Source organism: Tiliqua scincoides, chromosome 8, assembly GCF_035046505.1.
Source record: "Tiliqua scincoides isolate rTilSci1 chromosome 8, rTilSci1.hap2, whole genome shotgun sequence".
Classification (NCBI taxonomy): domain Eukaryota; kingdom Metazoa; phylum Chordata; class Lepidosauria; order Squamata; family Scincidae; genus Tiliqua; species Tiliqua scincoides.
The window spans coordinates 31,637,528-31,708,602 of NC_089828.1; the positions used below are offsets into that span (position 1 = coordinate 31,637,528).

Genomic DNA, 71,075 nt, shown 5'->3' on the forward strand with positions numbered 1-71,075 from the left:
ATTAAGTCAACATGCTTATTTTGGATTCCTCTCTTCAATGTTGTGTGTTTTAAAGAGAAGGGGGGTGTTAAGTTAGAAAACGTCACTCCCTTCCCCTGCTCCACTTCCTGAAACTGCAAATAAATCAGATTAAGTGTACACAGTTTAATAGAAAAGGGAAGTTTACCTAGTTAGATTGGATTCAAAACTTTAATTTGGGAAAGCAGGGAGTTGATTTGGGAATTGTGGGAGCCATGGAAGTAACTTGGGAACAGATGCTGCTGTCTACAAATGAATGAAACTTCCAGAAGCAGTTCCTCTGGTTTTTAAGCTTTCATTTAAAAAAGGGGGGGGGAATCATGAGGACTAGATGCACCAATTTGAAAAAATGGGTATCTATTTTTAAAAGCATAGTTAGCAGTGGGTCTGCTCCTTAGAGCAACAGAAAGTTTCACTCTCTGATGCTGCTGCAACAGTTCACATCAGGGAACTCCTTAAACAGCATGTAGAAATTTAACTCTTGTTGCTTGTGTAATTTTTTTCTTTAAAACCCTTTGTTCTGAAACAACAGGCATCTCTGTGTTGTGACGGGTATTTTGGAAACTTGGGAGAAGTTGTAACTTTGGAAGGACCTGGCTATTGCATGGGTGGGGAACCTCCCCAGTGACCTGGACAGCAAGAGATATGAAGACTTCATGGAATGTTGACCCACAGAAAGAGTTTCTGTTGGTCTCCAGGACAAAGGGACGATATTTGAATTGCCCTTAAAGTGGAAATAAAATTCAGAATAAACACTTGGAAAGAGAGTCTTGGGCCTATCTGCCCTTAGAACACAAATATTCTACTGGCTTTACTGTTTATTTCTGTGGGAATTAGAAATGCTTCAACTATTTTTTTTGTCCTAGGAACTATATAACTCTGTATGAACATGAGCAACTGCAAATTTAACAATTATCCACCATTTATAACAACATTTTAGCCCTGTTACTAGAGACATGCAGATTGTTTGACTTCACCATCAGGAAGCTTAGCAGGTTTTAAAAAGTAGTTCTAGCTGGTAAGGTGAGTAGCTTTTCAGAAGCCTTTAAGGAAAGAAATTAACTTCCTTTTTTCCCAAATTTCTGATGGGGCTTCCCTAGAAGCATAAAATAACACATGGGGGGGGGGGGAGATGAAGTTTGTCCGAATAATAGAAACTCAGCTGTGTGTTGCAGCTTCTCTTACAGGCAGCTAACTAACCTAAACTTCATATTTGAGAATAAAAAGATGTGGGTAGGGAGGAACAGTGTCTTGGTTTTCTGTATTTTTGGACTGTGTAACATCCTGTTCTTTACAGGTGATTTTTTTTTAACCATGAGGACTAGCAGAATGACTTTACTGATATATGCAAATCCTACCACTGAACTACAGGTTTTCAGGGGGGAGGGAGGGAGGACTTGAGGGGGCCAGGAGCACAGGAACTCTTGAGCATAGAAGCTTAATTTATTGTGGCTTTTTATCTCTTGGCAAAACAAAAAAATTGGAACCCTGAAGGTGGCTTTGTAAGTTTGTGTGTGTGTGTGTGTGTGTGCGTGCGTATTTCTTCTTTTTGCAAACTTAAGAACATGACAATGATGTGAAGAAAAAAGCGGCAAAACTGTGTACATTCTTTTTGATCTTTTTTGTTTCCTTTTTTTTCTGTGAAGGCTTTTTGTCTTTGTAACTTTGCATTATTTGTAAATGAAATGTAATAAAGTTCAGCTGTTTTTCTCTCTGGCTGCTCCACTCTGTCTGTGTGAGTGAGTGAGTGAGAGAGAGAGAGAGTATAGCATTCAAAATCTCACTGAGCTAAAGGTTCTAAAAATTTCTAGGACAAGTTCTCCTTCTCTGAATCAACATCTGAATCCAGCACCATCAGGTGTCTCAGCCACCCCTACCTCTTCACAGGAGCCTCAGAGGGAGAAATGGGCCTGTCCGTTTTCCCAGCATATCTCCAACATTAGCATGACTATAGTGCAAGAATGGCACTCCCCACTGGTAGCTCTTGTTTGCCCCTTAGTGCCCTGCAATAGCACCTCATGGAGGACAACTGGCAATTATCAGCTGGTGCCAGAGAGCTGTGCTACACTCTCAAAAAGCCAAATGGCCAAGGTAAATCCACCCCTTAACTTGATGGGCAGCCCACTGAGGGTTATTGACTGACTGCATTTCTATCCTGCCTTTCTCCCTGGACCCAAGGCAGCTACACATTGCTTTTCAAGCTTGGTATCTGCACTGAAAACAGTCTACAAACTTCGGCAGACAAACAGAAGCGTAGTGGCAGACAAAGTATATTTATTAACCACATTCTCTCTGTAAATAGTGTTGTGTGTCTGTCATTGCTCCCATGGAGGAGATTGTTTTATTCCCTGCCTTAACGAGTTGCACAGTGATGGTGGAAGAGGGTGGCCAGTGGCAGCACGCATCTTAAAGGCTACATGGGGTTTGCAAGCCAGCCCAAGCCAATTAACTCAGTGGTTCTCCAAAGGCACATCTTTCTTCTCTGCCTTAAAACTGAAAATGGCACTGCATGGTTCAGGCTTGCACCTGAAAAGGGTGTACTGCGAGAGTAGAATGACCTGCCTTCAAAGGAGCCTCTCCCTTTGTGCTTTTGGACGAGTCACTGTTCTGAACTTCTGTTCTGAACACTGTTCTCAGCTTCTGCTGCTGAGAAATGGCAAAAGGCCCACCCCAGTACAAACAAATCAGAAGGGCCTGCACTGTTCTGAACAGTGACTCAAACAAAACTACGGCAGGCCCTTCTGATTTGTTTGTACTGGGGTGGGCCTTTTGCCATTTCTCAGCAGCAGAAGCTGAATAGAAGAGAGAAGCTTAGGATGCTGACTCAGTTTCAACAGACATTCTCAGTGGGTAATTGGGCTTCCAAGTGCCATCTAATTAATTCCCATGGCTTATTAACCATCCATCCCATTCTCCCTCCCAACCGCCAACACCTCACAAAACACTAGAGCGGCCCAGCCCACTCTTGGGAACTGCCAGTTCAGCTGCTCTTCAGCACCGTAGAAAGGGAATGTGCAGGTCCTGTGTTTGAGTCTCCTTCTTCCCCCAATGATCTCACGGAGGTTTCTGAGATGGTCACACCAGCTACTGGAGAGAGGAAGGTGGAGGCAGGGAGTGACAAGAGCCTGAGGGCCAGGCACAGCGAGCACTGTGGAACTGTTTGAAACTCAATATATTGCAAGAGTGCAGAAAGTAATGGCGCACACATAGCTAGAGTCTCTTGGGCAAATCCCTTAAGGCAGGGCCGTTAGTAGTCTTGCTGGGTCCGGTAGGACTCATAGTCTTCAGGAACCGTGTCTGCACATGAGAGAAAATGTTGGGTTAGGAGACAAGAAGGAGAGCATCTCTTGCTAAAGAGGAATTGCATTAGCATAAGTCACACAACTGCAAGAAGAAATGCTTTCCCAATTTGCCCTGGCAGGGTGCAGCTTAGATAGCACCCCACCCTGTGAAGTGTGAAGTTGCTCCTATTGGTGTCCTGCTAGGAAAAGAAGAGGGCTGTTGGTCATACCTTCCTCCCTGTAAGTTGAGCGACAATTGTAGGGTTCCCAGAAGTCATGATCTCAATTTTCAAAGTCATAAAGGCATTTTGTCTCTCAAACTGTCAACATATCACAGTTGTGGGGCATTCCATAAAACACCCCCAAAGAGAGGTAAGCTGGGCCCAGGCCAACAGAAGCTTACGCTACAATGTCACCTGTTCATAAGTTGGGTGTGATTAGGCTCTTCCTCAAGCCAACTTGCAATTCAATTTGTTTCCTTGGGGGTTGTGCTTGTTGTCCAGCCTTGGACCACACTTTAAAGTGTATCTAAGATACCAGCTAAGACAGCTTTGAGGGCCACTGCCTCCAAAGAGGGTAGGCAAGGTTTGGCCAGGCCCCACTCACCATTGCAGCGATATCGCAGGTTGGACCAGATGATATTCTCCTGAGAGAAGCAGAAGACCCCCAGCCGGCCCCCTCGCATGGTTGTGTCAAGGACAACACCTGTATCCGCAACTAGCTCAGGGCCCTCATAAAAGCGAGCTCTGTGGAAAGAGGCAAAAGGGTCACAGCAGATTTCCACCCTTGGCACTGTAGGGTAAGGCTATGAGCACCGAAGATAGCTCTGATGCTCCTCCAAGCCCAGTTTTAAAAGAGAAGGACTAAAACCCAGGTTAAAAAGATAATGTTGAAATAAGACCATCCACCTGAGTATTCCTGGACATTTTGATCACCTTGGAAATAAATAAAAATAAAAACTAAGACTAAACACTCTTAAACATCTTTGCAGAAAGAAACAGCAAACTGCAAGGAACACAAGAAGCTGCCTGGCTGTCTAGCTCAGTGTTGTCTACACACTGATACTGGTTGCTCTCCAGGATGTCAGACAGAGCTCTTTCCCAGCCCTAGTTGGAGATGCCAGGGTTTGAAGCTGGGCTTTTGGCACACGCATCCACTCTACCACCAAGCTGCAGCCCCACCTCCAGGTGGAGGTGCTAAACTGGAGAGCCTCTCTGGCTGCGCACAGCTGGTCCTGCCGCTTACCGGATGTAGCCCACCTGCGGCCGATGTTGCAGAAACCAGCGGTAGGATGTTTTGTCTTTCCATCCGACGTTCCGGGGGTCCTTCCACAACAGCTTGACCTGGTCGGCTGTGTCACCTGTGTGCCAGAGTGAGTTACGGAGGTATTCCCCGGGTCCCGTCTTGGACTTCACTGCCTGTGTTTGGGGGAGTGGTGGAAAGAGAAAAGTCACATTGGGAAAAGTGTAAGGAGTTTGGAGAATGTCAGCAGTGGAGACCTACAATGCTTGCTAACATCTCGGACCCACTAAGAGACAGGCATGAGGTTTCAGGCCAGCCAGGGACATATTCCACCGTGCGTTCAGTCAGGTCTGCAAGGGAGCTGGTTATCTCTGGTCATTCCTCCACTGTGGAGCTCTATTTTCCTGGGCACAAGCCTATACATAGAACAAGTCTAGCCAGGGGCAGCCTGGGCCTTCCCACCACCCAAATCTTGCTTTGCAAACGTGCACAGCACCCTGCCCTGGTGGATAAAAGGGGAGGGAAGTGTTCACCCCCTTCCCATTGCTTACATGGAGCTGCCCTTGGCACACAGCCACCCTCCTCTGTGCTGTGTCTGTTGCGATGAACAGGGCTTAGTGCACTGGGAATCCAGCATGCTCCACTCCCTTCAAAACAGGAGCTGTACAAAGGTTGGGCACCAAGAGCCGCTCCAAGTCAGTCAAGTAGAAGGGGGGGGGGGAGAGACAGGCTCCAGCTCCCCCCTGTCAGTCCACTCAGTGTTTGGTAAGCAGCCAGGTGAGTTGGGAGAAGTGATCTAGAGTGGTGGCTGGTTTTTTTTTGTTTTTTTAAAACAAATTTTCCTCCCTTCTGCCTCCAGCAGCACTGGAAAAGGGGGCTGGTGCTGCTGCCACAAACCAGAGGAGGATTGGAGCTCTGTCTGGAGCAGCAGGCTGGAGAGGGCAGCCAACAACTGGCCGGATGCTCATTTGTTCACTGCCCCTCCAACTTTGCTGCTCAGTGAGATGGTTTCACGTCACTTCATGGACAGGCCAACCTTGCCTCGAATGCAGCGACTGTCAACCACTGTGCTGTGGGACGTTGGTGTAGCTCGCATGGTCTGCAGGTGTGCCAGGGGAATTTGGGGGAGGGTCGTTTATTAGTAGGGGCATCCCACCAGCAGTGCGTTGTGCCTTGTCAATTGTCAAAAAAACTGATGGTGTGCCTTGACAATTTTAGTGCCTTGGCAGTGTGCTGTGAGATGAAAAAGGTTGAAAATTGCTGGCGAAACAGCTTCTTTGAATGGTACAGAATGAAAGAGAACTTGGCAGACAGATAGCAGATTTGAAATGGGAGGATAAAAACACAGACCAGCTGAGTCTCTCATTCTCAGAGCGGTCTATTTGGGGAGACTGAGAAAGAAGATACCAGTGACCTTGAGCTGGATTCCAGGTTCAGCCACTGCCCGGAACGGATTGGCTTGCCAATAGGTCTGTTCCATTTGCTTCCACATCACCACATAGAAGCTTGCGCTGTCCTGATAGCCAAAGATGAATCCAGCGTAGTCATCGTCCGTGGCCGTGTTGACATGGAAGGTGCCCTCAAAGTCCACCCCGTTGAATGCAGTGTAACCTCAACCAAGGAAGGAAAGGTTGGGGATGTCAGCAGGTAGTGGAATCAGGAGCCCATACAGTTCTACACCCAGGCAGCCAAATGTTGAGTTGGATGCAAACAGATAAATTTGCACAATTTATTCTAGGGCTGCTGGTCATCAGCAAAGGCAGTCAGTGATTTGAAGCTGCACCCTTGAGCAGCAGAAGTGCAAGTCACCTCTTCCGGAGCTTTCTACAGACATTGTTCACACACTTCCAAGCATATGGGACTAAAAACGTATGCATATGTTTGGCACAATCCTAACCATGTCTATTCAGAAGTTCAATGGGGCTTACTCTCAGGAAAGTGTGGTTAGGATTGCAGCCTAAGTTTAAAAAAAACAACCTGAAAATTAAGATTTCCAGATGAATTGTGCATCCAATGTCACCTGCTATGCTTGTTCCATGCTCCAGCCACATAAGCACAGCCTTAGCAGCAGATAGATCTTGCCTTTCTAGATAGCAAGGCAAATGCATTTACCATTGCATAGGGCAAATGCATAGGGCAATGAAGCCATGATCTCAAAGAACTTGTACCCAGCCCTCTTGCCCCTAAGTTTTGAACAGGCATCATCCTTGCACTTTACAGTCGATTTAGGCATCCCTGAACAGTGGCATAGCTTGCAATCATGGAGCCTGGCGCAGAGCTCAAAATGATGCCACGGGCGTGACGTCACACCTGGGCTTTTAAAAAAGTGAAAATGGGGGAAAATCCGCCTCCTCCCTCAAGTAGCTTGCTGCCCACTTGCTCTGCTGCCTCCCCCCATTCCCTGCTGTATCACAACAACATCTAATTGGCTCTCAGAACAATCAGTCTCATTGGACTGTTTTGAGTTAAGAAATTCCAGTTTGTTACATAATGAATGCAGTTGTATTTTTATTTTCTGGTTATTTGGCTACAACTTTTGATAGAATAGAGGTATTTTGATGTGGTTTGTTTCATTACATTCTGCATTAAATTCCACATTGAATGGTATATAATGTGGTATTATTTGAAAATACCACGATTTTCACATCTTTGACCACTACCGTCAAGCTCAGGTTGTTGCCTCCCTAAAGCTTGTTGCCCGGTGCAGTTACTACCCTTTGCACTCCCTTAGCTACACCACTCAGGAAGACTGGGAATGTTTTATTTATGGTTTAATTAACTAACTGAATTGATAATCAGAAGCAAGAGTTTCTGCACCCTGTACCAGTCTCTGCACTTCAACACTCTGAGAGAATAGATAATTCCCCTTAGGTTAACCAACTGCTTCCTCTTAGAGCAAAATATCACTCACCCACAGCCAAGCCTGGATCACTGTTCATGGTCTGGACAATCTCCATGCCCTGCAATATCATTATATTATGATTATACTATGTTACAATTTTTATTGTATACTAAATTAATAACACACTTGCAAAAATTTTTCTTCAACTATGAACAATCTTAGAGTTATATACAAAATGAATACAGCAAGTTCTCACTTAAAGTTGTTGACAGGTTCTTGGACACGGCAACTTTAAGTAAAACATATTATGAAACCAATTTTACAGTAGGCACAAGGTAACCATGTGTCATAATCGCAAGAGGGCAAGACACCCGAAAATGTAGGAAATCCAAGAAAAATGTAGGAGATGACAAGATAAAAACTAAGAACAATCATATATTGATTTCATGTGGTTAATTTAAACACTATATTTCTTATTATTAAATTTAAAATTATATTTCATATAATTTATTACACATAATTTAATAATTACAAGAAGGCTATGTGCTGCCTGCAGGGGGTCTGCTCACAGAGAAAAGGCAGACATTTTTTTTCTAGGACACAAGGCTAAAAAAAAAAGGATATCTGGTCATGCTCTGTAGGCAGGCTCAATAACACACTCAAGTGGGGGGCTCACCGACACTTTCCAATCATGCCACAAAGCAGAGTCATGCCCCAGAATGCCTTGCAATCTGCAAGCATTCCGAGTCTCTGGCCAAAGCACAGCAGGGGTATTGGTGTGAAGCGTCCTCCCACATGGTGAAATATTGGAATTGAAGGCTGAGCTCACCTGTGACAAAAATGAATGAGCGTACACACCTGTGCAACTACAAACCTGGTTGAGGACAATCCAGTTAGGGTCAATCTGTGCATCTCCCTCTGGATCCAGCACCACAGTCTGGTAGGCCCGGAAATCGGTCAGCGTCACCTCTGCATTCTCAGGGCAGACATCGATCCGATCGATCACCCGGTCACTGTCGAAGTCATCTTCACAGGCATTCCCGATGCCATCTCCTGTGAGGCGGGGAGAGGAGGTTCAACTATCTTCTACCAATGCACATATGAAGCTACGTTGAGCTAGGCTGAATCAGTATTGTCCATCTTGACTGATATGAGACAAGAGCCTTTTCCAGCCCTTCTTGAAGATGCTGCCAGGGACTGAACCTGAGATCTGCTGACAAAGCAAGTGCTCTGCCACCAAGCTACAACTCCATTATCAAAGGTCTTCTTGTGCCTCCTTTGACCCTAGCTCTTCCCATAAACCCCTGAAGCATCCTGCTTGGATGAAGAGGAACCACCAGCCTCATGCATCTACAGAGACTAGCGTGCCTGGAGCTTCTTGCATTTTGCTTCTTGCAAGCTGCCTGGGAATATTTATATTGAATATTTATATTCCATGCACAAATGGAATGAATGAGAAAAACACTTCAAAGTTTGGAGGTGGAATAAGAGAAGCCCTGCTGCCCATGACATGCATGCGATTCCTCACAGGTTTCAGAAATTGAGCAACTGCACAATGGAGGTTTCCTATAGCATTGATTCTGCTTTGGAAATGAGATCAGCTAACTTAGAACTCCAAAATTCCAGGAGAAATTTGGAAGTAGGTAAATTCTGAAAACATCTCCTATGCTGTGTTAGCCTGCAACATTTCCCTTTAGGGTTGATTTTGGCCAGATTACTGGTGAGAGATAGTGGGCACAAAAGGGCAACATGGCTGGTCTTTTTCCAAAGCCATTTGTGAAGGCCTCCTAGGACCACCAAGAGGAATCCTCACTATCTGTATCCTCCTGCCCAGGATTGGGCACCAGGCGACAGTTGTCAGGGCCTGGGGGCTTCTGATCAGGGATGCCGTCATTATCATCATCATCATCACACTCATCTCCAATTCCATCCCGGTCAGAGTCCAACTGAGAGCTGTTGGGCACAGTTGGGCAGTTGTCCCTGGAATCCTGGTGACCATCCCCATCTCTGGCACAGAGAGAGAGGAGAGAGAGTTGGTACAAACAAAGGACATGTAAATTGGGAAAGAGAGAGCATGTGAACACAGAATTTAATCAAACCAGAACATGAACCTCAACACTTGTTGGGGGTGTGTGTGTGGCATTTCCAGCAAACTAGAACTGAACCAGAACCTAAAATCATTTAGGGGGCAATCCAAAACTGGACTTGGGCCGACACAAGTCCCTTGCGCTGACCTGGGACTATCACAAAGGGCCCTGGGGAGAGGGTGAGTTGCATCAGCCCAGCTCAGCCAACATAGGGATGGGGAGGAGAGTGGGAGGGAGATGTTTAGGGGCAAGGGGAAGAAGGGTGGGACCATGGGTGGTGGGGAGCAGGAGGCGGGGCCAGGACCTGGGAGTTATGCCAAATCCTGACCCAAATCCAGGCAGCCCAGGGCAGTCCTAGGCCACTTGAATTTGCGCCACTTCCTGAGGTGAAGCGGATCTGAGTAGCCCCATTGGGACTGCAGTGGCTCTCCCCTTGCCCCTGGCTGAGCCTCTGGCTTCCTGAAACTTGTGCAGAATACAGTGCAGGCATGTTGGCTTGCCTATTTCCAGTCCAAGTTAGGATTGCGCTCTTAGGGCACAATCCTAACCAGGTCTACTCAGAAATAAGTCCTATTCTGTTCAATGGGGCTTACTCTCAGGAAAGTGTGGTTAGGATTGCAGCCTTAGTTGCCTGGAAGCAGAAAAAAACCTCTAAAGAAGAGATTTTCAATCAGTGTCTCATCTTCTTTTATACATTGTGAGCCTTTTTGCATCAGAGAGTCATTCTACGGAGCCCCAATGTCTAATGGTGAGCAATCTTTAAGAGACGTTACCAAACTGAAGGCTCCAAACTTACTTGTCCTGGTTGGTATCACAGGGGTCGCCAACAAGATCGTGGTCAGTGTCTTTCTAAAGAAAAACAGAAACACCAAACAGTTAATTAAACCAAAAGCTTTCCATCACAACTGCAAGTCACTCTCATAGCAAACCTAGGCTTGGAATTTTTCACTCTGTTGTGAGGAGCAGTGACATAGCTAGAGAGGGTGCAAAGCACTAAGTGTTGCAGGTGCCTGAATGTGCTGTGGTTTGCCCAGTTAGCTCTAGTTTTGGGGATTTGGCATAACCACCTTATATGCCAATTCAAGCAGCTTCCTCGTTAGGAAACCATGGTTTCAACTTCCTCATGAGGAAGCTGCTTGAATCAGCATGTAAGATGACTATGCCGCATCCCCAAAACTAGAGCCAATTGAGCAAGACTAATGCCATTTTTTTGATTCAGCATCCCCAGAATATCCTAAATCTGTTCAAACATCTTTGGCAAAAAAAAAAAAAAAAAAAAAATCTGGTAAGATATTTCTAAGAAAACAGAATTTTGTATGTAATCTGGTATTCCAAATGTGCAACTGACAGAGAATTCTGTTTTCTTAGAATCAAAGTTTTCATTTTTGCAGAACCAAGTTTCTAGACCTTATGCCCGGTTAATACTTTCTGAAATATCAGAAGCCAAAGTGTGCGGCTGAGGCTGCAATCCTATCCACATTTTCCTGGGAATAGGCCCCATTGATTATAATGGGACTTACTTCTGAGTAGACATGGCTAGGCTAGGTCTTGAGGTTTTCTGTAGTCAAGGAGCAGTTCTCTCTCACAATACATAGCTCTTCGCTCACTCCCCAGCCCCTAAAATTATTAGAACTAAATTATGCAGATTTGCAAAAGGGACATTATATTTGTGGGCTGAAGTTCTCCTTCACTCAAAATATTTCCCCATACAAAAATATTTAGGACTGGCACATAAATTTTGTTTGTTTCTGAGTGCAGTGTGTTTGTGTATTGGTCTAGATCAGGGGTCTGCAAACCCTGGCCCAGGGGCCAGATGCGGCCCACAGCGAGCCTCTATCCGGCCTGCGGCCAGCTTCTTGTCCCCTGAAAGAGGACTGAACAATCAGCTGAACATGACCAGAGCTGTGCTCCAATTGCATCTGGAGGGTGTTCTGAGGGCCAGAGAGGCTGAGTGAATGAGCCCACTCATTCATTTATTCATTCATCTTAGTTTAATCTCTAATTTATTTATTTAAATTTTATATTTAAATTTTTTTCTGGCCCTCAGCACTGTGCCAGATATTTCATGCAGCCCTCTGGCCAAAATGTTTGGAGACCCCTGGTCTGGATAGCTGTTCTTTTTGGGCAATAGCATATAAAATTCTCTGCAATTGTAAGGAAGCTTTTCTGTTGATCAGTTGCTCCTGTGGACTGGCATTTGAAGGATTATCCAGTCCCCGATTCCACCTACAGCTGCTTCTGCCTCCACCCTCTGGAGGGAAGAGCCTGGCATCCAGACTGAATCACCAACTACCAGGAGATCGAGAGTCTGCTATACAGATTCCTATTATGTCTATACCTTGGTGTGCATTATAATTGTAAGCTGCTTTGGAAGATGATCTAGGCTGAAATATAAATTAAAAAAACAAACTGGTATAGTCCTACACATGCAAGCCGTGGAACACACCACCACTGCTCCCTTGAAGTTGTGCATTATTGGGAAAGATTTGCTGCAGGGGGTCAGTTGTCTTTGGGGGAAGTGAGTCTGCCATGGCTGATTTCATAGACAAAATACAAGGAACCCCTACATTCCCGGAAATGCAGCTTTGACAAATGACTGGCCTCCAGAATGGCAGGGACTTTTCCCCTGTAAAAGTCCCCTGATGCCACAGGGCCTCCTCCTTCTGCACTTACCTGGTCTGGGTTACTGATGAATGGGCAGCTATCACAGACATCTCCCACGCCATCCCTGTCACTGTCCCTCTGGTCTGGGTTGGGAATCCTCACACAGTTATCAATGATATTTTTAATCTCTGGAAGGGCATAAAGAACTCATGGTCAGGATGCAATTCTCCTAGCAGGGCTTGACCTGCAAGGATGTTGCGTGAAGATTGTGCCACCACCCAGATCTGGTTAAATGAGGGAACTCCAAGAAGACCAGCAAGGCTGAATCAACGGGCCAGGGTAGATTTGGTGATCACCAAAGACACTCACTGTCTCCATCCATGTCATCGTCACACAGGTCTCCTCTCCCATCTCTGTCACTGTCGAGCTGGTCATTGTTCTTCACGTTGCGGCAGTTGTCACAAGCATCGCCAAAGTTGTCCTGGTCAGCGTTACGCTGATCTGTGTTGCGCGCAAACACACAGTTGTCCTGGGGAAAGATTATCGGCAGTCAGGGAGGGAGAGGAATTCCAAAGTTGCCTTGCTGGATCAGATCAAAAGCCTGTTTTGTCCTACATCCCGTTTCCCAAAGTGACCATGGGAGACCTTTAGGAAGCTCAGCAGCAGGGCAGGATGGACAGAGACATATCCTCTTGCTTGTTCTCAGTGCCTGGTACACAAAGGCAGACTGCCTTTGAATACAGAGTCTACATTTAGTGATCAGAACAATAACTTATGGTATATTTAAGCATGTGGTAGGATACAGAGGGTGGACTTTGGAAGGGGTGTGGGTGGGCTTTTCAACCTAGCCCTCTTCCTCATTTCCTTCGCAAAACTCAGCTTGAGCTGCTCAGTTCATTTTGGAAAGAGTTGCTTAAATATATTGCTTCACTTAGCTTTGGGGGTTTTGATCGCGGGGGGCTGATGATCATGTTTTCTGTAATTTTACTACTCTGATGTTAATTTGTTGCTTATGCTTGGTTATTCCATTGATTTTAACATTTAATTTTAATATAATTGTTTGCCACTTGGAGCATCTCCCAATTAGGAGGGGAAAGGCCAGGTAGAAGTAGCTATAAGCCACTTTCAATGCCCAGTTGGGAGATAAAGCAGGATACAAACAAACAAAAAAGGATTGTGCTCTAAATGTGCTTGTTATGTTAGAACAAGATTAGACATATTCATGGGAGGCATCAACAGCTATTCGCCCGCATTAGTCATATGGAACTTCCACATTCAAAGGCAGTGTACTTTGGGATACTTATTATTGCGCATGGGTGAGAGCTGTTAATTCCCTGCTTGCGGGCTTCTCAGAAGCTTGGTGCCCAGCCACTGTTGGAAACAGAATGCTTAGGTTTGGATTCAGCAGAGCCCCTTTTATGTTCTTTCATTGACTATGTCCAAATATTTAAACCTTTTGGGCTCCTAGAAAACACTGGATCTGATATTTCTGGTACAGAAAATCACATGTATGCATGGCACACAGTGTCCAAAGGAGGAGAGCATGAACTGCTAAGTGTTCTTGAATGAACTATTGTCAATGCTGCTTGTGTGCTATTGTACTATTGTATGCTATTATTATTATATTGTATGCTTGTAACTATTGTCAATGCTGCTTAGCTGAACACCTGATGCCAGTCAATAATTGAAACCTTAAAGAATTCCGTCTGATATGATCCTGAACAGTTTACACCCCAAAATTCTGTCCCAGACAAATCCTTGGCTTATTAGTGCTGCAAGGAACCACCACTGAAAATATGTCAAGTCCATGCTGCGAAAGAGGCTGAAGGTGCACAGGAATCCTTAGAAGAAATTCCTTTGCTTGGAAAGCACGGTCCAATCACTGGACCCTGATCTGCTGGGCAAAGAAGAGCCTGGGAAGCCAGAGGCCAATATTAACAGAGCCACCCTGCAACAGTGATCCTAGAAGTGGACTGAGAAAGCGTCTTCACAATCACAGTTCCAACCTCTGGATTTAAGATTCCGTCTCCGTCAGCATCATCGTCGCAGGCATCCCCGATCCCGTCTCTGTCTGCATCTTCCTGCCCAGAGTTGGGAACAGTCACACAGTTATCCTGAAGTGGGAAGAAAGATGGGAGTTTTCATTTAATATAAATACCTCATCTTTTTGTTGTTGATTTGCAGTGTGCCCCATGATTGCATGGCAGGCATGAAATGCCAAAGTCCCATATCTTGAGATATGGCTTTGAACTGTCCCCTCTAACTGGAGCTTATTTTACTATTTACTGCAGAGTGCATTCAAGATGCATGCAGGAGAGTGTGCAACACGTCGCAAATGAAGAATGCCACAACCCAAAAGCCTGGTTCATGGCCTAAGAGCTGACAGAGCGTGTGGGCAGACTCAAAAGGAACAAACCCTTACCTTGCGACATCTCCTGTCAGTGCAACGAAGCTTCTCGTCAGGAAAGCCATCAATGTCTGTGTCCTTCCCACAAATGTAGCCATTTCCGGCCCAACCAACAATGCACTGAAAAACAGAGGGTGGAGGGGGTGATGAATGATGTAGGCTACCTCTTAAACCACCTTGAGATTCAATTCGCAAGTCCAGTTAAATGTGCAAGTAGAAATTGAAGTTTTACAACAAGCTGGGAAAGGGGGATCATTTTCCTTCAAATGCTATACCTCCCGTTTCCCAATTTTCAAATATGACTTCTGAATGTTTAATTCCAAATGCCCCTTGCAGTGAGAGAAAGCAGGATAGAAACACAATAAACAAAGAAATAAAATGTTGCCAATTTTGACACGAGCTTCTTGAGTTCTGCTATCAGAAAATTGTTTGGAAAACATTGAGGTGGTGTTCAATTTTGGGACGGTGTACGTGCTTCCATTTTCTTCCAGACATGGTTTGAATCTGAAAAATTTGAATTGCAGAGTTCCAAGAACATGCAAGGCAAAATTTGATCTGTGTAGGGACAAAGAACCACCTCCTTCAATTTTCAAGTGTGCACAGCATTCATTTCAACTTTATTTATAAATCTGAGTCGGGCAGCCCAATCCTATCCCTGGTGGCTCTGCTGGGCGCAGTGGCACCAAAATGGCTATTGCTGCATCCAGCGGCACCTCCAAGGCTGCTGGAGGTCTCTGTGGGGGAAGTGACTTCCATCCCCTTCCCCAGGGGAAAGCCCCAGCTCCACAATGGGGCTTCTCAAGCTATTTTGCCTGCACAGACTTGAGAGCCTCCCTGTCAGGCTTTGTAGCCCAACATGGAAGATAGGATACAACAGAGCATAGCTCCGCTAGTCCTGAGCTGGTTCTTCTCCCCACCCCCCCCACCCCATCAGCCCACACCTCGCCTCCCCCCATCCCAAAAATACTCCCCCAGCCAGCACTGCAGGAGCACCAGCCAGCCCTCCATATGCTGCTGAGGCTCAGCACGGACTGGCACTAGCCCAGCGCCAGCAGCCCCTCCTCTCTGGGTGCTGTGGATGTGCCTTACAGCAGGTTTGGGACACCCAGTGCCAGCATAGGAGCTCAGCACCGGTGCTCGGCCTGCTTAGGATTCAGCAAAGAGTTTGTTCTCACCACGCAAGCCAGCGTCCCATCCCGCTCGATGATGCACTCTGCTTTTTCATGGCATGGGCTAAGTTCTCCATTGGGGCACCGCCTCTCAGTCTTGCTTCGGCAGCCAGAAACTTGGTCCCCTACGAAGCCGGGCTTACAAGACCCACACTTGTATGAACCCTGTTTGCAGAACAGAATCTGTTGTTGGCATTTGTGAGAATTCTTAAATTATCAATTAGATTTTCTTTTGCATGAAACCTGGTCTATTATTTTGGGGGTGTGAGGGGGGTTTGTGTGTCTCTGGGTTGCTTTTCTGTTCCTTAGTAGCCCTCCTGAGCATCTTGGGTATTGTTTTGCTTTTCACAACTACAAGCATAAATTGGATGCACATCACAACTGACCATAGATGCATCTGAACTTTTGCATCCAAATGTTGATGGTTGTCCTTTGATTCAAGTGGGATTCAATCTCACTGACCCTCACTACTTTCAATGGAATGTGCATCTGGACACTGACAACACCCAATGCTTCTAATGGAATGTGCACCAGGATACATTCCAAATGCAAGCTCCATCTACTGCTTTCAACAGGATGCACATTTAAAGATGGCTGTTGTCCACTGTTGCCAAAAGGTTGCACATCCTGGGGTGGATCCAAATCCAATCGCTTTCTTTTGCTTTCATTATGGATGTGCAGCCAAATGGGGCTCCTACCCATTGATTTCAATGGGGTGCACACCCCCATCTTGAAACCTGCCAGCTAGCTTGTGCAAGGGTCTGTGTGTTCAGTTGCTGATAATTTTTTCCTGTGATGGAAAGTAAATGGGAAAGAATCAGGCAGAAGGTGGGCTTAGGACAGTGGTTCCCAAACTGTGAGCCGTGGCTCCCCAGGGAACAGCAGAAACCAGCCAAGGGAGCCACAGAACCTTAGTGAAAAATCCGCTGCCCCATATAACGTATAGGATTGTAATCCTAATGGGGATCTGTGACCAATGGCCCAGTAGGTCAAGGGAGCCGCCAGTCGAAAAAGTTTGGGAACCACTGGCTTAGGAGAATTGTCCACATGAGCAGAACTACACTGTCTGTGCTGGAAACAGTTCCCCTAGCACCCTAGTATTCCTCTTCCGCAATGGAGAGAAGCCTGGTGAGGTGAGACTAGAAGGAAGACAGGAGATTGGGCTCATCTCAGCTATGGTAACTGGTGATAATTACCCGGGTATTGATGCAGATGGAGTTGGGGACGCAGGTTCTGGCAGTGCCGGATTCACATTCGTTGATGTCATTACAGACCTGTTCAGAAAAAGAGAGGGTGAGAGGACGGTAACAAAGGCTGTGCAATTAGGAATACCCTTTCCAAAACTTGCTGAGTAATCACTTGACAGGGAGGGCCAATTGCGGAGCGCCCACTTTGCAAATGGGTGCTCAGTTCAATCCCAGATTCAATCCCTGGCATCTCCAGGTCAAAGGATATTGGGTTCCAGGGTTGGCAAAGGCTCTCTCTGCCTGAGGCCTGGAGTGTAGCTACAAATCAAAACAGGTAACACCAAACTAGAAGGACTCCAATATACCTGAGCGCAAGGCAGCTTCTAATGTTCTTATGTGTGTGTGGACTGGCACATAGGACCTGAGAGCCCAGGTTTCAGCACCATTGGGGCCAGAAGCCAATGGCCGAGTTTCACCAACAGTCCTCTGAACACTAGCGTTAACTGAACAGCGGTAAGGCACATTGAAGTGCACTCCTACAACACAATCTTATGCATGTCTACTCACAATTAAGTCACCTTGAGTTCAGTAGGATTTACTCCCAGATGAGTTTACCCAGGATTGTGGCTTTAGGGCCCAATCCTATCCAACTTTCCAGCACTGGTGCAGTCGCAATGCAGCCTTGAGGTAAGGGAACAAATGTTCCCATACCTTGAGGAGGTCTCTGTGACTTCCTCCCCACTATAAGATGCAGTGCATGCCCCATGGGCACAGCTGCACCCACACTGGAAAATGAGATAGGATTGGGCCTTTAGCTACTTAAATGTTGAGTGAAGGCTCTCACTTGGCTCCTCACTTCCATTTTAAAGAAATAGCAAGAAATGGAAAGCTGGGAAGGAAAACACTTCCCCCTCTCCAAAAGAGCAAGGCCCATAAACTGGTGTAACAGTGATGGAAAGACTGGGCTGCAAATCAGGACTTCCCTGGTTTGCATCTTGCCTCTGCCATAAACTCACTAGGAGGCCTTAGGCAAGCCACTCCCTCTTAGATGTAATATGGGGATAACCATACTGATTCCCAAGATAATAAATGTGAAGTGCTTTGCACACTCAGGGCCCAATCCCATCCAGCTTTCCAGCACTGAAGCAGTCGTGCCAATGGGGTGTGCAATGCATCCTGCAGTGGGGACATGGTCATGGAGGTCTCATCAAGGTAAGGGAATATTTGTGCCTTTATCTCAGGGAGTGCAACATGGCTGCATTGGCACTGGGAAGTTGGCTAGGATTGGGCCCTCAGACAGCACTATACAAGTGTAAAATTATTGTAGCACCAGGCTCTCAGCCTAGGGAAAGGCAGTAGAGAAATCTAATAATAATAATAATAATAATAATTCTACAGCACTATCAGAGGAGTTACCTGCTTGTTAGCCCTGGCAAATGCTAGTCCAACTCCTTCCAGCACTGGCCCGTTGTATCCAGCAGGGCAGGGTTCACAATGGAAACCAGGGGCTGTATTGACACACTGGACTCGGGGGAAGCAAGGGTTTGCAGTGCACTGAAAAAATAAGTCTTAGTTATTGCAAGTGACAACAACAATTCTGCCCTTTCAGGGATGAATAGAGCTGAGAACAGAAGCCCACAGGCTCAAGGGAGAAGGCGACCTGGAGCTTTAAGAGGTGGTTCTCAATTGTTTCCAAAAGGGGTCGCACATGCCCTCACCTCGTTAATGTCAGTGCAGTGGGTCCCATTGCCTGTGTAGCCTAAAGGACAGGCCCCACAGTGGAAGCCAGTGGGGGTGTCAGTGCAGGTCACTCCGGGGAAACAAGGGTTTGGGTAACATCTGCTAAACGTGGTCACACTGATTGAAGGGCCGGTGGCTCCCGTATTCATGCCTGTCCAAGAAAGTCAAAAAAGATCAATCCTTCTTTTGATCAAGTGAGTCTGAATTCTTCCATGGTTTCCCTTCTCCTTGCAAGGCTTCTGTCTTATCAGGCATCACCAGGACTCTTTTGTCTCCCTTTGCCTGGGTTGAGCTCTTTGAAAACATTTGCCAGTCTCCTGAATACTTTTCTCTTTTGCTCTGTCTTCCCTTCACATCTACATCCTCTTGTTGTTTTTTTAATTAAACCTCCTCTTTTCATTCTTTATTTCTTATCCCCTACACTGTTAAGTTGACTGAGCACCCAATCCTATGCTTCGCACGCCAGCTCACCACCGGCGTGCACTTTCGCAAACGTGACAAAAGGTTTACCTGGGGGAAGGGGACGAAAGTCCACTTCTCCTGAGGCGGTAACGGCGGCTGCCTGGTGAGCACAAGATGCAGCGGCAGCCAATTTTGCGTGCCAGGCAGCTCAGGATTGAGCTGTCAGCCTACCAAAATTTTTTCAGGTCAAACATCAGAGCTTGTGTCAGTTCATGTAAACAAGTTCCCCATTTCTCCCCTGCCCCATTTCCAATGTTGTTTTGGATGCCTATTTATTTGACTGAGGGAGATCTTTCTCGTTAGGGGGAAGTTTAGGAGGAACATTGGAATTTTACAAATGACAGTAAGTGTTTTTAAGAGATATTAAGGAATTGAAGAATGAAGTTGCAGATCTCTTGACTAAGGTATGCAACTTGTCCCTCAAAATGGCCATGGTGCCAGAAGATTGGAGGATAGCAAATGTCACGCCTATTTTTAAAAAGGGAAAGAGGGGGGACCCGGGAAACTATAGGCCGGTCAGCCTAACATCCATACCAGGTAAGATGGTGGAATGCCTCATCAAAGATAGGATCTCAAAACACACAGATGAACAGGCCTTGCTGAGGGAGAGTCAGCATGGCTTCTGTAAGGGTAAGTCTTGCCTCACGAACCTTATAGAATTCTTTGAAAAGGTCAACAGGCATGTGGATGCGGGAGAACCCGTGGACATTATATATCTGGACTTTCAGAAGGCGTTTGACACGGTCCCTCACCAAAGGCTACTGAAAAAACTCCAAAGTCAGGGAATTAGAGGACAGGTCCTCTCATGGATTGAGAACTGGTTGGAGGCCAGGAAGCAGAGAGTGGGTGTCAATGGGCAATTTTCACAATGGAGAGAGGTGAAAAGCGGTGTGCCCCAAGGATCTGTCCTGGGACCAGTGCTTTTCAACCTCTTCATAAATGACCTGGAGACAGGGTTGAGCAGTGAAGTGGCTAAGTTTGCAGACGACACCAAACTTTTCCGAGTGGTGAAGACCAGAAGTGATTGTGAGGAGCTCCAGAAGGATCTCTCCAGACTGGCAGAATGGGCAGCAAAATGGCAGATGCGCTTCAATGTCAGTAAGTGTAAAGTCATGCACATTGGGGCAAAAAATCAAAACTTTAGATATAGGCTGATGGGTTCTGAGCTGTCTGTGACAGATCAGGAGAGAGATCTTGGGGTGGTGGTGGACAGGTCAATGAAAGTGTCGACCCAATGTGCGGCGGCAGTGAAGAAGGCCAATTCTATGCTTGGGATCATTAGTTAGGGTATTGAGAACAAAATGGCTAGTATTATAATGCCGTTGTACAAATCTATGGTAAGGCCACACCTGGAGTATTGTGTCCAGTTCTGGGCGCTGCATCTCAAAAAGGACAGAGTGGAAATGGAAAAGGTGCAAAAGAGAGCGACTAAGATGATTTCGGGGCTGGGGCACCTTCCTTATGAGGAAAGGCTACGGCGTTTGGGCCTCTTCAGCCTAGAAAAGAGACGCCTGAGGGGGGGACATGATTGAGACATACAAAATTATGCAGGGGATGGACAGAGATGCTCTTTACACTCTCACATAATACCAGAACCAGGGGACATCCACTAAAATTGAGTGTTGGGCGGGTTAGGACAGACAAAAGAAAATATTTCTTTACTCAGCGTGTGGTCAGTCTGTGGAACTCCTTGCCACAGGATGTGGTGCTGGCGTCTAGCCTAGACGCCTTTAAAAGGGGATTGGACAAGTTTCTGGAGGAAAAATCCATTATGGGGTACAAGCCATGATGTGTATGCGCAACCTCCTGATTTTAGAAATGGGTTATGTCAGAATGCCAGATGCAAGGGAGGGTACCAGGATGAGGTCTCTTGTTATCTGGTGTGCTCCCTGGGGCATTTGGTGGGCCGCTGTGAGATACAGGAAGCTGGACTAGATGGGCCTATGGCCTGATCCAGTGGGGCTGTTCTTATGTTCTTACGTAATTTTTAAAAAGCAAAAGAGGGAACTATTACTGTATATTACAGCAATACATTGACTGTCCACTTGACCTTCATCACTTTGCTCTTTCAGCCATTTTCAGTTATAGTCACTGAGTTTGAGAAACCCAGTGCTAGCCTTGCTTGAGCTTCAGCTACAGCCAGGTGAACATCATGGGGCGCACCCAGCTACACATTCCTGGGCGATTATAGCCCACGCCTTGGGTGATGTTATCAGGAGATAACTTGGGATTGTTACACAGCTGGTTGAAAGCACCTGGGAGATGGGACAAAAATCACACTACAAAAAAGAACCCATATTCAGCTCTCTTTGCCATCTTCTGTCCTTAGCAGAAAGGAAGGTGGAAAGGCAGGTCACATCTGAGTAAGCCTCCAAGGATTCTCAGATGATCTACCTATTTGAAAAATAACTTGAACCAGGATGTAATGAGTTGCGGTTGGGACGGAAAGCCTTTGCAGCGTAATCCCAGATGAGCAATATGCAAATAGATGGGCAAACATGTCAGAATAACCCAGACTAAACATCTGGATGCCCCAAGATGGAGAAGGCACAATGCAGCGGGACCTCATACTGGATATAGGAATGTGTGCCCTCTGTACATCAGGTCTGTCTCAGCATAAGGAATGCTACAGACTTGGTATCAGTTGTATATAGAGCAATCCTGCCTTCCTACAAAGAATCCTGGAAACTGTCACTTAGTGAGAATCCTGAGATGGTTGTTAAGAAAAAATCCTTAAGGCCAGATATGCAGTGAAATGCCCACTGTGGCTGAAAGGAGTTAATATTATTTATTATTATTAACAGCACATGGAAAGGCTGCAAAATCTAATCACATGTGGGAGGTTAGGGGGGCTTTAGTGCACTGCAGTTTTGATCCCAATTGTATCCCCAAGCAATATTTCTCTTTTAGAGTTTTTGTAGGAAAATGTCATTGACTTTCAATGGACATTTTTGAAAAATTAAAAATAATACAAGGGAGGGAAGCAACTGAGATAAAGCTATGACGGAACAAAGCACTAAAGTTCCCTTGTTGCAGTTCTAAGTTTTGCATTCCCCCAAATGCAAATTTTAAAAAGAGAAAGAGATAACCTCCCTTCCCACCCCCACATTGGACCTCATTGCACATTTAGGCACACAACTAGTGTGGTCCTAAGCCTCGCCCAGTCACAGAGCAAGAGTTCTCTGGGTCACCACACTTAAATCAGTTTAGGTCTGTAATGTGAACACACACACACACACACACAGTATTCTGCTCTGCCACCCTTAAAGCCCCCCAGAATTGTGGTAGGGCCATCTACCCTACCACAGAGAGGAAAGAGACAAAGAGGAAAATGGTTGCAGGATCCTATCACTACGCTGGCAAGGAGTTCTGGGCTGGGATTGCTAGGCAGAGCCTCATTCTCTTTCTCCTCATACAAAAAATGGTGCAGATTCTCTCTGTCACTGTCTGCCTCTCTCTCCCTTCCACACCCACCCACATGCACACACTCACACAAACCCTTTTCAGAAAGAGCAACTTACCACAAGCATCACACTCCATCACCGTGTTCTTCAAGAACGTTATCTCCTTGACCTAGATAAATTTTAAACATGAAAACAAGCTTATCATCCCTGACAATTGCAAAGCAAGGCCTGAAAGCGTGGAGCAGTGCTTGGGCTGGGACAGGCTCTTTTTGGCCTTGCAGAACCACTGCCAGCCACAGCATATGGTCACAGAGCTTGTGCTTTACACGCCCCAGGACCCAAGTTCAACCTTTTGCATCTCCATTCAGATAACAGCAGGATGGGGAAGGATCCTGGAGAGCTGATGGTAAAGAGTAGATGTTGCAGGGCCAGCTGGACCAATGGTCTCAGGGCCCAATCCTATCCAACTTTCCAGCACTGATGCAGCCGTGCCAACAGGGCATACGCTACATCCTCTGGCGAAGGGGCTGTCACTGAGGCCTCCTTGTGGTAAGGGGGCTACGCTGCAGCTGCATCAGCATTGAAAAGTTGAATAGGATTGGGCCCTCAGCCAGCTTAAAACAGCTTCAAAAGTTCAGGTGCAAAGAATTCCCTCGTTAAAAACACTGAGACCTCCATTCAGAACTACAGCTTCCAGGGTTCTCTGGGAAGAGGAAATAACTAAACTGGTTTAAAAACTTGTTCATGCCAGTGGCCCTTTTCTGCTTCTGCATTTGGTAATGCTTTTTTTCTAATCAAGGGAAAACAAGGAAGGGTCTACAGAAGGCAATTGCCTCATCCAACCAAAAAACAGGGGAGGTTACAGTCATTTTTTCCAGTGCATGTTTCAGCAATTGTTGGTATATTTGGGAAGAATTTTAATCTAATCTGCTCTGATCATGGAGATTTTGTTTCGCTGTCACAGTTAATAACTGTTTAAAGGCCCATCTTCCTCGGAAGATTTGTTTATTCTGCTTTTTAGAAATTATATCCCATCTTATCTTTGTTACAAGCAACTGAAAGTGGCCAATGATAACAATAATTAAAACAACCATCAACTTAAATCAAAACCAATAGCAGCAAATAATAGCAAAGCAATAGTTAGACTGCAAGTCCCTCAGGGCAAGGACTTGTCTTTCCACTGCGGGCTACATGCCGTGTACATTGATGGGGCTATATACAGCATATTTCTTCTTAAGAGAAATGTAATAGCCCTGATGGATGAAACCAAAGCTCTGCCTAGTCTAGCATTCTGTCTCTAGTACCGGCCAGCCTCTGGGAGACAACTCAGCTGCCCAGAAAAAAGGGAGAGGCCTGTCTGACTTCGTTTTAGGCAAACGCAGTTTGAGGTGGAACGGAGGGGAGGGGAGCGAAGACCTCAGTCTGAAATGTGAGAGTAACATATTGGAAGCCCCCACGCTTTGCACAGTTTGTCCTGGCACAGAGGGTCGGTCTGCTTTTCCCGTTAACTGGCAGGGAGAGGCAGAAGTTTGGAATGCGGTGTTACACAAGAAAGAGCCAGACTAGGCAGACTTGGGCAGGTCCAAGAACTAAACATCCCTGGGGTGTCAAACGACCCCCAGATACTGCTTGATCTCTAAAGCACAAGGACAGAAGAACGCCCTACTGGAACAGACCAAGCATCCATTCTAGCCCAATGTGCCTTCTCCAGTTGTTTGTCACCCAGCACCTGGTTTTCATGAGTTACACAGAGAGCCGTTGCCTCGCTGTGGCTGAGAGACTCAGTTGCAAAATCAGGAGTTGGAACTGTACCTCTGCCACTAGTTCGCCAGTGGAGCTGAGGCACGTCCCTCCCTCTCAGCCTCAGCTTTGAGGTGGTGAAAAGGGAATAATAATACCTTGTTGTAAGGATTGCATCCAGATCATACACACTAAGCACTGTGCACACTCAGAAAGCCCTATACAGATGTTTTTATGCTGCATCTGAACAGGGAGGCTCAATTTAGCTGCCATAGCTGGCTATCCACTTGTTTCTGGGCTCATGTCAAGGTGCCAATTCTTATCTTTTAAGTAACTGGAGGCTTAGATACTTAGAGGACTGTCTTCTCCTGGATGTTCCTCCCCAGATGCATCATTCATCATCTGAGGCACACCTTGGGCACCTGTGCCATTAATATGGCAGGCATAGGGCACACCTTTTCAGTGGTGTCCCCAGTTTTGCAGACCACTTTCTCAGAGAGAGTTAGATGACCCCTTCTTCTACCACAGTCCTCCTATGGGCACCAGCAAAATTGCCAGCTGCAGTTGCAGATGGAGATATGTTTTTTTTGTTTGTTTAGGTCCTTGCAGTGGAGTGACCAATGTGCCCTTTCTTACTTACCTGCTTACCTTACTTTCTCATTATTAAAATGTCCTTTATACGAGCTACCCAGATCAAAATATTTATCTAATATCATCTCTCAGTTCCAAGAGAGATCTACATTAGCTTTGATCTGTTGGCTTCTTGCAGACTCTGACCCTGACGTCACCTACAAAGTTGCTATCTTTGCTTTTGTGGCAAAGAAAATCCGAGATAATTTTGTGTTGGCTTGAACTTAAACTTTTTTATCCCCTTTATTAGCTGGTAAGATCCTGATTGTGGCTGAAGTTTTTGCTTTATTTTATGTGTCTGGAAGGCTGTAATGTCTTTGTCTATCTGTATCTATTGTAGCATGGTGCTTTTAAACATTGTAATGACCTATGGTTACACAATAAATTTCAAATTTCAAATTTACTTACCTGCTGTTTCAACAGTTCTGTGATTTCTCTCAGCACCTGGTTTGTTTCTCTCATCTCTGACAGCATCTGGGGTGAAAGGTCCCCTCCTACAAAGGAACAAGAGCATCAGAGCGTGCTATGTAACTTAAGAACATCAAAAAAAAGCTGCCATGCTGGGTTGAGCTAGAGGTGCCTATCTACCCATTCTCTGCCCCTCAACTGATTTGTAAATCAATCAGGCATTTGCGCACTGACAACATTTCAAAGTTGGTGCCTTGTTGAGGAGTATTATCATTTAAATTTGGTCATTTTTATTGGCTGCTGAGTGCAGAACATGTAGAATAGTGGTGTACAATATCAAAATGGCAATATTGAAGACTGAGAATGATACAGATAAAAACCCCAAAGGTATGATTGACAGAAAACTGGATTCATATGTTTAGAATGTTTACACACACACACACACACACACACACACACACACACACACACACACACACACACACGTACGTTTCAAGCAGAGACATAAAACCCTTCCCCTGCATTCCTTATAATGGTTAACACAAAAGAAATATGTTTTGCCCTGTAACTCAAAGATCTACCTATTAAATTTGTGAAGTTTATCAAAATATTCCGGGTGTGGAGAAAGGGCATGGAAAAGTTTTTCTTCCTCTCCCATCATGCTAGATCTCAGAGTCATCCAGTAAAACAGGTTGGCAGGAGATTCAAGGTAGACAAGAGCAAACCCTTCACACAGTGCAGAACTAACTTAAGGAACAGATTTCCACAAAATGTAGTTGATGGCCACTCACTTGGATGGCTTTTAAAGGAAAACAGATAAATTCATAAAAGAGGGGAGATCTATCTATGGACACTAGTCATGGCACCTCCATGTACAGCAGGTGTGTCCAAACTTTTTGGCAGGAGGGCCACATCATCTCTCTGACACTGTGTCGGGGGCTGGGAAAAAAAGAATTAATCTTCATTTCAAATTTGAATAAATTTACATAAATGAATATATTAGAGATGGAACGTATATGAATGAATGAATGTCTTGCAATAGGTCAAGGCCTATAAAAGGCCTTGCACAAAGCAAGGCTAGCCTTTCCATTGCTGCTGCTGCTGTATCACAGATGTGAAACAGCAAGCAGTGGAGGGAGCCCTCATCCCACAGGTCACGTGAGAGGTTGAACAGTTGGCTGTCATACTGAGAGCAGTTGCATCAGGCCAGCGCGGGCTCCAGCAAGTCTCCAGAGGGCCAGAGGCTCATTGGAGACTGGGGACTCCCTGAGGGCCGGATTGGGAGTCCTCGAGAGCCACAAGTGGCCCCAGGGCCGGGGTTTGGGCACCCCTGATGTACAGGAACAAGTCACCCTGAATTAATCGTGGTGAACAAACAGTTATGGAAGGCTGTTTGCCTTCAGGCACTATTTATAGGCTTTCCAGAAATATTTAGTAGGCTATGGTGGCAAATGGAATATTGGACTAGAGGATGAACTGTTTAGTTAGATCTAGGAGGGCTCCTCTTATGTTCTTAATTATAGCTAAAAAGAATCTCCACGTTCAAGGGCAACCTATCTCTGAATATCACTTGCTGAGGAGGCAACAGTGGGAGAAGGCTACTGCCTTCATACCTTGCTTATGGGCTTCCTGGAGATAGGTGGTTTGCCATTGTGGGAAGCAGGCTACCCAATAAGGTGGAGTATTTGTTCTGGTCCAACATAATTCTCCATAAATGAAACCTCCTTCCTCAGAGGCAGTCTACTTCTAGATATGACTTGCTAGGGGCAACAGGAGGAGAAATATGCTGCTATCACACCCTGTTTATAGGCTTGGATAAATGGAAAACAAGCTGCTGGACAAGGCAGCATTTGGCCTTATCCAGCAGGGCTCTGACATTCTTAAATATTGCCCTCCGCAGTTAAAATAACCTCTCTGCACCAGTGAATGGAGTATTAATCCAGTTTAGCTGGTTCATCTACTCACAGCCTTTCCTCAAATGTGGGGTGACTAACCCCCTCATCAGACTTGCTGCTCTTATAAGAGGTATATAAGGGTTAACTGGTATGTGTACAATTGTAATTACACAAGCAATCCTCAGCACCACTTAAGCCCTGGACTCAGCAGCTTTTAATCCACCCATCCCAGAAGCTAAATTGCCTGGAAGTTCACTTACAAGTCTGTTCCTGTTAGGCCATCAACTCAAGCTTGTTAGGTCACAGATCCCACAGAGAAAGAACTAGTGCCCCCCCCCCAACACTTTGCTCCATTTTGACCATCAAAACTGCCCCAAAAACACAGGAATATTCCTGCTAGAATCCTGATGGATCAGACTACAACAATCCATCTACTCCAGCATCCTGTTTCCAGCCAGTTGCCTTTGGGAAGCCCACCAGCAGGTTCCAATGAAGAGAGGTGTTCCCTGTATATTTCAGGGATATGCTGCCTCTAAACATGGAGGGCTGATTTAGCTAAGTAAATAAGATATCAACATTTCCCCCTAGCAGAGCTCCTGTGCTTTCAGCAGCTGTGAATTCAGCAGGAATTCAGCAGGAGATGCTCTTGATGTCACAGTATCCCTATGCCCAGAAAATCTGCCTGCTGAATAACTGCTTACCATGCAGCTGTAAAGGGGCACAGGAGCCTTGCTAGGAAAAAACAGTTGACAACCATACCCATTGCCCCAAAACCTCAACTGAGGGATCCTGCATCCATTAGATTTTTTAAATGGAAGGGACTTTCAGAGAAGGCACCTGTCCACTTGGCCTTTGTAAAGCACCATGCATATTGACTTCTTTATTAATAACAAATAATACTCTCTCGTTATTAACAAAGAGTCATAGGACATGGCAATTGGAATAGAAACCTATAATTTAGATTACCAGATCTTCAGAAAAAGGATGTGAAAAGGAGATAAGCTCCATCTACTCCAGCATTCTGTTTTCCAAGCAGCCCCGGGCAACTAACTAGCAGGGCACGAAGGTAACAACCCTCCCCCATTGTCTGTTCCCAGAATCTAGCACACACAGCCTCTGATCATGGAGGCTCCACTTATCTATCATGGCTAATAGCTACCGATTGCCTTCTTAGTGACTCTGTCTAATCCCTCTTTAAAGTTGCCTAGCCTGTAACCATTGCCACAGTGAGTTTCCCAAGTTAATTCCTGTTGAAAAAAATGTATTTCTCCTGAGTCGCCTGCTATTCAGATTTCATTGGGTGACCTAGTACGACAATAGGGAAAATATCTTTCTCTATAGGCAAGAAGGAGAATATATCTTTATCTCCTCTCATCATGTCATTTATGATCTTGTAAATCTTTAGCATGTCCCTTAATTGGTTTGTTTTGAAAGGTTGTTTTTTTGTTTCGGGGAGCGGAACCTTACTAGAACAGAGGGGGGGGGGAATTCCAGACACAACCAATTCCACATTGATTGATTTAAAATAAGGTGAAATGAAGTACTCCTGACTTGAGAACAGCAGGGGGAGGGGGGGAAGAGACAATTATGGTAACTTATAGATATATATACAGTATATCACTTACCTCTTCCACCAGGCATCTGACTTGATGCAAAGGTACAGACACTCAGCAGAAAAACGAAGCCCGGAATGGCCGTCATTTTTGAATCTTCAGGATGCACGGGTGGTTGTGTACCTTTTTAAGTCTTTTTTTTCCCTCCTGGGGAATAAGTTAACCTGTGAGGTTTGTCTCCACTCCACCCCCTGCCCCGTCCAGCGGCTGTGGTTTGCTATTTATGTAGTCGCATTCCTTCCTGTGAAGTTTTTATTCTCTCAGATGCTGGACGTCATCCCTGGGTCCTGGTCCAGGGGGAGAGAGAGTGGGAGAGAGAAATTAAGTTAAAAAAAATAAACAGTATGAAAAAACATTAGGAGAAATGCTCACAATGCCGATTGTGCTGGCAACAGATTGTGGGGGTGGGGTGGTGGGGGGTTGTTTAATTTTTTCTCATTGCCTGCACTGAGATGAGAAGAATTAAAGCATTGCCATATTTGAGGAATGACTTTCCTAGACCTTCTCAAAACCCACCTTTTTTCCGCGAAGCCCTTGGACTACTGCCTTAAGTCATCATTTGCTCACATTCCTCCCAAATTAACCTTCTGCTTCCTTCCCTTCACCTTCTCTCCTTGCTGGGGGGAATTCAGAGTGGAGGCTCTTCAGGGCAGGGACGTGCCTTGCGAAACTCTGAAAAGCGCCATGCATATTGACACCACTGTGTCTTCTCTACTGGTAACACCAAGGTTCTGCCGATGCTTTCAGGAGGTTCCTTGATGAGAAGATCAGCAGGTGAGCTTCCCTGAAAGACAGCTGGCCCCGGATGACTGATCTTTCTCCACCACATGCAGCCACGACGGAGGGTTGGGTGAGTTCTGGGACATGCAATGGGGCAATGGAAAGGTCACTGGGGCAGTGGAAAGGCCCAACAGGCACTATCACCGCTTGCAAGAAATGACTGGGTATCCTAAAACATGTCGTGGAATTATCTGCATTAAAATCATAGGAATGTTAACAAAATGCTCCCAGTGTTCCAGGATTCTGTCAACGACAGAAATATACCCAAAGTCTCTGTCAGCCAGGCCTCGATGTTCCCGGAGGAAGAAATGGACACAGGTACCAGTGAAGAGTTGAAAACTAACAACAGCCAAACATTTATTAATTAAGGGCGCAATCCAAGCTGAGATGGCGCAAGTCCAAGGAGACCCATTGGAGCTGTGGGCGAGGGAAAGAGTTTCCCCCTTACCTCTGGCTGAGCCACTTTGGGCCACTATCTTGCGCTGGATACTTTGCAGGCCTCTTGGCCTGCCTGTTCCAGCGCAAGGTAAGATTGCATTGCACACCATTCAGGGTAAGGGAAAGCAGTATGGGGATAGGTATAGCAAGGAGTTCAGGATACAAGGTCTACCAAGTAAGTACAATTCCCTTCCCAAACTACCACCTAATAGCCAGTTTCATCTTTTCCAATAACAACACTCTCCCTTTCTGTATAGGCAGCTCAATAAAGCAGGCAGTATCTCCTTAACCCAGCAGGTATCCCCTTGACCCAGCAGGGCCCCACAGCAAGCAGCAAAGGCCAGATCACAAAGAGCCAAAGGAAAGCAACAAAAAGCCCAGAGCCAAAGAACCCAAAGAATCCCTATCTGAGGGAGCAAGCTGCTTATATAGAGCCCCTCAGATCTTTCTAGAATCCTTTCCATATAAAGCAACGCCTTTGCGACTGGACCTGACAATGTAAGTTCCCTCTCTGGTCCTAGGCTTCTGTAACTAACTTTCCCAACTTTTTTTCTGGCCCTTTGTAATTAATGTTCACTTTGTGGAGATTGCAGAGGAACTCAAATTGCTTCAACAACGGAAGAACTGTGCTGGAACAGAGGTCCATCCAGTCCAGCATGCTCTTTCCAACAAGGGACCGCTAGATACCTCCCAAAAAACTCACAAGCTGGGCATGAAGGTAGTAGCCCTTCCCCCCTGTTAACCTTCCAGCAACTGATATGCAGTTGTAGGCTGCCTCTGAACATGGAGGTTCCATTTAGCCATAAATAAGACCATAAGAACAGCCCTGTTGGATCTGTCGAGGGGTCAGTCTTGTCCACCATTCTGTTTCCAACAGGGACCAACCAGGTGCCTCTGGGAAGCCCACAAGCCAGGTATGAAGGCAAGAGGCTTTCCCTGTTGCTTTTCCCCAGAATGCAGCATTTCGGGGTACACTGTCTTTGAAAATAGAGATTCCATATAGTTACCATGGCCAATAGCTGTTGATAGACTTTGCCTCTTCCTTGAATGTAGCTAATCCTCTTTGAAAGCTAATAGCTATCACCATGTCTTGTGGCAGTTATGGTCAAAGGCAATATGTCACTGAACACCAGTTTTTGGGAAGGAGGGGTGACAGTGAGAGAGAGAGAGAGAGAGAGAGAGAGAGAGAGAGAGAGAGAGAGAGAGCGCTGTTGCTTTCCTCTCCTGCTTGTGGATGTCCCAGAGGCATCTGACTGGCCATTGTTAGAAGCTGGATACTGGATGAGATGGATTCTCAGACTGTTCCATCAGAACTGACATCCTTATGAAAAGAACATGAGACAAATTCATGACAGGGCAGAGATCTATCAATCACTTTTAGAAGCAATGTCTATGTGGAACCACCATGTCCAATGGTGGACTACCTCTGGATACCAGTCAGGACCAGCCCACCACAAGACCAGCTGAACCTCTTGCCTGAGGCGGGGGGGGGGAAGTGGTGAGCTGGCCAGGGAACGGGGTGTGACCCAGCTACCCTATCAGTTTCTTGCACACTCAGAGCGGGGATGAGAGGAGGAGAGTGACAGGAGGACTTACTTCCTCTTGCTGCAGCTCTGCCACCACTTCTTGTGAAGCAGCCAATGAAGAGAATGCTGGGACTGGAAAGATTATGCTCTCAGAAGTCTCTGTGCAAAGTGGAGCTGCAGCAGGATGACAGGATGGTGGTAGTGAGCAATGGGCGTGCTTGTGTGTGCGTTTGTGTGTGTGGGAGGGTTGGGTACTGTGGGGGTGGCAGGATTTCAGGGTGGGCAGCAGTTCATTTTGGGCCACCCCAATACCAGTTGCTGGCACATAACGAGAAGGCTGTTACCTTCATGTCCTATTTGTGGACTTCACAGATGCATCTGGTTGACGTCTGCTGGTCTAGATGGATCCCTGGTCAGCTCCGACAGGCTTCTTCTTATGTTCTTATGAAAGGGATAACTCTATGCAGTCACATTATCTTTCATAGAGTCCAACATGACAGTTAGATGAAGTCTGGCTACGGTACTGAATCTTTGCCACAATATCAGATTGGCCTGTCACTTCAAAAGAAGTCTTATACATTTTTTAAAATGCTGTTTATGTCTAAAGATGTGGAAGGAAAACCACCAAGGGCCAGATGGAATGAAGCAGGGAGAGCACAGAAGAGACTCTTGTTAGGTCATGCTGACGGGAATTCACATTAGGAGGCTGGACTTGGAGTACGGAGCAGTAAGCATCCATACATATGGGGGAGCCAACCCAAAATTCAATATTTTTTTTAAGTTTAAAACTGGAAACAGTCCATCCAAAGTCAATAAAAATGAGAGAATACATGGAAAGCGTGTTTTCCTTCATCTAAGTGAGGTGTTACTTGGGGGGGGATACCCCCTCTCAAATCTTGAAGGTCAGATGCCTAGAAGCGGAGCAGCATTGATGGGACTATGTTCCATTTAAGCTCCCTGAGGAGCAGCTGTCTCCTCCTGCACCTTTAACAGTAGTTCAGCATGCAGAAATATGAGACCCTGAGCTTTTCCGCCATCACTCTGTCTCCATGCTGTAGGTAGGCAGCTTTACCTCCCAGTTTTCTACATGCTGAAGTTACAGGCACAGGAATAGCAGAAACAGATGGCTACCATAATTTCAAAGAGTCGGTTAGATCATGGTGTTCCTAAGTTCTCTTGAAAAGGAAATTGGCTTGACCAGTCTGCTCCGGAGGCAAGGAAAGGTAATAGGGCCCTTTTTGGCTATGGTGCTTACCACATGGAATTCATTGCCCAGGGCAGCTTGCCAGGCGTGCCCACTTTTGGCTCTTAGAAAGATAATGAATGTTTTTAGATTCTCGAGATGTTTAGGATGACCGGCAAAATTAATATCAAGGAGGGAACTGAAACCACTGTTTTATGAAACCACAGTTTTATGAAACCACAAGCAAAAACAGAAATTATGAACAGAAACAGAAATTATGAAAAACAGAAATTATGGCAGTATCAAAAAGGCCATCTTCTGCGCTTGCAGGGTCATTTGAGTTAAAGGGTTAGCATGGCCATTGAAAAGAGCATGTGATCATTTTCCCAAAGAGTGCTAAACACCGACAAAAATAAAGGAGGCCAGGGTTCATCAGGAAAGGGATTGAGACTGCTAATATTATATTGCCCATATATAAAACAGTGGTGCAGCCTCATATGGAATACTGTATAGGTTTGGTTGGCGCACCTCAAGGAGGAGATTGAAGAGCTGGGAAAGATGCAAAAAGAGGGCAACCAAAATGGTTTAAGAACTAGAAAACCCTCCTTATGATGTAAGGTTACAGCATTTGGGGGTTTTCGCTTAGAAAAAAAGGCTGATTGAACCTTGCAGAATTATTCATGGCATGGAGAGAATGGATGGCTGCTACTGCCTTGCTTTGAAAAGGGCATTGGACGTAGAGGACAGCTCTACCAATGGCTTACTAGTCCTGATGGCTATGTGCTGCCTCCAGGTTTAGCAGCAGCCTGCCTCTGAATACCCAGTTGCAAGGGAGCAATGGTGGGAGAGATGTCTACCTTTCTGTCCTGCTTGTGGGCTTCCCAGAACCAACTGTTGGGCAACCGTGGGAAAAAAGATGCTGAACTAGATGGGCCATCAGTCATGTCCATGGCAGAATGCGTACGAACAATATTTGTGATCTCTTGTTCACTATTGCTGAGTGCGATTGTGTATCTGACTAAGCCAGGAAGGAGGAAACAGCAAGAACAACTGCCAGGAGAATCGGTTGTGTTCAGTGAATCACACAGCCTGGTTTGGATCTGAAAAAATTGAACACAGCTCCTGCCTGCTCTTGGTTTGAGACTGTTGTTAGCGAGTTGAGATGCAATTGATTTTTATCAGAAGAGATTCTTACTGGACAAGGCCTTGAAGAGGTCCCAGGAGGCAGAAACTGGCCAAGTGACAGACCTGATCCTTGGGTAGATTCCACCAGGAAGTTCTCTACAAAACTCCACTAACATGAACTTGAACAACATCCGGAACAGGGCAAGAGTGCTGGCTGGCCCACCTTATAAAGGATACCATATTTCTGGGGGGAAATGCCAAAAAGAGAAACCAAAATGAACAAGAGAATGGAGCGTTTTCCCTTTGTGGAAAGACAAAAGCATCTGGGGCTTTCTAGCTTTAAAATAAAGGTAACAGGCAATGCAAGCCTATGTATGTCTTCTCAGAAATCAGCCCACTGAATTTAATGGGACACACTCTCAGGTAAGTGCATATAGGATTATGAGAGCATGATGGAGCATTATAAAATGATGCATGGTGTGGGAGAAGAGAGAGAGGGTTTTCTCCTCTTGTGACTAGTAGAAGAACTTGAGATGATCCGATGAAATTGATTGTCAGGAGACTCACAACAGTCGAAAGAAAATTCTTCACACCATGCAGAATGAAGTTATGGAACTCTCTGTCACAGGATACGGTGAGTGTCACCAGCTTAGATAGCTTTCATAGGGGAAATCAGACAAATTCATTGAGGAGGAGGAGGAGAGATCTATCAATGACTATTAGTCATAGTATCTTTATGGAACTTTCCACGTTCCAAGGCAATATGCCACTGAATACCACTTGCTGAGGAGCGATGGCAGGCGAGGACTTATTACCCTGCATGTGGGTTTCCTAGAGGCAGCTTGATGGCCACTGTTGGAAACAGAATGCTGGGCTAGAAGGACCTTTGATCTGATCCAACTGGGCTCTTATGTTCTTACATGCAAGGACATGGCAGAAAGCGAGAAGATTAATGCATGAATCCCAATTCGCTGCAGGGGCATCTCTGACTAAATCCAATTAACCAGGAAACAGGATGAGCAAGGAGTCCAAAATGCAGCTTTTCGGAACAGGGAGGCAATTTCTCCTGCCCCCAGGATGGGTCTGGAAGTTATTTTCTTCCTTTCTCGCTCCTTTTTGTGGTTGGAGTCTCAGCAGCATGCAAGAAACAGTAGCCAATGGACGTCCTCAGCAGATGGTTCTGAGAGCACAGGACGTCCCAGCTGGGTGAGATCACTCCCTTCCTTTATTTTCTTTGGAAAAAAAACTCCTTGCATCGTTCTTCAGTTGAGTCAGGGAACTTGAAAATCTCTCCAAAGCCACTGTTTTAAAACAAAGCCTATCCATATGGAAGCAGAGGATAAACAGCACACTAAGCCTGATACAACTCCACTTCTCTACAATGGGAGATGTTTGAAAAAGAAAACAAGGCACAGAAAAGTTAAGAACACAAAAAGATCCATCGTGGATGAGCCTAGAGATCTATCTAGTCCAGCACCCTGTTTCCAAAAGTGGCCAGCCAGTTGCCTCCAGGAAGCTCTCAAGCAAAGATGGCCCTTGCATCAACCAATGTTCAGAGGTATACGGCCTCTGAATATGGAGGGTCCACTTAGCTATCATGGCAGCCATTGATAGACCTGCCCTCCATGAATGTGTCTAGCAGCGTATTTTAAAAGAACGTAAGAAAAACCCTGCTGCATCAGACCAAAAGCATTTCTAGCTCAGCATCCTGTTTGCCATATCCACCTGCCAGATGCCTCCAGGATGTCCACAAGCAGAGTATGACAGTGACAGGCCATTCCTTGTTCTTTGTCCCAGGCACCAGGTTTTCAAAGGAAAACTGCCTTGGAATGTGGAGGCTCAATTGTGGGTGCTAGCCACTGAAAGATATAAAATAAGATTTGACTTGCTGAATTTGAACTAGCAGCTTGCTGCCAGTAGTGGCCAGCCAGATACCTACAAACGGACCTTTAACAGACAGCCATGCTTTGTGACTTCAGTACCTCATGCAGCAGTCGAACACCTCTGCCCGCAGTGATTCTGTAGCTGTTGTGGCTAATAACCCTTCATAGACTTCTCCTCTGTGAATCTAGTTCTGCTCTGGAAAACCATGTAAGCTCCCAGTATTCAAGTGACTTCTAATACTTTCCTCCTTAGAGGTGCACTGGAGCATATTTTCCAAGTGAATGAAAGGTAGGTAGGAGTAGGGTCACAGCTGGTTTTAGCAGTGCATTCTTTTGTATGTCCTTTGATACCATTGGCAAGCATCCCCTCGCCAGCCTCTGGCTGAGTTATTCTTTTTAACAATATTTTTATCCCATCAACCAAAAGTATTTCACAAAGTGTTTTTCATCATAAAATAAATCAAGAAATGTTTGTTGCATCTTCACAGAATGCCTACAAACATTCCAATCGCTGAAAGGGGAGGAAAACTGTGAAGCATCAAGTCACAGCACCCGTGCTGATTTTGCAAGAGAAATGTTGGTTTGGATGCGGGGAGGTGAGAAACTCTCCCAAGGATTGAAGAGAGCTGGAGGGATCATGGAGCAAAGAACTGAAAAGGAAATCACCTGGGTCAGCCCCACCGTCAGAAGGCCTCTAGATCAGCCAGGCCAGTTTCTTCTAAGCACTGACACTCTGACACTTCCAGCGTGAATCCCGGCTGATCAGCTTTTCTGGTCCCCTGTCCTCTTCCTGACCTCCTATCCCAGATACACCATAAGCGGAGGTCACCATAGCACAACAGGCAAACTAATCGAGGACAATGTCACCAAGCTATTTGCGTTCCTCCTGGTTCTCGGATACCTTGCTTTTGTAAGACTGAGAAGTTTTGCTCAATGTCAATGCCAGCCTGGACTGGAAGGAATTTGGGACACTGGGCGAGGAAGGGAGAATTGAGTCAAGCCAAAGCAAGCCAGGAACTGAAAGCTGTGTTATTGTCATAAGGTTGACTTCTGGTAAAAGACGCAATCCAAAAGGGAAATGTAATGCCAAAGTATGTTTTTATGACCTGCTCACATTCGGTCAGAAGTCCGGCAGTGGAAAGAAAAGAATCCAGCCATCAACCACAGTTAAAGTTCACCAACTTTTTTCTTGCTCCTAACACCATCTTTTTGTGTCCAAATCTCATTGATTTCGTGATTTCATCTCCACCTGCTCCCACAAAAGGTTGCATTCCCACCAGATCCTCGCTCCAAGCAGTAGCTCACAGCCGCCTCAAGAGTTTAATGTTCTAAGAAAACGTAATTGTCTTTTAATCGAAAACGACATGAGTAGCAAAGGAAAAAATGTCTGACGTTTCCTGCCAGTCCTTTCTAATGGCTCCTCTGGGTGAGCGATTACACCATGTGCTACGTTGGGTGGCGGTCGGGGAGGCAAGCTCTGGCAAGCCTGGTTCTTGCCATCTGCAAATCTCATTACAACGAGTTGCTTGGAAGGTGAAAACAAACACAAAAAGAAGGAACTGTAAACCAGAACAATCATCAGTATTCTTCATGGTGAAAGCAAAACAGGCCACCGGAAGCAAGCAAGAAACTGTCTCAACCAGCTGGGCAAAACTAAGTGAGAGCTTCTCCAGAAAAAAGGGCTCCTGTCTAGATTGCTGATTTGCTAAATGTCCCAACGCCTACATGAAGGTGTCTGGATGGTTCTAGGATTGCAACAGTAGGAACTATCATTGCTCATTTGTACAGTCCATCCCTTACACAGGCAGGTTCAATTCTCCACATCTATCGGGGCCGGATGTGCCCCTATAGACCAGCAATTTTCAATCACTTAGCCATGACACATTGGTATATTGCGAATGGTCTGTAGCTGTGGCATGGGACTTCGGGCGAGGGTCATTTGTTAGTCAGTCTATATGGGGATGTGAGCCCCCTTGTCAATTGTCAAAAAGCTGATGATGTACTTTGGTAATTTTAGCGCCTTCTCAGTGTGCTATGAGATCAAAAAGGTTGAAAATGGCTGCTATAGACAATACTGTGCTATTGGGTCTTGACAGAAGTCAGCTTTGTGTTTTCTCATGTTCAATGGCCAGCATCTTTAAAGGATCTGCAGTAGCAGAACTGAGGAATACCTTGAGCAGGGTTTCTCAAACTTTGAGGGAGTTTTACTCCCTCAGTAAGTTCTTGCAGGGGTGGTGCTAGGGCAATGTCAATTGGAATATATGTTCTGACCAGAATGGACCAATGTGGCAACTTCCAAGGAAAGCTGCAACCCTACGCATAAATCCTGGATGAGAGGGTCACTGAATTCAGCCTGCCTTCAGAGTCAGAATGCATCCAATCTGGAGGCAAGGATACCTCAGGTTCAGTTCTCCCAAAGAAGTCCCCCCCCCCGGCTTGATGGGGCACACTCTGAAGAAAATATGTGTAACACTGCCATCCCAGTGGCAGTTTAATTTTGTTTCTTTTGCAAATCTCTCCCCCCCCCCAAGAACTCTCTGCTGCTTATTCATTCATTCATACATTCTTTCAGCCACAGGGCAGACTCTAAAGGGCACAATATTTAGCCAAATCTGTGAGTAATGCTTCCCTTTGGTCCTTATAAATTGAACTTTGTTAATTCAGTACTTTCAGGTTCAGACAGAAAGACTGCAGATTTCCAGTCTCCACGATGGGTTCTTCTTTTTCCCTTTTGCCAGGCTCCTGGGTTGATGCTGTCCAAAGAGGAGCCTCACACAAGGCATCTCTTTGTGAAGCAGCCTGGCCTGCCTGCGGTTGGACAGCGGTGGTCCAGCTTACCTTTCCATTTCTCCATTTGTACTGACTTGACCGCTGCCTTTCTGCTTTCACGGTGGAGGTTGCTGCCACACTAGCCCTTTTCTCCACAAATCAACGTCTTTCATTTGCTTCGTTATTGCGGAGGATCCAGGCAACCTCACTGCTAAACTGTTACGTTGTGACTTTTCGCATCGTGTGCTCTCAGTTTATTTTTCAAGACTAGTTTGTGGCCATTTTTTGCCCTCACAGAGCAATTAAGGATGTCACGGCTCTGCTGTACCAACCCAACAAGAGTCTTTCTAATTCAATCCTGCTTCCCCCAGTTGCTAACCGCACACCTCCAGGAAATCCACAAGCTGGCAAAAACCCTCCTTGCTGTTAGCTCCTCCCTAGTGACTGGTATTCAGTGCCATACTATACTGAACATGGAGGTGCCATTTAGCTGTCCTGCTGATGGTTCTGTGCTCCATGAATGTATCGAATCCCTTTTTAAAACCGTTTAAACTAGAGACTATCATTGTACTGTATCTTATAGTAGCAAAATTCCATAAGTTTATTACACTTTGTGGAATGAAAAACTTTTTTGCTACCTGTCCTGAATGCACTGCCCATCAGTTCCACTGAGTGAGCCTGAGTTCTTGCAATATGGGAGAGGAAGAAAAAGCCCCACCAGTGGTCCCTATGGGGGTGGAAGGGCAGAGCAGAAATCTCTTAAAATACACAAAATTTTATAGTTGTCTCTGCTGTTCATCCATACTGAACTTTTCCCCAGAGCCCACTAGGGCTCTTGCAATCAATTCATCAAAGCAGAGACTGATGGAGCAAAGCTCCTTCCCTCTGCTGCCTGCATGTGTTATGTTTAAATAGTCCGAGGATGACAATTTTAAAATGTGGGTTTTTTTCATTTCTATTGGAGTGCAATAGCACCATCTTGGTCTTTAAAAAAATACACTGAAAAACCTGAAGCAGCTATTAAAAGGTCCAATTTCAGTAGTTTCAGCAACTGGGTGAAGGTGATAGTCTCAAGTACACTCTCCCATTGCACCAAATGGGACTTACTTATGGGTAAACTTACATAACTCTCACTCCAAGGCTATAAATTCTTGGTCACTTCCGCCTTTGGTGTGGAGATGGATGCTGACAAATTACAGTAGGGTTCTCTTGTGTCACATGGAATCGCGGTGATCATTCTGCTTCCAGCTGATTGCAGAATTTGCAGTCCTAAACAACTCTGAGTCCAGTGTGTTTCCTTGCCTGGTTACAGGAACAAAGTGGGGATTAAGCTATTATGGCCAATCTACAGAAGGTTGCTGCCAGAAGTTGTGCTGTTAAATGCAAACCAGATGGTGGGCTTACACAAAGCATGAAGGGGGCAGACAAAGCAGAAACATTCCAGACCATGGGGCAGTGTGAAAGAGGAAGGTCTCTGCAGGGCTCATATGGGAACCATGATTTCATGACTATATAGTCGTGACCATAATAGTTTATTGCATGGTTGGTTATTTCTCTTGTTAATTACTATTAGTTTTTAATGTTTTCTTTCTGGTTGAAAGCTGCCTTGGGCTTCCCTTTAGAAGAGGAAAGGTGGTGGTGAGGAAATGTTTCTAAATAAAGCATGCTTGTTTTCATTAATAAGGTGCATTTGATTGTCTTACGTTCTTTTCTGACTATACAACATTCACTGTCCGTTTCCCCCTTTTTAAAGCACTTTTTGAATGAGAGAAATTCTGGGGAGGAAAATAAAACACTTTCCTGGCTTTCACTCTTTCTTTTAAGGTCAGTTTGTTTAGATCTGCACTGGTCCCAGGCAGGACACGCACACTTGCTTATATTCAGTCCTGGTACAACTGGTCAGTTGGCAATCATGTGGGCCCTTCTTCCATGTATGAACACACCAATGCTGAATCTGGGTGGGAGCAACACTACTATATTTGGGTGGACAGCACCAATGTCTGTGTGTATGTGCACATTCTTGCATGCACACAGGGAAAAGGTCTGAGGACCAGACTGTTAGCCTCAGAACTCTTATAGAGCCAACTGGAGGTCCTTGTAGACCTGATCTGGCCCAGGATTGCCACTCTGTCCTAAAAAAAAAAAATGATTGTCCAGAACTGGGCAGAAGGTAACTATTTGACGGGAACTTTAGAAGCCCAGGTTCAGAAACAAGAAGTGGATAGAAGTTTGACTGAATTTCCAAAGCTTGTTAACTTAATCTGAACAACTCCATGTTTCTAAAAGCCATGTTCTTAAGCAATGTGCCTGCTGTTCTTAAGCAATCCTGACTCACACAATGGAGATGGGACCAAACTAGATTGATCATTGGAAAAGCATTTATTGTGCTCTCTGTTTATGGATTGTGGTTTTCTTTGGCTATGAACTATAAGGTATGTTGGCATGTGATAAAGTGTGATCATAGAGAGCATCATTGGGTTGCTGTGGGAAAGGATTATATAAAGTCTTAATTAGCTGAAATAGTGGGCCATTCCCCCACATGGAGCATTCCAGGGACTAAGGACAATGTGTGTTGACATCGCAACCATTGTTTCTAAATTAGTGTCAACTTCTGTCAATAATTAAAAATTGTGTTTTTTTTGGAAAATCCTTACACATTGCCCAGCATTAACTGGAATTGTAATCATTAAGTAGGAGAAAGCCAATTTGTCCTTAATTACTGCATAAAGATCCTGTGTTCCTTGCTAAAATGGCATGGGTAGAAAAATGGAGGCAAGACTCCCAGCCCAATTCTGAGTTGCCCAGAGTGTGGGGCTGCCGTGGCACTGAAAATGGCTGCTATGGCATCCTGAGTGCAACCGGGCAGCTGCCAGCAGCTCCTCGGGGGAAGGGGATTTTTGTCCCCTTCCCTGGGTAAGGAAAGTAGCCCCGCAATGGGGCTACTTGATTCTGCGGCAGCTCAGGAGATGCTGCAGAATCAAAGAGTTCCATGTTGGGCCGTATGGCCTGACAGAGAGCTCAGGATCCAGTGGACCTGAGCCCCACTGGTCCCGCCCTCCTCCTGCCCCACTCCCTCCCTTGGCACACCTCCTCTCCACCCTCCACCTGACCACTGCCTGCCTTCTCCCACCCCGGAATACCTCCTCCCCACCTCCCCCCACACCCTACCTACCTCTCCACCACCCAGCAGTTCAGGCAACTGCCAAGCAGCAGAGCACCGGCTGTCCACCATGACTAACCTAGCACCTGTTGGCACTGGACTAGCTCTGGCACTTGGCCGGTGCTAACACTTGCAAACGTGCTTTATGGCAGGTTTGCGACAGTGCATGCCGACTGTGAGCCAGTGCACATTGTTTAGGATTGGGCCCTCCATCTCCTCATATAGAGAATGGATGGGAAGGATTTGGGGAGTTGTGGGAATGGACAAGGTGCCTTCTCAACTAAGGGAATCCAAACACCAAATGTTCTTGTTGACTATATTGAAATCCCTGCAGAAAAAGACATTGTTCTGCAACAATACTGATGTAGTGTATTGAATTTTTGTCTGTTGGCTGATTCTCATATCCTCTTATTCTGTTTTATTGGAAATTTGCTTTCTGAGTCTGCAATTATCAGGGAATTGTCAATGATAATTTTTTTTTGTTTAAGAGGCATTTTCCTCAGCATGGTGGCTTCTTTTCTTGTTAATAGAACGTATTATATCTTATGCACTCTGCTATTTGAACTGTATTTTGTAAAAGTTATTATATGAACATTTTCAACAAAAGTACAGCAAAACCTCAATTTAATAAAACTTTGGAAATAACTGACATTGCCTGTTTCTTTAAAACTAGTCACATATGTTTGGTAGATGCACTGACATCAGACATGTGAATTTTCATAAATGCATTCAGACTGAATGGCCTTTTGACATTAAACAAACATTCCTTCCCCTTGAGTTAAATCAAGGGGTTAACTATAATGTAAAAGCGATTACTACTTATTGCTGGTTTAGAACAGAGAATGTCCTTTCACACCCCTCTAGTGGTAAAAGAATGAAATGCAGCTTTTACTGGGCATTGCTCCTTTCAACTCTCAATTATGCGCAAAGCTTGTCTTTTGTACTAAATAATTATTGCCATCTTCATTCAGATTGCGGCCTTGCAAATGCCGTCTGACAAATGCACACAAAACTCCTTTACGTGGACTTAATTTTATTTCCTTGTTAGCTAAAGGACATAGCAGAAATACAGAAAACAGTACTGTACACAAAACGATTGAACAACAAGATCAACATTTTAAAGATTTATAGCAGATGGAAAGTGACCAACCAAGTTAAACTGTGAATCAGAACACTGGTCTGTCTAGTCTAGAGTAACCTTAGGGTAAGTGGCCATAGTTTGTGGGAAAGCACATATTCGTATGCAGAAGGTCCCAGGGTGGGCTAAGAAAGACTTCTCTCTGCCTGAAATACTGGATGGTTGGAGCCAGTCAGGTTATGGTCTGACATAGGATAAGGAAACTTCATGCATAGGAGTACTGACAGAGGCTCCCCAAGGTCTTGAGCAAAGTTTTGAGCTACCCAACATCTCCAGTTCAAAAGATTAGCTGGACTCAGAATCACCTATTCTTGCCTGAAGCCATGGGAAGCCACTGTCAGGTAGAATACAAGGCCAGATGAACCAACTGTCTGCTCAATATTATACCTAAATTCTCCTTCCATTTTTATTCACTCTTTCCAGTTGTTAGACCCAGCTCTCATCAGCTTACTCCCACACACATGCATGCATTCTGTACCACAAAGCAAAGCAGTAACAGTTTATCATTCACGGCCTTCTCCTTCGACCTCAGCTTGATGTCTGAGACTGTGTGGGAGTGCCAAGGGATGTTGCTAGGCATCCCAGTGCATGTCAATATTGTTAAATGTTCTTCCTTCTGATTGGAGAGAACGGGGGGAGTCGGGCATTTGTCAGCCACAGTCATTTCATGGCTCTCCTACACTTGCTGAGACAATGCCCAAAGCAGCTTTAAATTATGTCAGCAATTATAATTGGGTTCTTAGGCTGCAATTCTAGACTATATAAATTTCCCTGGTAGTAAGCCTCACTGAATGGGGCTTACTTCTGAATAGACATGCACAAGATTGTGCCCCAGTTTTGTTTGGCACTTGAATTACAAACTAGGGTGCATCTGCCCAAGCCTACTTGTTGAATGATCTTGAATGTTTTTCACTCAAGGAACTCTGGGAGATTGTGTTCATTAACTATTCAGAGTGGCTTTGTATGTGTTTGTATGTGAGTTTGTATGTGAGCATCTAATGTGGCACAGCTTACACCCTGAAATCCCCTTTAAATCGGTAGAAGGAAGCTCCAGCAATGAAGTAACAGGTTTATGTACAGCTTTCTCATTTATTCCAACTGGTTTTCCAATTATAACATTTAACTGTATCTCCTTTGTATTAAATCAAAGTATAAGAATATTTTCCCAAGGAACTGAAGACTTTTCTTGATGCCCAAGTTTCTGATAACTTCTGGCAACACTTAAACAAAAGTAAGATTTATTTAGGGAAAACAGACTACAGACTGAGGGATATTTTGAAAGAACCCTCCCCATAAAGCAGCATTGTGATACATGGCCTTGCTTAAATGTTGACATTAGAAGTCTGGGTCTAAAATTGAAGAGTTGCAAGTAGTCTATGGTGTATAACGCCTTCCTCTATATACACTGGGACCTAGATTTAGCCTCGTGTACATGGTAATTCAGCTAGCACAGGATCCAATCACACACACACCCCTTTTCTCAGGCTGAAGATCTTTTCATTATGTGATCATGCAACATTGATGCCTCTAAGTTGGGGTGTGAAACAACTGTGACAGTGCTGGCTTTGAGGGGAGTCAAATGGCTGTTCAGGAGCTTCACCTATGTTGGCCCATTCACACATGGTGGTCACTGCAGTTGCATAGATACTGGAGTTGCCAGGCAATGAAAATGTGTACACGAGCTCATCATTGACGTTTTTGGGAATCCTATGAGCGGAACATAACAAAAACAAAGATCTGTGGGTGCAGTGTTTCTTTATATTAACCCCATTTTGTGTGGCATGTTGGAGCAGGTAGACTACAGTGGTATGGTGTGTTATTGTTAGAGCTAGAAAAGGAGTAAGGGGCTTTGGCTTGAGAATTGATGAAGGGGGAGTTTGCCATACCGTCATCTTGTTTCAGCACCTTAGACAGCAACCTCACTTCACCACAAGAATACAAGAGCCTGCTTTTGGCACACAATCAGAAAAGGCATGTGGATTATCTTTGACACATCGTTGCCAACAGTATTAGGTCCCAAGGTCCAAACCTGGACAAATGGATGACAGTTTAGAGTGAATGAAGAAATGGACTTTCAGTGGTATGTGTTGAACTGAAGGGGAGAGAAATATTATCACACAGTATTTGAACTCTTATCAGCTGCGAACACAGCACCTTATGTGGGCAACATAGACAAATTTCTGTTCCCCATTCAAAATTGGGAAATAGAGAGAAGGAACACAAAAGTAGGGAGGAAGACTACAAGGAAATGCCATTCTAGGTGTGCCCCACTTAACAACGGGGATATGTTCTCCAATCCCATTGTTATGTGATAAAGGGCGCAATCCTACCCTGCGCTGGCATGTTTGCGACCCTCCTGGGCCGACACAATGGACTTGCGCTGACCCAAGTCCTCCTCTGGATTGTGCCCTAAGTCATTTGTTGTGTAAACAGACACTCCCTGCCAGACTCTAGCTGACTGCGCAGGTTACTGGAGTACGATTGCCTCTTCTTTGCATTAAGAGCCTCTTTGTTGTGTAAACAGACTCTGCTACAGGTTATGGGAGTCCTGACTGCCTCTTTAAGAGCCTCTTTGTTGTGCTTGGACCACTGTCATATATGTGGTCCGCCTTTAAGCAGAAGGTTAAGCAGCACACCCCTGTGTACGTACTTAAAACTTACATTATGTTTATATACAGTGCATTATCCATATGCTTTATTTGTTTTAAGACATGTCTATTCCACTTTTCCTACCCTTAGGTATCCCAAGGTAGCTCACAACCCCTCCCATAAAGCAGAACACCAAACAAAACACAAATTAAATTAAGAGCAGCACCAAGAAAATTGAAACCCACAAACTAGACTAGATTTCCATCACTATCCATCACTGCAACTACCACCACTGCCAAAAATTGAATGAAACGTCAGATTTTGACAGATCTCTTAAGGAGTATAGTGTATGAGGCCAACCAAACCCCCACAGGAAAGTTGTTCCACAAGGCCAGTGCCAACATTGATAAGGCCCTGCTCCTAGTGGATGCTTGCAGCACCCCCAAAGGCATAAGTACCTGGAGAATACCTGAAATGAAGACCACAGCATATAAGGAGGCACACATGGGAGGAGGCACTCCTTAAAGTTTCCATGTCCCAAACTGGTTGAGGCTTGTCACAGAACTCACTGCTATGCAAAAATTGAGAAGGCAGGTTCCTGACCCAATGAGATCACAATCTAAAAGGACACAAGGAATGGAAGAGAAATGGACGCAGGGAAAGGCTGAAGAAAAATATGCAGTTGTTATACATGCTAATGCAGACTCAGTTATATTCTAGTAACAGCCAGGAATAAGGGTCAAGGAAATCAGCCAAAGACCTGGTGCAATATAAAAGGAAGGAGAAAGGGTGCAGTATCATGAGGATGTTATGAGAGGCAGTTCCAGGCAAGATGGGACAGCATGCGAGAATGGGTGCAGTCATTTTTTGCCTTGTAAACTGTAAACTTTTAAACTTTTTTCCCTTGTAAACTACCACATACACTGGTGTGGCTGTATGAGTAATAATAAGGGTTAAGTACAGCAATGCGTATTATGAGCTAGGGAGCCCCAGTTCAAATCTTGCTTTAACCATACAATCTCTAGTCTTACACAAGCTAATACCTTGCATCATCTCAATTTCATTTCACAGAGCATGGGAATTGGAAGGAGCCTTGGAAATAATCTGGTCCAACTCCCTGTTCAGTTCAGGCCACTGCTACAGCATCCAACAGGTGCTTGAAAACCTCCAGTGAGGGAGAGCCCACAACTACAGAAAGCAGGCTGGTTCAGTGCTGGATGGCTGTTACAGTCAGGAAATTCTTCCTAATTTTTAACAGGGGTGTCCAAACGTTTTGACAGGAGGGCCACATCATCTCTCTGACACTGTCAGGGGCTGGGGGAAAAAAGAATTAATTTAAATTTCAAATTTGAATAAATTTACATAAAAGAATATATTAGAGATAGAACTTCTATGAATGAATGAAGGTCTTGTAATAGCTCAAGGCCTATAAAAGGCCTTGCACAAAGCAAGGCCATTCTTTCTTTTGCTGCTGCTGCTGCATCACAGATGTGAAACAGCAAGCAGTGGAGGGAGCCCTCATCTCACAGCTCATGCAAGAGGTTGAACAGTTGGCCGTCATACTGAGAGCAGTTGCATAAGGCCAGCATGGGCTCCAGCAAGTCTCCAGATAGCCAGAGGCTCATTGGAGACTGGGGGCTCCCTGAGGTCCGGATTGGGAGTCCTCGAGAGCCGCAAGTGGCCCTAGGGCTGGGGTTTGGGCACCCTTGTTTTAGCATAAATCTACTTCCCTGTAGTTTCAACACATTGGTTCTAGTTTTCCCCTCAGAAACCACAGAAAGTAACTCCTCCCCTTCTTCAGCATGACCATCCTTTAGATAGTTAATGACAGTGATCATCATATTTCCCCTTAGTGTCCTGTTCTCCAATCTAATCGTACCAAGCTCCTTTAATCACTCCTCTTAGGATAGTTTCCAGATCCCCTCACCATCTTATTTGCCCTTTTCTGAGCCCACTCCAGTTTATTGCTGTCATTCTTAAAACATGATGCACAAAATTGGACAAAGTATTCCAAAGTCTGACTCATCCATTCCAGGACCCTCCCCTCCCGGTGGAAAATCTGATTTATGTGGATAATTAAACCTGCTGAAAGCTCTCAAAGGACCTCCCGGACATAAATGGAAAGAGTGCTCTGACAGTGATGGGGAACGACAGCTTGCAAGGTGCGGTGAGGCATCCTCCTAAACTTAGTGTTTTGACCCCCCCAGCTATGCTACTGATGCAAGCCACAACGATCTGCTTTCCCTTTGCTCCAGCAAGAAGTAGATCATTACTCTCCTTACTGTGCTCTTCATATACTGCTATCAATCTGCAAGTGCAGTTTTATTGACAGGGATAGCGCAATGTTGCTTCTTTGTGCTGTTCAATAGAACCAGAAGCTCCAAATTTCTGGATTTGGTGATAGCACGTGAGGGTCATGGTCAGGGGGTGTGTGCATGAGTGTGGGTGGTTCTAGGTCATGCCACTTCTGGGGTAATGCAGTAGGTAGTATACTTCCCCCAGGCCCTGTGACCTGGAAAGGATGGAAGAGACCCTGATGGAGGGAGAAGAAGGTGAGAAAAAAAGGAATCGGAAGGATGAGGATGTTCTTGCTTTTTTATATGAGAATCCACGGGATTTGTTTGTTTTTTAGATTTTTTAATATTGTAAATTGTTTTAATGATTGTTTTTAATGTTGTATTTTAAATTGTTTGTAAGCTGTCTTGTGTGCCCTTTGGGCAAAAAGGTGGGGTATAAATTAATAATAATAATAATAATAATAATAATAATAATAATAATAATAATAATGAGAGAGGCAGAGAGTTCCAGCATAGGAATTGGTCTCTGAAGGGCTGGTGAAGGCTAGTGAGAAACTGGTGTAGAATATTCTTGGGAAGGAGTAAATCTAGACCTGGATCTCAGTGGCATAGCTAAGGCATTGCAGGGGGTAGCAGTTGCACTGGGCATCAAGCGTTAGGGGGGCAACAAGCTGAGCTTGACACTAGTGACCAAAATTGTGAAAATCTTGTTATATATGAATAATGCCATCATGTTATATATCATTGGAAATGTAATTTAATGTAGAATGCAATGAAACAAACTGCACTGGAATATCTCTTTTCTAGCAAACGTTATAGCTAATTAAGCAGAAAATGAAAACACAACTGACTTGTGGAACAAAAAGTGAATTTGCTTAAACTCCAAACTGACCTATGAGACTGTTTGAGACCTATGAGACCTATGAGATGTTGTTATGATATAGCATGGAACCAATAACTTTTTATTTATTTGCTTAATTAAATTTGATTTTGTCATGCGGGGGGGGGCTACAAAATGTTCTTTGACTCCAGGTTGCAGATAGATGCCATAGCAATGCCACTGACTGAGCGGAGGCAGCAGAGCAAGTGGGTGGTGAGCTGCTGAGGGGAGGAGGTGGGTTCCTCCCAATTTTCACTTTTTAAAAAGCCTGGGTGTGATGTCACTTCCAGTTGTGACATCACTTCCAGGGCAACATTTTGAGCTTGGCACCAGGCTACACGATCAATAGCTATGCCATTGCTGGATCTGCAATCTGCTGCGGCACAAGCATGCTAAATAAGGTCTGCTGCTGCACCTGTGAGGCCTGCTGCTGAGTTAGCAGCACAGAGGCCAAGTTGAAGACTGGTTTATCATTCCCTTTAGGATCCAATTCTGGTGTCCCACCCCCAGAAGATTGCAAGCTTCCCTTCATACTTACCCAATTTAAACCGTATTTGAACATATTTGCAATGCGTCAATGTGGTTTATGGAGCCTACCAGTATTAGCATAGAGGTTGCTAATCCTGAAGTGCCTTCAGCACTTGTCTCCAGTCTAACTGCACAGGATGCTACTAATTCACCCTCACATTATATGGGTTTAAACCCTTAGATGGGCAGGGACCTGTCTTCTGTTGTAAAGTGCCATACATGTTGATAGTACTGTATATAATAATGATAATAAACAGAAGATGGAGAAATCCTTTATGTCATGCACAGTGTGCAGTGTGATGTAGACTGGGGTGTGGTTGGGAGAGACCAGAGTTCTGGGATCTGTTGCAGCAGGAACAGTGATGTCATCAGCAGGAATGCTTAGGTGTTGCCTTTGAAACTTTTTTTTCTGTTTAAGAATTTATCAGAAAAGAAGTATTGGGTTCAAGAGGAAGCAAACTGTGAATTTTGCCATGTGGCACATGTTACTGTGCAATCCAGAGCTGGTGCTGGGCCTGCGCAAATCCCCCGTACCAGCCCAGGAGTGTTGTGAACGTTCCATAAAGCACTTTTGTGACTCTTCTGAATCTGACTGGTCTGACCCAGAGCCCTGATGCCGGCTGCAGGATTCCAGATCCTGGTGCAGAGCGGGTATGTTTGCATCAGCCTGGGCAGGCCAGCATGGAGTGTGTGTGTATGGGAGAGGATGACGGGAGGGTACAATGGGGTGGGGAGGGGGCGTTTTCAGCAGGGGGCAAGACACTGGGTGGATCAGGCCCAGGAGGGGGGTGGGACTGGCCCGACACTGCAGGCTGAATCCTAACTCCCTCGTGGGATGCACCAGGCTGCTCAGATTTGCACCAGCAATTTCATTAGAACAGGTCCAAGTAGACCTGGAGGGGTGGCTGGGGTGTGACATGGGGTAAGGGGAAAAATATCCCCTTACTCCAAGTTGCATTCCAGGGGGCACCTGCCATGCACTGGATACAGCACTCGGCCTGCCTGTTTCACTGCAAATTAGGATTGGGATGCCTGTAGGCCATCATCTTTCAAAAGGGCTGCCTGAGTCACAGAATGGAGCTGTTTCATTAGTAGAGGTGTGATTTTTCTGTGATAATGAAATAGAAACACATAATAAGGATTTCTTTTTTCATTTTTTGTAAAGAAACAAAAATACCCCAAATTTGCTAAAAAATAAAACACCTCTACATTTTGGTTACTGTAGGCTAGTTGGGATGGACTAGGTGCATGCATGGCTAATAACTGTGGTTGCATCTGCTAACACTATACCACCTATATCTCCTAACTAGTACACTTTTAAAACAATTTTAATTTATAATATGCACCCTTGAAGTAAAAACACTTAATACCACTTTCTGCACTTTTCCGCCTTGGGAAAAAATAAAATCTGAAAAAATTAAAGTGTTTAAGAACACCACTATCCACTAGGCCAGTGTTCTTCAACCTTGAGGTTGCAACCCCAGTGGGGTTGCGAAGCCTCCATTGTGATTGAAGAACACTGAACTATAGCACCACCAAGTAAAGGGGGAGGCATCTAGTTACTCCCCTCAGGTACCAGGAGATTTTGTTCCAGTCCTACTCAGGTTCTGAGCAATTGTGCTCAAATAGCTTTCACTAGCAAGAGCATAAAACACAGATTTATGTGATTTTTGTGTAATGTATTATGCTGAGCGCATGGGTTGTGGGTGCCTCACACGGCGGTAGCACTTTTCAAAGGACTCCAGTGGGGAGGCACTGCCTCACCTGCCTCCCCACCAGCCACACATCCCTGCAATGATGCCATCACCAGTTACTCCCAGTGGTACTCTGAGTAGGTGGCTCATGAGAACAGTTACAACAGAGGGCAAATGCTGAGCAACCCTGGAGTAGAGCAGGTCTGCCACTGACAGCCCTGCCACTCAAAGCCTGCTTTGCCCTGGCAGCCCCCCAGGCTCCCAAAGCTTCCTCAGCACAAGCTTGCCACCAATGAGGAGGCAATCCCATGCCTCCCCCCCTTCCCAGAGCGAACACCTGATTGGTCCGCCGTGGTGAAGGAGCATTCCTTTTCCCCGCCCCTTCCCTAAAGCCAGCATCCTGATTGGCTCTCTGGAGGAAGCGTTCCATCCTTCCTCTTCACTCGCACACACGCAGGGACACGCCTCTCTCGCGCGCGGTTGAGGCTCACTCGCGAGACTTGGACCCACGCGACGAGAGAGAGCGAGAGCGCGTCTCTCCTCGCGCGTGCGTACTAGGAGCGTTCAGTCGCCCAAAACCGTTGTGCGCATGCGCGGCGAGAGAGCACTCCTTTCTTTGCCCCCTCCCACCTCTCTTGTCGCCTCGCGCCACTTGGAGAGACGTTGGGCCGCCCGCTTATTGGCTGAGGGGGCGCGATTGATTCGTTAGCGCTCGGTAGACGGTTGGTTTCGAAAAAAGGGCAAAAATCCCGCGCATGCGCAGAGGCGTTCTCGCGCTCGCTCGCTGAGGGAGGCCTGTAGCCCGCCGCCGGCTCCGTGAGGGGGAAGAGTGAGGGACCCGGAAGCCGCCTCTCCGCCGCCATCATGAGCGTGGAGGCGTACGGGCCGAGCTCGCAGACGCTGACCTTCCTGGACACGGAGGAGGCCGAGCTGCTGGGCGCCGACACGCAGGGCTCCGAGTTCGAGTTCACCGACTTCACCCTCCCCAGCCAAACGCAGACGCCGCCCGGAGGAGGGGGAGCGGGGGGTCCCGGCGCCGCCAGCGCCGCCGTCGCCGGGCAGGGCAACCCCGGGGCGCCGGGCGGAGTGGGAGGGCCGCCCTCCGTCGTCGGCCCCGGGCAGATCGACGCCCAGGTGAGGCGGGAGAGGCGCCATCCACGTGGGGCGGAGGGTGCGCAGGTGGACACTCGAAACAGGTCCACTGCCCCGGGCGCAGGAGCAGGAGCGTGTGGCATGAGGGCTGCAGGCCTGTCCGCGCTTTCCTGCCAGTAAGCCCCATTGGCTATAATGGGGCTGACTTCTGAGTAGACAGGCATCCGGATGGGCTCTGAGGCTCACATCCTAACCACACTTTCCTGCGAGTAAGCCCCATTGGCTATATTGGGAGTTGCTCTAGAGTAGACATGTACAGGGTTGGACTCACTACAATCCGATCCACACTTTCCTGCGAGTAAGCCCCATTGGCTATAATGGGATGTACTTCTGAGTAGATATCCTTAAGATTGGGGTCTTTCCTGGGAGTAAGCCCCATTGGCTATAATGGGGCTTACTTCTGAGTAGACATGTATAGGATTCGGCTGTTAGGCTGCAATCCTATCCACACTGTCCTGGGAGTAAGCCCCATTGAACACAATAGGACTTACTTCTGAGTAGACACGTATAGGATTTTGCCTGAATTTCTTATACAAACTCTGTTTTTAACCACAGAAAAACATATGGTTCCAATGCACACTTTGCAGAGAGAGGGCAAACTGAATTTTGAGGTTTGGAAGGTAAATGTTTTGTGGTGGGACAGGGAGCCAACCTCATTTTCTGTGTAAAGTAGTTTGAGAATTTCATTTAAATGTCTACTAAGTGAGGGCACAATCCTAACCAGGTCTACTCAGAAGTAAGTCCTATTTTGTTCAATGGGGTGAATCAGGAAAGTGTGGTTAGGATTGCAGCCTGAGTGTTTCCAGAAAAACTGCTTATACCACAAAAAAAGTATTTACTATTATAATATAAACTTACTGTTGGGGTTGTGTCTGAGTTCAGGGGACTGTCTGCAAACTATTCTATGGGGACCAAGAGAATAAGAGAATTGCTTGCCACTGCACCATAAAGGCAAGGAGCACACAGGTAATTTTGGGGATGAGCAGTTGGCCTTTCTGAGGCTCTAGACCAGCAATTTCAACTTTTTTCATCTTGCAGCTGACAAGGTACTGACAAGGTACTGAAATTGTCAAGGAACATCATCAGTTTTTTTAATAATTGACAGGGCTCACCATGCTCTGGTGGTGGGCTCATGTCCCCCAATGGTCCTACTAATAAATGACCCTCTCCCAAACTCCTGTGGCACACCTGTGAACCATTTGTTACCACACCAAAGTGTTACAGCACACTGGTTGAAAATTGCTGCTCTAGATACCAGCAGTTGTCTAGAAATGTCCACACCAGTTCTGATTTGAAATGATGTGTACTACCTGTAACCACATTACAAAAGCAGTTCTTCTAGGAAGGGGAAAAAATTATGTACTGAGAAACTACACAAGTACACATCTTACTACAAGGGTGGGCAGTCATGCACTCATGCACATGCATGTCAATATTTATTTAAAAGGTTTATATCCCGCGTTTCGAAGCTTAAAACTTCAGAATCAGATTTGGAATCTGGTAAAAAGCAGTGTTTTGTTCACTGGAGGAGGGAATATTGGGTGCTTGTTAAAATTGTGGGCTATATAACATATTGGATTAAAGGGTGACCTTAATCTAATTAGTATCAGAATAAAATGCCCTTATGCACAAATGTGTATAGATAGTTTTTCTTCTTCAGCGTTTGTCTCGTGTGGTGGTGGGATCCATTTCTCTCTGTTGTAGACTTGGTGTAGACAGGTGATTTTCATGTTGCCGTGCCATGTGTCAAGCCAGGGCTGTTTCAGCCAGCTCTTAGATTTTTTGCCATTGACCTCCAACTGATAGTTGTCCATATAAAATGAATGATGAAACAGATTGTGTTAAAGGCTATTAGTTAGGCATATAGAGGAAGTGTGTGTTTGGATGTTTGCGTAGCTGTTAAGTATGCATACATTATACACATGTAATGTGACTAAAACTGTCTTCTGGATTTGAAAATGAAGGTTGTGAGCGTAAATATAAATCTTAATTGTCAATTCCAATTCCATATATAATTTCTTATAGATAAATGAGGTCTTTTTCTAGGAAAGAGGCAAAAGGTAAACTGGAGAGTGCACGTACATTTTGTACAGTAGAAATATGTTTCAGGGTGCGTGTGCCGAATCATAGTCTTAAAAATGAACGATATAAGATGAAGGAGAAATTTGGTGTATTATCAGGTGGAATAGTCACAACATCAGTTGGATTTAGGGGCAACATATATAACCTCTTGTGGTTGGGCAGCCTTTTAGGGGAGTTGAAGTTATACTGGGCATCTGTCTGTTCACTCACCCTTGTGTGTGTGTGTGAGAGGATATTTGAATTAGGCAGGAAGAATGTATTGGAGGAATGTAGCAGTTGTGCACATGAATCTTCCAAAGTCACTAGTACCCAAACCTTTACTGGCCCACTCTTCACACATTGTTTTCTTGGTTAGGTGCTTAAGAAGGTCCATTTTTCACAGGCTCACTTTCCTAGTTGCCTGAATGCAGCTGCTGCTTGCTGCAGGTGGGCAAACACCTCGCTCCTTACAAACCTAGAACATAGTCATGGTCACATTTTTTTAAAACAGTGTGTTAGAGATGAGGTGTATTTAGATTGGGAGAATAACATTTTTGCGTTAAAGTAACCAGAGAAAGAGGAGGCAAAGGAATATATGGGGGAGCTATACTGTGTAGATAATAAAGCACTTATTGCAGTGGTTCTCAAACGTTTTAGCACCTGGACCCGCTTTTTAGAATGACAATCTGTTGGAACCTTCCAAAAGTGATGTCATGGCCAGAAGTAACATCATCAAGCAGGAAAGTTTTTAATGCCCCATATGACAAAATAAAATTATGTAAGTAAATTAAACCTTTAAAGTATAAGTTTAAAATAAAGAACACTTGTAACCATCCCAAGCAGTAGCTGATCTGTTTAAAAAAAATTCCCTAACATCCCAAAGACTACAATCCTATTCACACTTACCCCAAATAAGCTCCATTGACTAACATTGTTAAAAGCATATCCATAGTAGCTTGTTAAAAGTACAAGTGGACCCTCATTATCCATGAGGGTTCCGTTCCTATACCCCTCATGGATAACAAATCCGTGTGATATCAAATTATGCAAATTTTGGGGTCCGCTGAGCTCTGAATGCATCTAGAGCCTTGCTCCAGTTGCATCTGGAGCTGTTATGAGGTCTGTGGAGGCTGTGTGCAACCTCCAGGGCCTCAGAATGGCCTCTGGAGGTCCCAGAAGGGCACTTCCAGTTTTTGAACCTCAAGGGGCCTCAAAAAGGCCCCCACAAGTGTAGGAAGGTGAAACCGGAAGTTGCTTTCCAAAGCTTTTGAGGGCTTCAGAAAGGCCTCCAGAGGTGCTAGAATTGCCCTTGTGGGACCTCTGGAGGCCATTCTGAGGCCTGTGGAGGCTGCGCGCAGCCTCTACGAACCTGAGAAGATGCTCCAGAGGTGACCAGGGCACAGCTCTGGTTGCCTCCAGAGGCTTCAGGTTGGGCTGAATGTGGCTGAACAGGGGTCCAGAAGACCTGTGTTGAGCTAAATCTGCAGATCAAAAATCCATGGATAAGTAGGCCCAACCTGTACAGATCTGTAATATTTCCCCAAATGCAGTCACAGTCTACGATAGCATCCAGTCTAATATATTAAAAATAAAATACTCATAGAAATGAATGAGGATCCATCTGTAATTGGCTTGCGACTCACCTGGTGGATCCTTACCCACAGTTTGAGAAACACTGACTTATTAAACCATTTTTGCCCACCATTGCATATGCGCAGTAGGGACCAAATGTGTACACCTGTGGGCCAGGCAAAAATGTGTTAAGGGAAGACCTGCCCTCCACTGAAAGACAGTTTGCTGTCAAACCCCATAAGGACTTTAATGCCAAAAGAGTTGTTGTTATGGATGGATTTGTATAGACATAGAAGTTTAACCTCTGAGTAACTAGGTGTGGTCAAGACTGGGGGCAGGGGTGTGTTCACACATAATGAACAAAGCTTTTCCAAACTAGTTCAAGACTAGTAAAAGGAGCTTTCGAATCTCCTGTTTTGGATTTGCCCTATGTTGTAGCATTAGAGTTCTCTGCCTGTCAGCTTTGTAGTCTTTTGGCCAAAACTTCAATTCACATGGTTCCTTCTGCCAGGAAAGTTAATCATCACATGCTGGCTGTGAAAAAAGAGGCAACAGTGTTTGAAACTGGTTTTGTCTCTGGAAATCTCTCAAGGCTAGAATTTTGCTTGGCACAGGTGAATGATTTCACAGTGGTGGCATGGTAACTTTTGAATCAGTTGTTGGTGCATTGCAACTGCTACTTGTTAACCTAGGTCCTTTGAGATTCAGCTTTGATTTCAATTGTGGATTTTAGAAATACTTTCTCAGCCACATAGATTCAGGAAGTACTTCATGCATGAACCTTGCACCATTGTATCTCCTATGCTGATTGGTTGCTATGTGTCACAAAAGAGGCTCTTGAATGAGGAGAGAAACAAGGATGCACTTCTAACAGGCGAGCCCTCAGCAATGTCACTGTTTCTTTTGGCAAAGAATTCTCAAGCATTTTAGTCTCTGGAGCCCTTTAAGCTCCTGAAAGGAATCTCTAGGAGCCCCAAAGCATGGCATGTATAGAGTGGTGCAGCACTGAGCTCAAGTGTTGAATACCAACAGAGAGCCAGAACAGGAGGGAAAGAGGAAGAAGAGCCATGAGCAGGGGAGGTGGAAGGGGCAGACAAAAAATCAGCCAGGGGGCAGATGGTGGTTACTTCTGGTGTGCTTGTGGAGCCCATGAAGGAGTCTCAGGGCGCCTAAACCAAATATTCCCAGTAAAACACAGCAAGAAAGCACTTTGTTGCTTGTAGTCATATTTTGTTAACCAGTTACACCAGTATCAAAAATATTTTGACCTGTTTCAACTGGAGTTTTTCTCTGTAGGAAGTAGCATTTTTCCTCATAGAGGATGATTAAATACTCATGAAAATGTATGCTTGCTTCTTGAAATATCCTGCGTAGGTATCCTTAAAAGCAGTTGCTACCTGGTCAGGTTGTGGGTCATGAAAACTTATTAATGCTAGACTGTCCCCATAATAGCTGGCAATTCAAAGAGACTTTAAAACAATGTTTCCTTCTGTTGCCTCTAGTGTAATTGCCACATGAGTAAAACACCCCTTTTTTCTTTTATTAAGAACAAAGAAAAGAAAAAAGGAAAAAGTAAAAATATTGAAAGTTGTGCGGCAAGTGCAGAGATCTCGATCTTCTTTTCTTTGTTCTACAAAATCATACAACATATTAGCTATCAGATCTTAAACAGTCTGTTATTCAAAACTATATTTTCAACACCAAAGAAAAATGAGAGAAAAATTAAATCCCTTATCTACTCATTGAATCCATAGGTTATTTGACTCATTTTCCCCTTGATGTGCAGGAAGTTCATGAATGGTTTCCAATTTTCCATACAAGTTTTTAATGACTTGCCCTTAAGAAGAATTGTAAGTTTATCCATTTCTGCCAGATCCAGTACCTTTGTTCTAGCCACTGTTCTTCCAGTGCAAGTATCTCTGGAACTATCCAGTATTTGCTACAATATTTTTGTAGCAGCTGTCTTATATAAAAACATAGTCATAGTCTTTCTGAATCAAATCATCCAGTATTCCAAACAAAAAAAAGCTTCTGGTTTCTTTTGTACATTTACCTTAAGTATCAGTTGCATTGCTGGTGTATCAAAATCCATTATTTTTTTTGCTTTTGTACAGATCTATGATAAAACATTTCTTCTTGTCTTTTACACTTTCAGCATCTATTTGGTACATTTTCATACATTTTTGCCATTTTACCTATGAATAAAACTCCCTTTTGAACTGATGTTCCATTCTCGGTTGCCAGTGTTTTTCCTCCATGATAAAGTTTTGCCATTTATTTATATTTTTATATTTGTTTGTTTAACTGAAGCAAATCTAATCAGTTTGGGAAGAGTTAAAACAGCATATCATGAGCCATTTGCATTTTTGTTGCATCTGCAAGTGCTGTATACATGTTCTGTGATTTAGAGGTGTCCAATTTATTTATGGTGGTTGCATTGATGCTTTTGTACAAGCTTAGTAGTGCTCACCCAGCGAGAACTGGCTGTTCCAAAGGGACCTCTGCAACCTAGCCTCTCATAAGTGTAGGTGTTCTTTGTGACCAACACAAAACATGAAATGAGAATTTCTGCTCAAATCACAATTTTTTATATCACAATATAAAACGATATTAAGATCAAAATGTAAAAGCCACTCATTTCACAAAATAAAATCACTTTTGCTTACTTTTGAGGAATCAACAAGTAGTTTTCACTAAGGCAGCAAGTCCCCTGAAGCATTTCTAATGGCAGAGCACTTGAGTAAAAGTATCTGCTAGAGGGTGAGTGCGTGTGTAGCAGCTGGGGGGAAAGAGATGGGAGTAGGTGGGATGCTCAGGTAGGGTACCAGCACTGACTGTGCTGTAATCTGGAGGTGAGGTGATTGAGTTCTAAATTGTGATCTGTGATCAGGTGAATGTGCCCCTGAACCTGATCACTTTCTGTGCCTTTTTTTGCACATTTTATGCCATTGTGGTAAGCAAAGGGGGGATACTGTGATTAAAAAATGCTGCTTGTTTATGTAGTGCTACACTTGGAAGGGTGGAAAACCAATGAATAGTATGTATATATGTTTGTTAATGGTCTAAAACAGGGGTGCCCAAACCCCGGCCCGGGGGCCACTTGCGGCCCTCAAGGCCTCTCAATGCGGCCCTCAGGGAGCCCCCAGTCTCCAATGAGCCTCTGGCCCTCCTGAGATTTGTTGAAGCCCACACTGGCCCAGCGCAACTTCTCTCAGCGTGAGGGCGATTGTTTGACCTCTCGTGTGAGCTGTGGGATGAGAGCTCCCTCCACTGCTTGCTGTTTCGCATCTGTGATGCAGCAGCGGCAGCAAAGGAAAGGCCAACCTTGCTTTGTGCAAGGCCTTTTATAGGCCTTGAGCTATTGCAAGACCTTCATTTATTCATATAAGTTCATCTTTAATATATTCATGTATGTAAACTTATGTAAATTTATTCAAATTTTAAATGTAAAGTGATTCTTTTTTTGCCCCGGCCCCCGACACAGTGTCAGAAAGCTGATGTGGCCCTCCTGCCAAAAACTTTGGACACCCCTGGTCTAAAATGATACAGATTTTACAGTTGAAATGCTTATTGTGCTTATTACACTGTACAATTTGGGCAAGAATTTGGATAAAAACACACAACACCACAATTTGCTAGTTTAATCAAGAAATTTTGTAAAAATTATCAAACCCCCCCCCCCCCCCAAAAAAAACCCCTACTCATAAGTATGGGACTCAAGAGAAATGTGAATAGAAAGCATAGGCAAAAAAAATCTTCAGAGTTTAACTTTAGAGGCATTTTACGGAGCCCTTTCATGGTATTGTTCTTTTGGCTAGACTTGTCAATTCAAAAGATGGTGTTGCGGTGGGAGGTGTTGGAAATTTTTTTCTATCTCTCTATGTCACTTTGGTAGTTCTAATCTTTTATTGAAAACATTCTTGTCAGAATGTCAGTTTTAGCACTCTTGTTTTTAAAAGGAGATGCTTAAGATCCAACTCTGTAAACTGCGAGGAAATCTTTACTTTCACATCTGTTGAGCAGCTATTTGGTTGACATTTTAAACACACTCTGTTCCTTTTGCTCAGAGTTTCTCTGTTGGTTTGTTGTATGCCAATGGATTGCAATATATTTGTCATGCTTTGTATCTAGCATGGCTCTATTCTCTGGAAGGATATATTTTTTATTACTGAAAGTTTATTGAAGCTTGTGGCATACAAAACAGAGAAATGAAGAGAACATGTACTTGAAGGGTTTTAATTAATGCATTTTAATATCATATTGTGTTAGACCGGTTTATAATCTTAGTCAGGATGTTACACATCACAGCTTGGTACAAATTCCTGCACGCCCTAGAGGCTTGCTAGGTTGCTATGACCCAATCACTGTGTTGGACTGAATCAGGATATTGTAGAGAAGAAAACTATAAAGTCACATTAAAATGCCCAGTCTCTGAATTTTGCCACAAAAACTAGAGTGAAAGTTATGTCCCTTTATATAAAGAAGTGTTCCTTTTGGTGTTGAGGGCATGAGCTGGTGGGGAGTTGGGAGCTGTGCTCCTCTCTAAGAGGAAAGTGTGAATAAGTTCTGCGGAACTATGCAAGGGCATGTATGAAGAAGTGTATCCCACTGGTTGATAAGGAATTAATAAGGTGACTCCATGAGAGTCAGGAAGGTTCCATGCCCCCACCTACAAACTGGTAAGAAAGAGAGCCCAGTCTGAAAGATACAGTAAGTTCGTTACAGCCATTTTTTTCTCAGTTCCAAGCAGAAACTCATTACAGGGTAGTTACGTTGGTCTGCAAAACAGTTAACACATGGTTGCTCACTTTTCTTCTTTGTAGACCAGCAGATGCCAAACCCCAGCAGTGGGCTAGGTCTGGCACCTGGAGAAAGCCTTCCTTGTAATGTGCAGCGCTTACCGTTCCATGCTGCTGCCTGTTATCTTTCAAGCCAATCTCGTCAAAGTCTTGCTGGTCAGCTGCTTCCACTGCCTGTTGCCCCGGCAGGCTCTGCATCCTGATTTTGGGTGGAAGCAGCTGTCCAGCACAACTTTCTGGTGAGATTGGCTTGAAACCAAACAGGCAGCAGTGTGGAATGGTAAGCATCATGCATGATGAGGAAGGCTTTTCCTTTCCTTAACACAGCCGTCCCGTGGTTGGGAGACTGCTGTTGTACACTAAAGATAGTGAATTGTGGACCAAATCTAGCCCATTATCTGGTACCCCCCCCCCCCACCTGTTTGACACAGCTGCACAGCAGTATGTGATTTCTGTTCAAGTAGAGAAGGGGACCCAGGGCCAGGATGGAAAAGAATCAATAATAGCTTTTAAAAATGTTTTAATTTTTTAAAACAATAAATAAAAAATTAACTTGCTTTAAAGAGAAACCTGAGTTTAATAGAAGCAAGAATAAGACCTACATTTCACCAAGTTTGACTGTCCATCAAACTCATGAGTTAAATGTTACTTTTCTGTGTAAAAGAGAAACTGTGGAATAATTGAATGACATACCATTTTTATCCCATCTTCCCTGCAAGGAGCTGGTTGATAATCCACTTGGTTGTCTCTCTCCCCCCCCCCCCAATCTATGAAGTGGGTTACACAAAGAGAGAGAGAGAGATTGGTCTAAGATCCCCAGTGAACTTAATGAATGGTGGGTGATTTGAACTTGGGTCTCTATGCTTATAGTCCAGTACTCTATCCACTATCCATCTATCCTGGCTTTTAGCCTTGTCTGAAATTAAACATGATAAATGACACAAAGAGTTGTCTTGATTATTGTTTAGCTCTTTGTCACAGGAGATGGCATCTTGTATCTTACTAAGCTCATTTGACATTCTGTATCTCACTAGGATCCTTCATGAAGCCCATCAGGGTTATCTTTTATTCTTATCACATGCCCTCCAACTACCCAAAGTACTGCAGTATGTTTGGTTCTCAAATAACGTATCCTTGACTCTGCTGACTAAACAGTATGGAGTTCTTTCCATTTTGTGAAATGTTCTGTCCAGTAACAATCATTACTTCTGGAAAGTTCTAGAATAGATTCTTGTTAACAATCCAATCCTTGCAAGTTTGCTTAGAAAGCAAACATGGGACATGCTTTTAAATGAGGTGTGCATAGGTTTGGAAGCTTAGCTTTATGTAAATGATTTTGCATAGTAACCTGTATATTGAAGAAAAGAAGTGGAATTTTGCTGCTTGTCTGGAAACAGACTTAAGTCTGCAGTCTGTTTGGTAACTTTAATCCTTTCACCCTATGAAAGAGGATTTTTAGCCCCTTCTCCTGCAGCGTGAATACCAAGAAGCTTTGGCAGGGTCCCTCCCTTTTTGTGCACCTGATCTGGTTGCTGCTGGGCACAAGACCTGGAGAACAGCTCGGCACATCTGAGATGCTTGAAGGAAAGGCTATGCCCAACTTTGGTTGCTATTCTCACGGGGGGGGGGGGTTGGGTTAGAGAGCCTCATTGTCTATCAGCCTATGGGAGTGAGTCAGTGGACAGAGCCAAAGTTGCCAGCCCTTCACCCCATCAAGAATAATTTCTCAATCAGATGTAGACTAAGCAACTGGAAAAAATCACTTGTTTAGTAGGCAGAAATGCTCCAGTTCTATTGTTGAGTACAAAATAACTGGACTAGTCTCAGAACTTTCTGTTAGATTCTGTAGTTAGCTTTATGCCTTGGATAGATAAAAGAACATCTGAAGTAAAAAGATAAAACCTTGGGCAGCTTGTTCCATCACGGATATGCTTGGTGCAGTGTTTAAAGCGCCTGTACCTTGCTATTTGGAGCCATCTTGCAGGACTTGAATGTCCAGAACTATGTGGTTTTTAAAATATGAGATTATCGATTACAAAATTGGAGACTAAAAACTGGAAAAATGGAAAGACAGCAGGAAGGGGACTAGGGATGAAACCAAAGGAGCTCAACTTATAGGGGGGAAAAAACCTTAAGAAATCTCTTGTTGCTGTCAACTGGGAGATGGGGGGGGGAGAGAGTCCATATAGATGTTCAGTCATAACATTGGCATGCATTCTTATAAATTGCCTATGTCAGGTTTGTAGAACTTCTTGTGGGTTACTAACTTGCAAGGTAGGCCTTCTCAGTCTCTTTTTAAAGAATGGTGGTTGCACATGAGCAGTGCCAACAGGGATTTGGGTGCCCTTCGGGGAGAAAGGCGGAATATAATTTAAATAAATAAATAAATTTTCTGGTGTTTTTTTTCCCCTGCCAGGGCTGGCTGTTTTCTGGTTAAAAAAAATATAATAAAGAGTACAGGTTCATGTTGGATGGATGCTAGCTATGTTTGGGCTGTTTCTCCCATATCCCTTGTTTCTGTTGCTCTTGTTGTATATTTTAAAACCTGCTTCATTTTAGATCAACGGACCTGATGGTATCCTCCAAAATGGGGCAGTGGATGATAATGTGGCTAAGACCAGTCAGCTTCTGGCAGAGCTCAACTTTGAGGAAGATGAGGAAGACACCTATTATACCAAGGACCTTCCTGTGCATGCTTGCAGGTGAGGAGAGGACAGCAGCACTCAGTGCTGGTCATCAAGAAAGAGGAGACTCTGACCATGTAGCCTCTTTTTAAAAAAAATCCTTTTTAAATCCCTTGTGGCACTTTATCCCAGCATCCAGCAGCTTGCTGCTGAGGCCACTTGTGTCCTTGTGTTCAACTTGAGAACAAGGGCCCTGGGTTTACAGACTAGTTGTCTGTCCTGTTAATGTTGGGTTGTAAAATTTGGATTCAGCTGAGCCAGGTTCAACTGTGGGTGCTGTAGAAGTCCCATACCCTGGTCAGATTGGAATTTTCTCTTGCATTTCAACCATGCTAATTTCCCAAAATGCCAGGAAGTAATTACCTATTTCAGTGCTTCTCAATCTTTTAATCACTGCAACCTACTTTGTTGGCCATGGTAGCCTTGCAGCTTCTGAGTAGCATCAGTGCACAACCCCCCAAAAATCTGGATAGCAGTCCAAAGTTTGAGAACCGCTGGTCTATTCTGGAACAGTTGGTTATCATGGTGCACTTGCCACTGTGTGTCTCTTCAGTCTGAAATGTCCCCTGCCAGAAGCCTCTTTGAAGCTGTTGCCTCTGGCCCTCTAGAGCTGTTGATGCAACCATGACATCACAAGTGACACCCACTGCCATTCTCAAACTTAGATGTGTGGGCTCCATGCAGGAATTAGTGGTGGTCACTTTAACCTCTCCTCCACGCTCTCATAAGAACTGCCTTTAGGTGACTGTATAAGAAAGTGGCCTACTGGTAACCTGCTTTAATGAGCGTTGCATATTCTGGAATATCTTCCAGGTGGCAAGAGAGGGCCTCACTGAGGTTTCCTGAGGTTCATCTAGTATAAAAGAGCATGAGTGCATGTATGCTTATATCTTTCATTTCAGCCACGTTTGGCTTTCCAAGCAATTTAGAATTAAAAGTTCATCAGAATAATATACATGTACATGTGTGTGATGTGGGGAGGAGATGGGATAGTTTGAATCTTGCCATTCCAGCTTAATGTTCTTCCCTGCATTTTGAGTTGCCAGTGGTGTTGTTTACTGGAGATGACAATGGAGATAGTGTAGATGTTTTTGGGTTGCTCTCACCCTTAACTTTTGAGCTGCTGATGACTGCTAGCTGCTTGGCCCTGTTCAGTTGCTTCCAGCTTTCCCTCCCATAAGTGCAATCCAGGATACAGCAAACCTGGCAGCACAGATTACCTTCATTGGCACACAAATGCAGCAGTTCAGTTATGGCATGGTCTGTATTGCTTTTGAAATCTTCACCGGACAGCACAGATGGAAATAGAGGAATCTCCGACAAAGCAGCCTAGTCTCTTAAAATGTTACAGCTATTGAAGAGATGAGTCTTTTAACATGCTGGTGTCTGATATATAGTATGTGGAGCTCCTAGTGGTTGAAGATCAGTTTACGCATTGGGAATATGAAACAGAACTGAGATGTTCCCATTTGAGTCTCTTTACAGCTTTGGGAATCATCATAACGCAAAGCAGCAATGCAGCACTCTGTGGTGGTTTCCCGTAGCATTAGAGAGAGGGCTTGGGAAGGCAACCATAGTTGATTCTCCTTCAATGGGCTTTTTGGTTTAACTTAATGTTATCTCTGTGTTCTACTCCTTAGCTACTGTGGCATCCATGACCCAGCTTGCGTGGTCTATTGTAACACCAGCAAGAAGTGGTTCTGCAATGGTCGTGGGAATACATCTGGCAGGTAAACAACCACACAGATGTGGTAGTGGCCTCCATTAAGCTTGGGAACATAAGAGGTTGCCTTACATGAAAATTGGACCACTGAACCACCTAACCCAGTAATGTGCTTGAATTAGCAGGACTTGGGCCAAGATCTTACCTGGCTCCACTACTTGAGATTCCCTTTTAACTGGAAATGTCAAGGAAAAGCTATGACTTTTTGTAAGAACTAAGGCTTCTGTGGACAGAATCACTAAAGGAAAAATTTGTTTTTGGGCTATCAGGCCACGTGCACAAAAAAGGCTAAAAAGATTTTTTCCCCAACGCTTTGCCCCAACTATGTGGGGCCTTATAGAGTAGAAAAAATTATGCTGCCACCTAAAAGCTCAGAGTATCTCTCTTTACTGCCTGATAGTCTAAAACTGAGCAGGTATCCTTGCCAAGAAGCTAGGACTTCCTGTGTCAAAGCCAGTGCTCCACAGTTGAAATGGGCCCACTTTTGTAAGGATTCAACTTTGCTTGAGAACACTTTTCTTGTTAAGGTCTTATATAGAACAGTCTTAAATTATATTCACTTCAGTATTTAACAAGGGCAGCAAGATGAATAAACACATATTCCTGCAACATATTTCCTGGGTTTTGCTTTGAAAGGAAAATTGACCAAAACTGTGCCTGCAGTTAACATTCTACATGCATCCTTCTGTCTTTCATCAGTCACATTGTGAACCATCTCGTGAGAGCCAAGTGCAAGGAAGTGACTCTTCACAAGGATGGACCTCTGGGCGAAACAGTTCTGGAGTGCTACAACTGTGGCTGTCGTAATGTGTTCCTCCTGGGATTCATTCCTGCTAAAGCTGATTCAGTGGTTGTCCTGTTATGCAGGTGAAATAAGCTTTTTTAAAGTTTGTACCATCATGAGTGTGCAACAGTCTTAAGCAGTGGTTCCCAAAGTCTACCTTAGGAGGAGGGAATCACCTAAGTGCTTGTGGGGGCAGGGAGGTTGCAGCAACACAATCCCCAGGAGCATGTTGCTTATGGGGAAAGGGAGGGGGGTTCCTGGCTTACCTGAAGCCAGTGATAGTGTCCAGGGAGTCTTGCAGACTCCTCCACTGGGCTCCCCAAGCCTTGAAAATTTAAAAAATGCATTTGGAAGTCACTTCTGGTTTTGCGAGTGGAAACTGGAAATGGCTTCCAGATGTGTTTTTTTTTTAATCACTGCGTTGCTGCAATCCCCCTTCACCACCCCTTAAGGGGCCAAACCTAAGTGCTTACCAGGCTGGTGGGTTGTGACCTGCCAGTTTGGGAACCACTGGTCTTAAGTCTTCTACAGACAGCACTGTCTTGTTGGTGAATTTGTGTGCTGCTCTCTTTCTTGCCTAATATAATTCTTTTCCAATACCTTGTTTGAGCAGGCAACCTTGTGCTAGTCAGAGCAGCCTAAAGGATATCAATTGGGATAGCTCACAGTGGCAGCCTCTGATCCAAGACCGTTGCTTCCTCTCTTGGCTGGTCAAAATCCCTTCTGAGCAGGAGCAGCTGAGAGCACGGCAGATCACAGCTCAGCAAATTAACAAGCTGGAAGAACTCTGGAAGGTTTGTGTGTGGGTCTGAGGTGGGATAATGTGAAAGGGCTAGGCCCAGAAGAAAGCAGAAGTCATAAGCTGGGCCCAGTTGGTTTGTTGGATGGGTGCAGGATTCAGGTTCCTGAGAATCCCAGCTTTATTTTTAAAAAAGTTATCTAGTGCTCTGAAAATGTGCTTGAAAGTCTGAAATTTCGGAAGAGCAGCTGAGAATATCATTTCAGCAGTTAACTTTCTCTGATTTGTAACCACAGGAGAACCCATCTGCCACCCTGGAGGACTTGGAAAAACCCGGGGTTGATGAAGAGCCACAGCATGTCCTGCTTCGGTACGAGGATGCTTATCAGTACCAAAATATCTTTGGACCGCTGGTCAAGCTCGAGGCAGACTATGACAAGAAGCTGAAGGAGTCCCAGGTGAAGCTCAGAGGAGGGGAAGCAGTTACCTTAAATGATTTGGCTGTGGGGGGTGGGGATCGATTTGCTTACTGGGCTTGAGGGAATGTTCTCTTGGGGCATCAAATGTTGGAGTGGAGAGCCTCAGCCTGCTGAGGACTCTGATTTTGGAGGGCTTTTGAAACTTGGTTGATGTAGACTTCGTGTGTCTTTCTTCCTCTGAGGAATAATAGATGCCCTACAGTATTTCTTTGTGGGCTCTACGCAGTTGCACATATTAGAGTTCAGCATGTGTGCAGAACTGACGTGGAAGCTTCCACAGCTTCTCTGAACGTTCTGCCTCTGCTCTCAAGCTGGGGAAACCCGCTAGATGTTGCATACCTCAAGGGTGGGAAGCACACCCAATCCCTTAGTTCTTTTTCAACCACTGCTTACTAAACTCACTTCTAAGGAACATTTCTAGTTTGTCTATTTTTGTCACCTTACCTGACAAAAACATGACATGTTTGGCACAGTTTTTAGTTTTATTTACTTTATTAGTGTTAGTAGATGTTGATTCTCACAAAAAAGTTAGTGTTCCCCTCTTTGCCATATGGGTTGGCTATTTTATTTTGTTTTCCTTTTGCTGTAAAAGAAAAGAGGAACTAAAGCAGAGAGTTTTTACTTGCACTTATATCACCATCATTCTCAAGTGTGAGGATTTAGTGCAGCTCCAAAAGGGGAGGGGAAATACATTGGAAGCAGGTTCCTGAGAATAGAGTACTTTGCTCCATCTCAGTACTACTGTACCCTTTCCCCCCCTCATTTTTCACTCGTGTCTTTCTGTTTTGGGCCATAATCTTAGATCTGCAACCCACTTTTGATTCCTTCAGTTCTTTCTCGAAGCTAATCTTAAAGATTAGTATGATGAAGGTGCATCTTTGGAGTTAATGGTCAACTTTTTTTTGCTTCCACAAAAGATTATGCTTCAAGAAATGAGGGGTTAACACAGCCTGTGATTCTGCTCATGTGCTGTTTGTTCATTTCAGCATCAGAAAGTACTTGGCATTTTTGGAACTTCTAACACTTTCCCCCCCCCCCCACCCAAAAAATATGAAAGATACACTGCTGCTCTAGAGCATTTTTATTTGGCATAATTTAGATCCCACTTCTGATAATATAATCAAAGCGGATCTTGAGTGTTCTATAATTCAGTCACAATTTTGATACACTGAGCTGCTATCTTTTGTGTTCTATGCTAGGAGAAAGGCATGTATTGTGTTATTGCAGTGTATTTATTTGATTCTTATCCTGTCCCATCCTCAAGGTTTGTGGTGGGTTTATACAAAAATCTAAAATGGTACTTTAAAAAGCGGGGGCGGGGGGTTGATCTTCCACTTTGTGTTGACTTTGGAGAAGGCAGCCTTCTAGCAGTCGTCCTTCCTTTGGACAGAGGAAACTGACTTCTGTGCTGTTAGTTTTCTGACTCCCCTTGTTGCTGAAGGGTATGGCAAGGGCTACATTTGAGTTCATTCTTTCAAGAAGGAAAAGAATATCTTCTGAATTCTAGACTTGCCATCCATCTCTCTTTAATGCATATTTTCTCCAGGGTTCTGAAACTCCTGCTGGCTCCTCTAGCAACAGTTACTGCAGACTTGGATCTGAATGATTACAATGCCTTAGCAACCCTGCTACTGACTGTTCCAGCAGTGCCATCCCAGCATAAAGCACACAGTGGTGGGACATACCTGCTATTGACCACACCTCTTCAGTGGTGTAAAGTAAAATGTGTATCTTTCACATTTTAGACTCAAGACAACATCACTGTGAGATGGGATCTGGGATTGAACAAGAAAAGGATTGCCTACTTCACTTTGCCGAAGACTGATTCAGGTAAGAACGAGCTAGAATTGGCAGAGTGGGGATGAATGGATCAAATTTTAAGTTGTCAATCCTGCAAGGTAGTGAAAAGCTGTCAGCACTTGTTTTAAAACTTGTAATGCACCTCTTGATTTCAAGTACAATGACTTGACAAAGAAATGAGTTTACCTGTTACTTTAATCTGTATTAAACATCCTCCAGAATGTTGTAATCTGTGTGTGACCATCTGGTGTTGTAGCAGCAGTAGATAGAGGCACTCCTGTACAGGCTTGACAAAAGTTGGGCCCACAACTGCTGTCAGTCTCTCCAGCACTGCCATAACTGTAAAGGTAAAAGCACCCAAAGCACAGGAAGGATGCACCGATATGGCACACACTAGAGTGGCACTATATCATAATTGGGGCACCCTTGCCAAAGAGTTTGACGGCTACTATTGAAAGAAGCTAATTCAGAGTGCTTGTTTTTGTGGTTTGTAAAGATCTAAATCAGGGGTGCCCAAACCCTGGCCCTGGGGCCACATGCAGCCCTCGAGGCTTCCCAATGTGGCCCTCAGGGAGACCCCAGTCTCCAATGAGCCTGTGGCCCTCCGGAGATTTGTTGGAGCCCGTACTGGCCTGACGCAACTGCTCTCAGCGTGAGGGCGACTGTTTGACCACTCGCGTGAGCTGTGGGATGAGGGCTCCCTCCTCTGCTTGCTGTTTCATGTCTGTGATGCAGCAGAGGCAGCAAAGGAAAGGCCAGCCTTGCTTTGTGCAAGGCCTTTTATAGGCCTTGAGCTACTGCCAGATCTTCATTCATTCATATAAGTTCATCTTTAATATATTCAACAACAACAACAACAACAGTATTTATATACCGCTTTTCAACAAAAAGTTCACAAAGCGGTTACAGAGAAAATCATAAATCTAATGGCTCCCTGTCCCAAAAGGGCTCACAATCTAAAACGTTGCAACACCAGCAGTCAGCCACTAGAAAAGACACTGCTGGGGGTGAGGTGGGCCAATTACTCTCCCCCTGCTAAATAAAAGAGGAGCACCCACTTGAAAAAGTGCCTCTTAACCAGTTAGCAGGGGGTATTCATTTATGTACACTTATGCAAATTTATGCAAATTTTAAATGTAGATTAATTCTTCCCCCCCGGCCCCCGACACAGTGTCAGAGAGATGATGTGGCCCTCCAGCCAAAAACTTTGGACACCCCTGATCTAAATGATTAGGGATAAAAATGCATTTGATGTACTGTGTTCTCCTGCTTGAACTTGCCCAAAAGATCTGCTCCAGTGGGTTTCATCTGGGTCTGTCTACTGAGAGAGGGTGTCTCTGTTGGTGGCACCATGTTCATGGGATGTCCTCTCCTGACAAGGTAGAGAGGCATCAACATTTATTGTTCAGATCAGGGCTCTCCAGACTCTGGCTTGCAGACCAGATCTGGCGCCTGCTTAATCCTTCCCCTGCATGGCATTCCTGCAGGGGAGCCTCCTTTCCCGCTGCCAATCTCCCTTGAATTGCACTCTGGTCTGCCACTTCCTGGTTCTGTCACTCCAGCAGTTATTGCAACCGGATTTCTGGACAGACATGGTAAGCCAGGATGCAGTTTGGGAGAGATCGGCAGTGGGGAAAGAAGGCTTCCTGGTGGAATGGTAAGTGCTGTTCACGCCAGGGAAGCCTTTCCCAGCTCATAGCTTTCTCTAGTTTGGAGATAACTGGTTCAGATGATAGGGTAAAATCTTTATTCTTCAAGTTTAAAGGTCTATTTTGTCACAGCTGCTACTGGGTTTATTGACTTTTGTTCTCCCTCTGCCTGTCATTCCTTTCTGTTTGCTGCTTTTGTACTGGTCATTGTTGCTTTATTCTTGTGAATGACTTTGAATTCTTTAACAGGATAGTGGTATACAAATGTCTTGTTTAAAACAAGACAAATGGGTGAGCAGATGAAGTGGGAATGAGTCCTAACTCAGAAATATTTAAAATTTCTTATTGTCTCCTAGATATGCGCCTGATGCAGGGAGATGAGATCTGCTTGAGGTACAAGGGAGATTTGGCTCCGCTATGGAAAGGAATTGGCCATGTTATTAAAGTTCCTGATAGTATCCTTTAAACTTTGTAGGAGTGGCTGCCTAGTGGATTTAATAGGAAATGGTTCCCAGTGCACTGTGTGTGGATTTGAAGCAAAACTAATGAGAGGCAACGTTTGTTTTATTCCCCTGTATATTAATATTAGGTCCACAAATACTGTACTGTTGGCCTTTTTTATGATTATTGTGTGCCCACTCTTCTTCCAAGAAGTCAAAGCATCTTCTGGACAATTCCCAGACTAGTCCTTCATCCAAACAGCCTCTAGAACGTGACCTGCTTAGCTTCAGCCATAGAAATGTTGTCAGAAGCTGCCAGACCATAACTGCTATGTAAAGTTTTGGTGCAAGCAAAGGTACAAGGGTGGGGAGAGCTTTTTCAAAGGAACTTGCAACTCCGTCAAGCAATTGTTACTTAACAAGGTTTTGAAGATTATGGTGATGAGATTGCTATTGAGTTGAGGAGCAGCGTTG

General features: G+C 44.8%; 2 protein-coding genes across 4 annotated transcripts in view; one reads left to right on the forward strand and one right to left on the reverse strand.

Moving 5' to 3' along the window:
- Positions 1-2,759: 2,759 nt before the first annotated feature.
- COMP (cartilage oligomeric matrix protein) lies at positions 2,760-28,935 on the reverse strand. The gene is made up of 19 exons (XM_066636396.1): positions 28,742-28,935; positions 25,222-25,307; positions 22,561-22,612; positions 18,556-18,728; positions 18,254-18,391; positions 16,847-16,924; positions 15,657-15,815; positions 14,497-14,601; positions 14,081-14,188; positions 12,444-12,603; positions 12,144-12,262; positions 10,267-10,319; positions 9,197-9,390; positions 8,258-8,436; positions 7,453-7,501; positions 5,956-6,152; positions 4,545-4,717; positions 3,906-4,045; positions 2,760-3,315 (listed from the first exon to the last, which is right to left on the reverse strand). Exons 1-19 carry the CDS (start codon positions 28,815-28,817, stop codon positions 3,266-3,268), a joined length of 2,289 nt encoding a protein of 762 aa, XP_066492493.1. The 5' UTR covers positions 28,818-28,935; the 3' UTR covers positions 2,760-3,265.
- A 22,397-nt stretch (positions 28,936-51,332) lies between these two features.
- Positions 51,333-71,075, forward strand: part of UPF1 (UPF1 RNA helicase and ATPase) — a 106,968-nt gene continuing 87,225 nt past the window's right edge. For 2 of the 3 annotated variants that reach the window (XM_066634752.1, XM_066634751.1), the window contains exons 1-9: positions 51,333-51,853; positions 62,863-63,005; positions 64,628-64,717; positions 65,410-65,577; positions 66,108-66,288; positions 66,530-66,691; positions 68,458-68,542; positions 70,518-70,616; positions 71,025-71,075. The exon at positions 71,025-71,075 is cut by the window's right edge and continues 67 nt beyond it. In XM_066634752.1, the coding sequence (XP_066490849.1) occupies positions 51,584-51,853; positions 62,863-63,005; positions 64,628-64,717; positions 65,410-65,577; positions 66,108-66,288; positions 66,530-66,691; positions 68,458-68,542; positions 70,518-70,616; positions 71,025-71,075 (1,249 nt within the window). In that variant the 5' untranslated portion in view covers positions 51,333-51,583. The remainder of the gene's footprint in view (positions 51,854-62,862; positions 63,006-64,627; positions 64,718-65,409; positions 65,578-66,107; positions 66,289-66,529; positions 66,692-68,457; positions 68,543-70,517; positions 70,617-71,024) is intronic. The other variant, XM_066634753.1, reaches the window with a different exon arrangement.

Coding starts and splice junctions, on each gene's coding strand:
- COMP (XM_066636396.1), bottom strand. CDS start 28,817: ATGACGGCCATTCCGGGCTTCGTTTTTCTGCTGAGTGTCTGTACCTTT. Junction 9,391..10,266: donor TGTGATACCAACCAGGACAA/GTAAGTTTGGAG, acceptor TCTCTGTGCCAG/AGATGGGGATGGTCACCAGG. Junction 3,316..3,905: donor CCTGCGATATCGCTGCAATG/GTGAGTGGGGCC, acceptor TCTCATGTGCAG/ACACGGTTCCTGAAGACTAT.